At 45.9% G+C, this 71867-nt stretch overlaps 1 protein-coding gene across 1 annotated transcript; it reads right to left on the reverse strand.

The window, feature by feature from the left end:
* Window positions 1-8345: 8345 nt before the first annotated feature.
* On the reverse strand, window positions 8346-42212 carry Tgfbi (transforming growth factor beta induced). The gene is made up of 17 exons (XM_026398147.2): window positions 41999-42212; window positions 37067-37165; window positions 27504-27568; window positions 25870-26030; window positions 25362-25526; window positions 24990-25136; window positions 22736-22877; window positions 19001-19213; window positions 18108-18245; window positions 17380-17525; window positions 16510-16646; window positions 15573-15703; window positions 12869-12993; window positions 11158-11260; window positions 10538-10617; window positions 9464-9488; window positions 8346-8977 (listed from the first exon to the last, which is right to left on the reverse strand). The coding sequence occupies exons 1-17, from the start codon at window positions 42130-42132 to the stop codon at window positions 8937-8939; spliced, it is 2052 nt and encodes a 683-aa protein (XP_026253932.2). The 5' UTR covers window positions 42133-42212; the 3' UTR covers window positions 8346-8936.
* Window positions 42213-71867: the final 29655 nt, after the last annotated feature.

Genomic DNA, 71867 nt, shown 5'->3' on the forward strand with positions numbered 1-71867 from the left:
AATTCTGGTTCTATCACCCCATCACTACCACTCAGGTACTGGGGATGGATCCTGTGTTAATGCAGAAATAGTCAGAGGTGAAATGATTGGATTATGAGAGCTGTAACCTAATTAGTTCATCCAAGTCTGAATAGACTACCTGTGTGGTAACCATAGTCAGGTGGGGTGTGGCTGGAAGAGGTCCCTGGGGGTCTGCCCTGGAAAGGCTCATCTTCCCTGTGTCCCCTTCCCCTCTCTTTCTTTCTCTATTTCTGTTTCTTGGCCACAGTGAGCACAGCAGTAGTCCTCCACCATGCCTTTACACCAGGCTCTTTCTGCCTCACATTTGTCTCCAAGCAATGGAGTTGGCTAAACCATGGACTGAACCTCTGAAACCATTATCCCAAAATAAACTTTAGCTCCTCTAAGTTGTTTTTATCAGGTATTTGGTCACAGCAACAAAAAAATAACTAACACTCTAGGCAAGTGCTCTACCACTGGGCTACATCCCTAGCCCTTTTAATTTTTTTATTTTAAGACTGGTTCTGCCTAAGTTGTCCAGACTGGTTTTGAACTTGTGATTCTCCTCCCTCAGTCTCCTAAGTCATTGGGATTACAGGCATGCACTATCACACCTGGCAAGAGGTGGCTTTGATTATTATTATTATACACAGAGAGTGTGACTGGCAGAGTTCCAGGGCCCTTAGTGACCTAATATCAGTTTCTGGCCAGCCCTAGGGCCACTTTGGGTGCGACAGGGCAAAATACTAGAAGACTACACGTGTTAAAATGCAAAGGTGAACACTTGTTCCCAGAAGACCTTGTGAGATCTCACAGGCTCAGCTGATGGGGATTACATTTTCAGGCAAACTTCATCCCACTCTGTGTCAATATCCTTGGGCTGTCAGCTAGCCATTGGGGGAAAGCCCAAGAACACAGCTGTGGCCATGGGCCTACCCTCCTCAGTACCCTGCAAGTTTCTCATGAGACTGAGGAAGTTTAGGTCTGGAGAATCACCCTGATTCTTGAAAAAAGGTCTTGTACCCATGCAGTAGGCACTCACAGGGCCTGGAACCAACCCCCGGGCCCAGGAACCCCATGTTGACCCAGAACCCAGGCTCTCCATGGAGCAAAGCAAATGGAGCAGAGTCCTCTGTGGATGCTCAATGAAGAAAATGAAATTATACTTATAGGATTATACCCAAATATAATTTTTCTAATGTTAAAATATGTTTAGAGGGCTTTTCTCTTTATCATTCACTGGTTTCAAGTGGAACAAATTACCATAAAATTAGTGACTTCAAACAACATCCACTCACTATCTCACAATTTTGTAAAGTTAGGACTCTGGGTGGGCCCAGCTGATCTTTCTACTCCATGTCTTACGGGGAGAAATCATGGGGTCAGTTGGACCTCTACTAAAGGCTCCATAGAAGAATCCCTTTCCTAGCTCATTTAGTTTGGTGACAGAATTGAGTCTCTTGTGGTTGTGGGTCTGGCTGTCATCTGAGGGCTCTTCTACTTACTCCAGTACCTCTCACAGTTCCGCCCTAACCCATCTTGGCATGGAGTCCTTCTCAGTCTTCTTTCTGACCTCCAATTCTGCCCCCTGCTGGAGGAAAATGTTGCTTTTAAAGAGCTGTGGTACTGCATCCTGCCCACCTGGGATAATCTCCCCAGTGCCAACAAGGGAATAACACTGGGGCCATGTAAATTTTAATCAGGAAATTGCCTTAAAATTCTCCTGACCACAATGCCTGTTTTATTTTTATTTTGAAACCTATTAACAATTTATTTGGGTACAATAAAGGAAAATTACAATATATTATAAACATTCATAGTGTCCTCAAAAAGAAAATCTGAAAGGAGCTGCTAAAACTAATTTGACAAAGGTTGTCATGGGTAGACTTATAGGTACTTTTTACTTTTTCTTTCTGCCGCTCTTCCTTTCCCAAAACTTTTGCAAGGAGAAAGTGTTAATTTTGTAAAAAGAAAAAAGTCATCTTCAAAAGCAAAGAGATCTAACTCTATGAGATATTAAAAGATACTGAATTAACACCAATTTACGTGGTGTGCTACAGATGTAAGCACAGCTATGTACATCAAAAGGACAGAACATGTGGCCCAGAGACACAGCTGATATGAATAGAAATGACACATAGCCATAGATAAGGAAATAATTGGTGAGTTTCTGGTGGTGGGGTAACAATTTGGAGGTGAAATTCATTAAGAACTTGAATTCCCATCTTTAAATCAAATTACAGTTGGATTAAAAAAAACAAAAAGAAAATGAGCTCTTTGTGGAGTTATACACTTATAGTCCCAGGTACTCTGGAGGTTAAGGCAGGAGGGATCACAAGTTTGAGGACAGCCTCAAAACCTTAGCAAGGCTGAGGTGGTACAGCACTCTTTGCTTCAGTCTCCAGTTCCAAAAAAAAGACAATAGAATGAATCAGACATAACTTTTCTCTGTTAATATAAGAATACACAACCAGTGAAACTCCACACACATCATGCACAACCACAAGAATGGGGAGTTAGACTCCATCTATGTACGATATGTCAAAATACATCCTACTGTCATGCATATATAAAAAGAACAAATAAAAACATTTAAAAAATATCTTAGCATCTCCTTAAAAAGATAGGCATATTAGGAAATAAAACTAAATTCACAAAGATGATTTTTCTGAAGTTAAAAATCTGGTTAGAAAGATGATGAAAAGGCTTTTATTTTTAATCATTTTGCTGGCATCAACTCCGTGATTTCCACAAAGCTGGTAGGCTATTGATACATGGTTTCCTGGTTGAATTCTTTCTAGTATGTAAACAATAAACCACAAATGAGGTGGTTCCACATTACTGAAGTGCTAAGGGTTTTTATACTTTGGGGTACAGGGTGTCCCACCCATGCACACTCTCTGTTGTTGAAATAGTTCTGCATTGCCAGCCGAGGTCTTCCACATTGCTGACATGATGGGCATTCTCCATAGACCGGTGCCCAGGTGGTTGGCACAGTGAGCTCTGTCTGGAGCCCTGTTAGTGCTCTTTCCTCTTTTGCTGTCACACTGCCACTAGGCCATTGAGGGACAGCCTCTATGCCCTGTGGCAGCTCCATGGCCTACTCATTCTGTTTGTCCACCACCTACTGCGCACAGTGTCTGCTTGAGATGCCCCAGGGGTGGAGACTTGCTGGCTGCATTCAGAAAGCAGGTGGAGCTACAGATTTCAGATTTCTCTGTAAAATGTGTTTGGTGAAAGGGTTAAAGGTGTGTGTGGGGGGGGGATGCTTTCCTCAGAGCTGCGGAGGTTGCAGATATATGGGCATTTTCCTGAGAAGAGAATCCTCTTCTTCTGTCTGGAGCCCCTGGCCTGGAGGATCAGGGACTCCTGCTCTAAGTTGGACACGGTGGGATCTGAATGTAGGCAACAAGAATTCCTCTCAAAGTCACCTGGGATTTGAGGCTATATCCGGGTGATTTGGAGACCCTGTTCTTCTTTGTCTCTCAGGCCTGTTCTGAGGAGCTGCCCCTGAAGGATTGAGGTACTTATCCCTCATCCTTTTTCTCTCCCCTCCCTTCCCTCACTGGGAGTGACTGACTAATCCTCCTCTGCTCCAAAGGTGGCTGGAAACAGCTCCTCTGAAGGTCTTTGTCCTCATCCTCCTGTTTGAGAAGCTTGACTGAGAGCTGTCATCAGGGAAGCCCATACATGCAGATGGAGTCCTTAAACTTGAATTATTTATGGACTGTTGCCAAAGAGCCACGGGGACCCACCAGCCCCATTGACAGGGGAGGAGAGTAGTTTTCCATCTGTTCACTCAAAAACTCATTTCCGCCCAAATGAAAATATTTAATCAGAAGCCTTTCCTCTCTGTCTCTGCAGCTCCCAAATCTCAGACCTTCTTCCTTCTCATAGAACTGGGGGAAGGTCTTGGGAATAGGGAAAAACTCTCTCATGATGAAACTTCCTCCCCCAAAGGATTAGAGGGTTGTCACCTGCTCTGCAGTGCAATTAAGCAGCTCTCTGTTCCCTGAACCCAGCTATTCTTGTCCTCCAGAAGGATACTGTAAGCATCCAGGGAAACCTCCCCCTGCTTTTTCAGACAGCCACAGGGACCTGAGCCCATCTTGTCGAGCGAAGAGACCATTGTTCTCTGGGAACCAGGCTCTGGGTTTTGAATACTTATTGTGTGCCAGGCACATCCCTGTCCCCAACTAACTCCCTCCAGTGGCTTCTCACAGTCCTAAGGACAATGTCTAAAATCCTTGATACAGCCTACAATCCCCAGCAGGGCCCAGACCTCTCACCAGAGGGATTTCCTCTACTCTCTCCCCTCTAATGGTAGGGACTCCATGGCTGGATGGGGTGTGGATGGCTCTAGGAACCTCCCCCCAACAGGCCTGAGGTCAGAGCCGGAAGGTTCCTGTGGGGCAACCACACCTCAGTGACGGCCTTTCTCCCCAGGCCCCAGAGTTTGTGGAGTACATGCTGTCTATGCCTGAGGCTCCATCCTGGGTCTCTAAGACCCACGGGGGATGTGTGTGGGTGTGTGCATGTGTATAAGTGTGTTCATGTGTGAGTGTATCAGAGGATCCATGTGTGAGGAGAATCAGTGTGCAAGCGTGTGAGAGAATGTGTGAGTGTGTGTGTACACATGTGTGTATAGGGGTCCCAGGCTCCCTTCCCTCCCGACTGAGTTCCTGGACTGGCTCTCTGGTGTGGATGAGTTTCTTTCCTCGCCAGGCAGGGATGGCCAGACGTGGCCCCATTTGACTTCTCTGGATGAGGCATCGGGCCCATCCCTCATTCCATGGCCTCTTCTCCTGGCTTTGAAAGAGTTCTGAGCACAATATTCCAGGCAGCTCCTCAAAAGCATAATGTTGAATCACGGTTCCAAGCAAAGAGGTGTTTTTTTCTCTTTTTCCTGATATCCATGTGGTACCGGGGCACCCCCAGCTCTGGCTGCTCCCCTGTCCGGCTCCCCCAGCAGCATATGAACAAGTTATGGTCTAGGCTGTGCCAGCAGAGGTCAGACTTCCTGGGGTCTCTAGGAGAGTGCCTTTCTGGCTACCTGGCCCCATGTCCTGCTTGTCCAGGGCTGCCTCGGCCACCCTTCCATGGACTCTGGTCAAGTAGCAGGTAGAGGAAAACAGAATGGCTAAGAGGGGGGGACTCGTGGGCCAGGTCTGTGTTTCAAATTCTTCCTGTTTGGTGACCTGGCAGACTACCCTTCTGAGCTTCCATTCCTACAGCAGTGACATGAAAATTCTCATTGTTCTTCCCTGGTGCATAGATAGCACAGATGCAAGAGACGGCAAAGACAACGCCTGTGGGTGTGCAGCCCAAGAGCTGCCCTCTCTGGCCCATAACTGTGCTGGTCTCTCAGTTTGTGGGTAAGGCCAGGTGGCCCCTGTCTGCTGTCTGAGGAAGGCACACCCCATTCTGGAAAGGTTTCTGGGCCCCAATGCTGAGGGTCTTTCCAGTCCTCTCTACACTCCAGAAAACCCTATAGTAGTCGTGAAACCCCTTTCCCTCTGTCTTCTGCATCCTCTTCCTTGATTAGGGCTCAGCAGAGGCCTGAGTCCCCTCTTTCCCTCTTGTGCTGCATTCTGGTCTTTGGATGGTACAGGGCACAGGACAGACATGGCTCTCCCCTACTTCCCTCTTCTTGGAAGTTTATTCTCTGGATAGGAGCCCCTGATTAATGCTCAACCTGAGTCTCTGTGAGAAACTGGATGGTGTGAGGGCAGTGAAGGGATATTTAGGACCCCAAAAAGGGAACTGGACCCTCTCTGGCTAGGAGGGAAGGTTGTGCATGATTATCAGCCAAAGGACTCCCCAGGAACAGTTTAGAGAATCAGATGGAGAGCCTCTTATTGGAAGTGTGGGAGGAGGGCAGGCTAAGGATCATAAGGGCAAATGGAGGGGAGAAGCAGGAAGGACCTTAAACATATATTTTAGCATTTGACATTTTTGAAGGACTCCTGTTGTAAGAGGACAAATAGATGAGGATGATGGGAACACAAGGTTAAGAGAATAATTCCATAAAATGAGCCCACTGTGCTGACTCTCCACATGCTTTCTTTGCCAAAAAGCAATCTGCCTGCAGTCCAGCGTGGCCCAAGGGGACAGGATATGTCACATTCCTCAACAAACTGAGGCAGGGGGTGAAAGGCCTGACAATCAGTATAGATAATGAATGATGGGGGTGAGAAAATGAGGGCTGGTTATCAAAGAAATGATGGGTTGCTAACAGCTAACACCTCTGGAATCACAGGGATTACCCCCTGTGCTGCTCCTTCCTGTCCTTAGGCATCTACATGGAGGTGAGGGTTCTGGGGTCTATAAAAAAGCAAGATACACCCATTTCTGTAGGCACCCAGCTCTGGGCCCCACTACTTTCCAGAATAGTCTCTACCTCTCTCTGTCCCTTTCTTAAATAAAACTTGCTTTCTACTCTTGCTTCCGCAGTGTTTCTTGGGTGTTTGATCTTTAAAACTGGGGAACGAGGTCCTGTTCCTGATCTCCAAGATCCGTGTCACTATGGTGATTTTTATTTTAAATGCAAGCATTTTTAAAAGGTATTCTAGCCATCTCTTTGGGTTCTGATGTTGTCTTGGTAAAGTCCAGGTGCATGTATTTGGGGGGCTTAAGGCAATGCACAGCTATAGGATACCTGGCATGAGCAAAGCCACTGTGGCAGCCCAAGCTGGTGACACTCTGGGAGGCAGGATGAGCTCTTGGAAAGAATCCAGTATTGGTCGCTCACACAAGGCTAAACTTCACCTCACAGGACACCTTCTCCCCAGCCTTCTCCAGTTGGACCCTTCCCCTCCAGATTGCTCCTTCACCTCATTTCATCTCCTCCCACTTCTGGTTGCTCCTGGGGATCCCTTTCTCTGGTCCCCACTTTCTCAGATGCCTTCATAATCTGTCACAGAACCACATGCTATCTTTCAGGGTTCTCTATCATAGTCCATAGTACCATTTGCTGACTAATGATTCTTTTTCCCACCTGTAGGGAAGCTTCATGAGAATAAGACCATGTCTATCCCCAGGGCCTAGCATGGGGGTGTATGTAGATGGCCCTTAACAAATATTTGTGGAACAAATGGATGAATGACTTTATTTGCAGTGTTGGGGACTGAACCCAGGGCTTTGTGCATGCTAGGCAAGGGCTCTACCACTGAGCCACAGACCTAACTGGATGAGTGACTTAATGGATTGACTTAATGTCTCTTTCTCTAGGCTGGAAGCTATTAAAGAGAGGATCTCTGGGTGCCTCGTTCAACACTCTGGACTCAGTAATGGTGGACTGAGCTGTATTTTGCTGTAGACATATTATTGAATCACTAGGTTCATGAAGTGGAGTGAATCAGCCCTGGCAGAGTAGGGTGAGAAGAGGCAGGACCTTCCCATTCTCCTGGAAAGTGGGCTCACAGCTCCATGGATCCTGAGCATCCCTAACAGAGTGGTAGCAGTAAGGATAGGCCACGCTGCACCAAGCGTTCTTCGTGGACCCCCATTTCATCCTCTTGATGGATCCAGGAAGCAGATGTGGCAGTCATCTCCCTGTTACAGAATAGCAGGTCCTGAGAGTTAAATGAATCTTCAAGGCCACACAGGTAGAGTGCAGTGACTCCATAGTGACTGCCTGAGTGCCAAGGCAGTCTAGACAGCAGATAAAGGAGTGGGGAAGGGATTTGATCATGGATTGACACAGAGGGTAGGGCATGGGAAACTTGGATTTGCTGTCTTGTCAGATGGTGGTCTTTGGGAGTCAATATGCTGGGGTTCCAGCCCAGGCTCAGCTATTTTCTGCGTTATCAGTGGTTCTCCCTTTCCTGAGCCTCAGTCTCCTCATCTGTGTAATGGGACCATGAGAGCAACCACTTCACAGCGCAAAGACGAAGGGTCACAGCACAGAAGGGAAGATGCTTCAGAGTAAGGAAAGGAATAAAGTGCTTGGGGCTGGGGAGTAATATTGGTCAAATTATATGGTTACATTGTGTTTATGCACAAATATGTAACAACAAATCCCACCCTAGGTCCAATTATAACACACCAATAAAAAAATGTGGGGAAAAATAAAATGCTGGGGAAAGGGAACAATGAGGACTCAAACCCCCAGAGTTAGTGGAAGTAGAACTGAAAACAAGTTCAACAAAGATCCAGGTTCAAATCCCACAAGCAGTATGGGCATCTGAGGGTCAACTGCTGGATCCAAGACCATCCCTCAGAGCTCCTTGCTGATCTGTTCTCAGGAAGACTTGAGGCATGAAGGAATGTGGAAGGCGGCCCCAAGAAACAGAACCCATCCCTCTGATACCCAGGCCAGCACCCAGTCCCATCCACACAAGGCATCTATTTCATTGGTTTTATTATTACAAACACACCATGGCGGACACACTCAAGAAATACAGGCTTTACATCCTTTTCTACTTGGACAGGGCCACATAGAAGCGTCCAAGCCACATGTAGATGCAAGACACATTTGACAGAAACAGTTCAACTCATAGCTTATAATGATGCCATTTCTCCAGCTGTGCAAGAGCTTTACAAAACCACGCCAGAACTCCCCAGAGCGCTGCACTGCGTCATTCACGTTTTGTGAGCTCCACAATGCTGCAGCCTGGAAGAGATTCCAGGCACTTGGCATGGGCAGGACATTCCACGCTTGGGGTAAGTCCTTTCTGGAAGTGAATGTCAGGTAGTGACATCCAGATCTCTACCCTCAGTAGGCTAACAACCATGTGTAGGGGGAACAAAAAGTAAAAAGTACATATTCTCCCATCCCCCCACCCCAACCACCTAAGGCTCAGATCCCATTATGGTGTAGCCCAGGTGTATTGAAGTGTGATATTTGGTTTCAAAAACATTCAAATAGTCTCTTTGGCAAACTGAGAGAAATTGGCGGGAAGCTGGGAGGTGCATTCCTCCTGTGCTCCTTTGTGCTAATGCTTCATCCTTTCCAATAACCTCTGGTAGACAGGGGCTGTAAAAGAGGTTTGAAAAGTTAATAAGATGTAGACTTTCCCTTGTTCATCTGGGGGCACTGTCAGAATCTTCTGGAAAGGGCCAAATGGCCTTCCGCCATGCTTTCCGGCACATAGCAGGTGCTTTTTGGTTTGTGAAACTTTATATCTTATTCAATGTCTGATGTGCTGGGATTTTCTACATCTATTGGCTTGGAACCACATCCTTACCATGGGCTCCTGCCAAGTCCCTATGCAATACTCCCAGGGTCCCAAAGGCAAAGCTCACAGCAACCCTAAAAGACTGTGATGATCTTCATCTTACAGAAAAGGAGAGGGCTTTCTGGGTCTGACCTCAATTCACCTCTCTGGTCTGAGCTCAAAGGTCAGCTTACTCTACTGCACCATGATGTTCTTATATACATACAGTAGATGGCAGGCTTGGGCCTGATGGGGGTATGGCCCAGATAAGAAATGCAAGGACTACAAATCCAAACCAGACTTACCTAGTCGCACAGACCTCTGGGAAGCCTGAAAGAGAACACAAGGTGTCAAGTTTTCTAGTGAAACTTATACCTGCACCTACTTATGGAGTGGTGTAGCCCATGGCCATGCCTACTCAGAAAACATGCTGCAACGAGGAAGAAGAGAGGGAAGGTAGAACTGATGGGCCTCTGGGAGCCCCTCAGTAGGCCTCAGCGGTTCTGGTCTGTGTAAGCCCCTTTCAAGTGGGGTCTTAAGTAGACATTCATGGGAGATCCCCAAGCCAAGCATTTCCATCGAGATCACAGCCTGGAGTTGGGGGACTGGTACTACTCCAGGTGGCTCCCAAGAGTGGGAGTCCAGCCCTAGAACCCTTCTTGAGGGCACTAAGGAGACACCTCTTTTCAAAAGTGAAGTGATGTGGTGGAGCTCCAGGTCTCTGGGTTCAGGCCTGCACTCCCAGCCTCTTCTCTTGAAATGTAAACCTTCTGTTTAGTGCTTCAGGTTCCCACAGGCTCCACCTGACCCAAAACAGCAAGGAGATTGTGTCCTGGGCCAGTTGGGGAGTAGTTGGAAAGGAAGCTCAGAAAGAGAGGTTCTGAGAAGGAGGCAGGGCTGAGGCCAGGGAAGGAGGCCCCCCACACATAACTGGCTCGGTAGCCCTTACCCAGGATCCACACACTGCCCAAGAGAGCCCCAACATCACCCAGAATGGGCATCCTATGGAAAATGAAAGAGCAACTCAGAGGCCCAGGCTCAGGGCAGGCCAGGCCACCCTAAGGTGACTTCAGTATGGGCTGGCATTGTTGGCCAGATGGACTCCAGAGTTTTTCTCACTAACAGTGGCTTCCTGGTGAACTGGGGTTCAGAGGCCCCTTTGTGGGCTAAAGTTCACAAAGGAAGCAGGAGCTACCTGGGTACTTTTTATGGATTCCACATCATCCAGGGCAGAGGATATCCCAGTGGATGTGGGAATATATTTCCTAAAAGCTCTGGGAAAGTGACCAAGGAAGTCAGGGTCTGGAAAGACCCTTCATGGACCCAAACAGGGGCCCCAAGGCTGTTCCAGAGAGGCATGAACCTAATAGGCTTCTTACCCTGGAAAATGCGGATGCCTGTTTGAAGATTTCCAGGGCAGAGTCTGCAAGCTCATCCCCTCGTTCCTGAGGTCTGTTGGCTGGAGAAAGAAAAAGCAGCTTTGGTACGCTTAGCCTGGCGTCACTAACAGCCGTGAGTGACAGGTACTATTGGGCTTTCTGACTCATGTTTCCAAACAAAATTTTCCCCTATAACTTTTCATAACTCATTGTGGAATTTGGCCCCTGGGGGAAGAGAGAGCAGAGAAAGCTAACATGCACAAGTGAGGAGGGACAGGACTGAAGTCCATCTGCCCTGGGGGTAAAGAGGTACTGAAGATGAGCCCTGGGAACCCTGCAGCCTACAGCTGCATGCACCACACAACTGGACCTTGTCTAAGAGGAGCTAAGACAGTGGGCAATTCAGCAAGAAGACATGTATCCTCAAGTTCCTCAGTGTAGTGCATTCAAAACCACAGTTCCCAACTCACTTTTTAGACAGCCACAAGGAGCCCATTCATGTAGCCATGGTGGGAATGTCACAATTTCAGGTTATCTTTGTTTAGAACATTTTTCTTCTGTCACATGGAGAGAAGGACCCGCTGCAGAGTCAGCAGCGATGCTATATGTTAGGGACTTACCTGGAGGCTGCAGAATGGTGGTGATGACATGGACCACGCCATTTGTAGCAATGATGTCGGCTTCCGCAACAGGTTCCTTATTGACATTCACTACATTGTTTTTCTAAAGGAAAAAGAGACAACAATAATAAAACAGAACAGAATCTTCTTTCTTTTCTTTTTCTTTTTCTTTTTTTTTTTTTTTTGGTATAGGGGATTGAACTTGGGGGTGCTTAACCACTGAGCCACATCCTCAGCCCTATTTTGTAATTTATTTAGAGACAGGGTCTCACTGAGTTGCTTAGTGACTCGCCCTTGCTGAGGCTGGCTTTGAATTCACAAAAGTCCTGTCTCAGCCTCCAAAGCTGCTGGGATTACAGATGTGTGCCACTGCACCCAGCCCAGAACATAATTCTTCTATTCATTCACTAAGCATTTACTGAACACATACCTGTGCCAGGCCCCTGTTAAGTACTGGGGATACTCTGGTAAGTGACACAGTCCCCACCCTCTGCTGACCTTCAACCCCTGTCGTGGATTTGGCACACTGTGATTTATAAAATTTTTCTGTGTGTTATCCACTTAGTCCTCAAAAAACTTTTTTTGTTTTGTTTTGTTTATCTTTGTGTCACTGGGGAGATGAACCCAGGGGCACTCTTCCACTGAGCTACATCCCCAGTTTTCTCTTCTTTTAAATTTTTTCTCAGGCTGGCTTTGAGCTTTCAATCCTCCTGCCTCAGCCTTCAAGTTGCTGGAATTCCAGGTGCATACCACCACACCCAGAGGGAGGTATTGTTGTCTCACTTATTGAAACTGAGTCTCAGGAGAGGTAAACTTCATCTTTTAAGCCATGTAGGTGAGATAGCTGGGCACAGAAACCAGGCCTTTAATTCTGGGCCAAAGGCCTTCCTTCCTCCCTTCCTCCCTTCCTCCCTCCCTCCCTCCCTCCCTCCCTCCCTCCCTCCCTTCCTTCCTTCCTTCCTTCCTTCCTTCCTTCCTTCCTTCCTTGGAGGCCCACTCAGGGAACATCTATCTCAGGCCTTCCTGAACCCATGCTCCTGTGACAGACAAGACCCAACACCTGAAACTAGGTTTTCTGGCTTGACCTGCAGGAGTCATACAAGTCACTCCCTATGTGTCTTCCCAGCTTCTAGGAAAAACTGGTGGTCAAGGGATGCTGAAGGCCAGGAGAGAGGATCGGGGGCCGTGGCCAGCCACACACAGAGCAATCCTTCCATGGAGAGGTCAGCAGCCTCTGCCAATGCAGCCGATGGGCTGGGCTGGGCTGGCTATCTGCTCTCTCTCCAAAGCAGAATGGTATCAAAAACATGCAGAGCAAGAGAAGGTTCACGGAGCTGGCATCGGAACTGAAAAGTCCCTTGTAACAATCTGGTTCATGATGCAGTTCATGCAGCTCATGTTGGGGGCCAGCATAAGGAGGAGACAGATTTATCTCTCAAGACATATAGGTAATTCCCCACCATCTCCCCAAAGGGCCTCTCCAGATGCTTTATTCCCTTGTAAATCTGGAAGTTCTTACTCATGTCTAACTACATTCTCACTTCATTTCCCTGAGGACCCTCTTCTCTTTTTCTCTCGTTCTTTGGACAAACAACACTCAGAGACTCAGGATGCATCTTAAAGAAAGTATGTGTCACAGGCCATCCTGGGTGAGATGTGCCTTGGAACCTTGGAGGCCACAGCCAGCCTTTTGACTTGTTGGCACACTCACCGAGCTGACTTCCAGCTTGTCTCCTTGGAGAGACTTCAGCCGCACCAAGGCCCCAATGCCTCCACTAACCAGGATTTCATCACCTACGTGGTATTTCAGGATGTTGGCAAGTTCCTTGGCATTTCCTGCAGGTCAGTGGGAAAAGGAGACAGAGTGAATCCCAAGGCTGGAAACTGCCTGGAGAGGTCAAGGGCCCAGATGAGAAGATGCAAGCGGTCACCCCTGAGATGGAGAACTCTCTGCCCTCGTAATAAGCACTCATTGAGCACTCAGTGTGTGCTCATTCCTGTGACCTGCTGTCTGCCTAACGGTCAGTGGACACAAGCACATATCTATCATCATGAATCTGCCCCTGCAGGCCCAGGGCTGCTGGGTTAAGCTGAGGCTCTCTCTGATGCTGAGCTCCCTAGCTGCTGAGAAGGAGTTAATCCATACTCCTCTGCGAGTATGACTCATGTTTCCATGAACTAAATATTTGCTTGGAAAGCCAGAGACCTTTCCAACACTGGCATCTGGGACGACTCATCAGTGTGGCTCCTGATGTTTACAACACAGTAGTGAAATATTTACACATTCTGCCCTCAATGCATATTGTGCTTGAGACGGCTGTTTCCTGAAGGGAGTTTTTTTTAAAAGAGTCAACAGCTGCACTCTGGAGGCGCCACGGAGCCCGCGAGGTCAGGGCCAAGGGGGTATTCCCTCTGCCGCATCCCTCCTCGGCACGTCTCCACATTCCTTCCAGCCCACATCAATTTCTCCACCAACTGGGGAGGCATCTGATGGCTCATAAAGGTGAACAGGCCTTTCCCAAATTAAGTGTGGGAGGCAGTTTCTAAAACCGCCAGCTGCCCTCTCAACTCTGAAACTCCTGTTTCCAGTCAATGGCTGATTCTCCCAGGGCTCATGGGCAGCTATTCCCATCATCCTGAAACTGAGAACAGAGGAAGTTTTAAAGCCTTTTTTCCTGGTGGTACTGGGAATTAAACCCAGATGCATTCTACCTCTGTGCTACAGTCCTAGCCTTTTTTTATTTTGAGACAGGGTATTGCTAAGTTGCCAAGGATAGCCTCTAATCTGCGATCCTCTTGCCTTGGCCTCACGAGCCATTGGGACCACAGGTGAGTCCTATCTCACCTAACTAGCTTTAAAGCATCTTGTAGATTTTACTTGGACAAATCTACATTAGTGCCAGGGGATGGAGCCACAGGCACTAAGGGATTTCAAACATCTGCAGCTGCCATTGATGAGTTCCCCTTCCACAAAATACTGTCAGGAGATGCAGAGCTAGGAGACACCCCCCCCCCCTGCCCCGCAACTGTGCTGATGCCAAGGACCTCCTTCTTTCCATAAAGAGCTGGACTACACTCCATCTCCCAGGTCTGCCCATTTAGCCTGCCTGGGGTGGAGGTGAGGGGGGCGTGTTTGGGGAAGCTTTTTCTTGGCCCCTCCTCCACACCCATACAATTGAAAATGAGAGGGAAACCCAGCAGGCCTGGGCCACCTAGGGAATATTCCATTCTTGCCTGGCTGAAAGAGGATGGAAAGTTTATGTTGTGCATGAACTTCTCCCCTCTTCTCAGGAACATACGTCAGCCTCAGGGACACAGACATTCATTTAGCAATAAAGAAAATTAAACAGGACACAAATTTAGCTCAGAGCTGACTGTAACCCGAGCCTTCTATGCTCCTGCAGGAAGGGAGGTGTAAACAATGTGTGTCTAGAGGTTTGGCAGAGGTCCTTCCTTGTCCTCGTCCTCCTCCTCAGGCTCACCTTTCTGTGATGGTGGCCCTGCCTCTCAAGGGCATGCAACTCAGCTAAATGCCAAAGCCCTCCGTCATCATGGCTCTTGATTCATGATGTGCACCTAGCACTGCTCAAAGCACCCCACAGAATCCCCACAACACACCCACTGAGGAAACTGGCTACCCTCATTTTTGTAATGGGAATACTGAGGCTCAGAGAGGTTAAGCAATTTGCTAGAGGTCACTCACCTGGTAAATGTCTGAGCCAGGATTTGAACCTGTTTTCAGGTAATCCAGAAGCCCAGACTTGTTACTGCTAGATTGCCTCCCGCACATCCTCAAAGACATTTCTCAAGGCTGTGACTACCTTCTTGGGAAAGCTTTTATCCCGAGGGACATTTAACACAAGTAACACAAGTAAATGGTCTCGTTATTGCTCTTCTCACAGGTCCCCAGTGGAAAACACACCCCTGTGACTGAGCTGGTTGTTATCCACACTCAATTTCTGTCTACCTGTCTCTGCCTAGTTTGGTGCCCCAGGAAGCTGATTCTATGAATGACAACATCCTGGCTCCCTCCTCCTCCTGTGATTGGCTAATGGAGGCCCAGCAGGCAACTAGGAGGAGAGGGAGCTAGGGCACTGAGTGACCTCCCTTGCTATAAGTCCTGATAGTGGCTATGAATGGCTCTGCTGTTCTCAGCCCAAGGTGCAAAGTCTCTCTGTTTCTGCCCTCATTCCCCACCCCAGGCCGGGGTGGTGGTGGTGGTAAAGGCTCCCTTCTGTCACCAGCCCTGGATGGCATCATCCTTTGCTAGTTCCCTAAGCCCTGCCCTTTCTACAAATGGGCTCATCACTAAATTCCTTTGAGTCAACGCCTTTATAACACACCTACAGTTTCCTTCCAGGGCCCTGGATTGTTACTTTAGAAAAGTGGAAACATGGAGTTAAGTTGGTTTTTACCCAAGAGTTTGTTCAGTTCTTCTGGTGGCACGGCTTGGAAGGCTTCATTTGTGGGAGCAAAAACTGTGTAAACCCCTTCCCGGTTGAGGGTCTCTGTCAGCCCTGCAGATTGGATGGCGGCCACCAGCATGCTGTGGATACACGCAAAGGAAATGTCACCCACCTGTGAGGGATGTGTCGGGGAGGTTTTCTCCAAATACCTCACTACTGGGGATAGTAGAGTCCACACAATCAGAATGCACACACCTTACCGTTTTTGACACCTTACTGGATTTGACATGCTGTCTATGCAAGAAAAGGAAACTAGTTCATTCTGCATCTTCTCTTCACCCAGTATTAATGTCATGCTTGGTTAAATGGGCAGAGCTCAGGGACCAGAGAGGGAAGGAGGGAGAAGAGAGGTGGGAGACATGGTTGACCCAGGGATTGACTGAGCCACTGGGGACTAGGTATGTGATTGTGGGAAGGGAAGAGGGATGTGTCTTCCAGGTCCTGGTACAGACAGCTGAGAAACTCAACATGACAATACCCAGTGGTGAATAAGCAAGTCAGAAATGGAGAGAGCACTGGGGACATCGGTTGCCAATAAGTAGATACTGCACAGAGAGGCAAAGACTTGTCTCCCCCTCAGAGTCATGTGCTCTCTGCTCTCAGGGATTTTGCAATGAGAGAGCAAAGTTTTTCTTGTGCTTTAGTAATAAAAACATAGTCCTCTGTCCACTTCCCTTGATTATAGGGATTATAATCCCCAGAGTAACCTTTCTTTTAAACTTAAGATTCCAAGGGAAAGGACCCTTATCCTTTCCCTACCCCAAGTCTGGATGGTCACACCAGTGTACCACTAGTGTTAGCTGAAGCGCTGGGGAAGTTGAGGTACAGTGTCCTGCCCTGGCACATCCACTTGGCAAAAGTCCCACCCTTTGATGAGACTGGTTACCTAAAGCGACTGTCACCCTTCAGGATGTCCATGACGGTTCCCATGGGAGGGGTCAGCATCCGGTCCATGGTGAACAGGGACCCATACCGCCCCCTTTTGTCGTGGGCAGCAATGCAGCTGTTCTCGATGCACAGGCTCTGCAGAGAAAGACAGGGCTGGTCATCCTCCCAGGGCCTCCTGTCTGTTCAGGGCCTGTGCTGATGGCATCATCCCAAAGGTCAGAAAAGGTGGGATACAATGACATATTTTCTCCAGGAAAGAAAACAATACTAAATGGTCTTCTTCCAGGAAAGAAAGAGCACAGAGGTCCCACTAAAGTCACCCAGGGGACCCATAATGAGAATATTAGTTACACTTGAGGAACATGGACCATGATCAAATAAATAGAAGGAGGCCATGAGCTTGTTTATTTAACAGATGACAACCATCTTTAGTCAAATGGTGCTGGTTGGTCCCAGGCAGGAGCAACGTTTTGCCTTTTGATATCCCAGGGTAGTTGTGGGGTTTGAAGACAAATAAGAGACCAAGGAGGGCTGTTCAGGGGGCTTCTTTTCACATAAGCAGAAAGACTCAAAACCTTCATCCTTCCTCCCACATGTCCATCCCTCTGAGTTCCAGGTGGTCTTACTGTTTAACAATCCGGGTCAGACAGGTGTGTGGCTTATTCTCTGAGACCTTCAGAAAAAGAGGTTCTAATCTTTCTCCAGGAGCTCACTCACTATCCTATACTCTGCAGAAATCATTTCTTTCCTTACTAGAAACCAGTTCTTATGCCAACTCCTGCTTATAGAGGACATTTTAAAAACATGAATACAACTTCCATTTCTTAGAGTTGGGCCAAAGGAGGATGATTGAGGACCCAGAACTTACATTACGATAGACAAAAACTCTCAGTTTCTTGCCACCCAGCGTGTCCAGGGTCTGTCCATGATACAAATACTTGGAGGCCACTTGGTCTTTAACTATGTGGTTCAGAAGCAAACTCCTCGTTTGGGCATCAAGGGGAGGGGTTCCATCTACAAGAGAAGGTGTGGTTACATCCAGAGAGCCAGGCTCCTTAGAGGACCAGAAGGATGAGAGACAAATGTGGTGAACAGCTGATCACTTTTTTGAGTTTGGAAATGGAGATTGAGAAATCAAGCACGGCTGCCAATATTCCTTAATATCTGGCATCTTCCTCAAAGAAAATAAAAGTGCAGATAAGGGAAGGTGTTTGGAGTCTTGCCCTAAGTGGAAAAGAAAGGCATGCACACCACTTGATCATCTTCTCTGCCTTCCCTATGGCTGCAGCTCAGCACTACCTCCATGCTGACCACCCACCTGTGCATGGGCATTGGCCTTACGGACAACAAAGCTAAGGGACATGCTGCTCTCCTGGCATTCTGAGAAACAGATCCTCAAATGCACCCTCAGCCTGGCCAAATGCAGAGAGAGTCTGAAGTTTCTGATGAAGCCACATCTATTTTGGATGGAGCTGGGTGGAAGGTCTAATGGGTCCTGCAAAGCAAGAGAGTGTCCTGGAGGTGACAAGTGTGTGTGTGTGTGTGTGTGTGGTTGCCCCCAAAGATGGCCCAACTGGGGCACTTTCCCCATGTTACCTTTGAATACAGAATTCAGAGGGGCCAGGAGGGTCACCCGTTCACTTCCGGAGAGATGTGTACCGAGGCCTGCTTGTCTGAAAAGGTCAACGGCTGTGGAAACGTCAGACTCCGCAGCCAACTCAAACAGCGTCTTGGCTACGGGAAGGAGAGAGTGGGTTCAAAAGTTAACAGTGCTGTTTGCACTTGGCATCCGTCCACCCCAGAGTGTGACACGTATCAGCAGGAATGTCATCTCATGAATCAACCATCCTCTAAACACTGCAGGGCCCAGTGGGTTTGTGTCATCAGAAAACTTAACCCAGGGGAAAACAGGTGAGCTTCAGTTGGGCACAGGGCAGAGGCTGCCCCAGGTGGCTTCATCAGGTCTTCTCTGAGGCTAGGCAGGCCACATTGCCTGTGTGGTGGCTTCTGAAGAATACACAAGGGTCATGACCTCTCCTACAGATGGAGTTTTGTCTATAACTGTGAGACTCCTTCACCCACTAAATAGGACACAGGCAGAGTCCATCCAGTCATCCTCCCTGGGTCAGTGACCCTGGGCTAGCTTGGGCACTATTGATGAAGCAAATGCTCTGAGGTCAGCAAATGGTCCTCTGTGTCCAACCACAGTAGGAAGATCTGAAACAATTACAGGATTGTGTCTCTCCTTCCCCATGTACTTTCTCCATAGGTCCCCACTGCCTCCCAGGTAACATCAAGACCCCCATACCTGAAGCGAAGTCTCCTTATAATCTGGCCCCAACCCACCAGTTTCCAGATGACTGTAAGACTACAAGTTACGTACAGGCAAGGAAGAGGCCCAAAGGATCCCTGAATCCCTCAAGCCCACCTCCAGGGACAGCGGGGGTGGTAAACCTGGCAGAATCAAGAGCCCTGGAGGCCTGGCTTACCTGAATCTGGGATAAGCAGCTCATCTATGTAGTGGATCACACCATTGGTGGCCAGGATGTCTTTGTTGGAGATGATGGCCTTCCCATTGATGGTGAGCATGTCCCCGCTGCAGCCCACCTCCAATGTGGTGCCCCCCAGAGTCTCCATGGACATCCCCGCAATAATAGCCTCTGCACACATGGCTGACTTCAAGATATGGTTGTTCAGCAGGTCTGGGTGCAGAAGAGGACACAGGTCAAGAAAGAGCCTGCTCTAACCCGACTTCAGGGCCAGCTGGCAGTCTGCCCATGGCTGTGAGCATTCCACACTTTTGGATAAGGACCTTCAGATGAGACTAGAGTGACACAGGGCCCAGATTCTTTCTCCTCCTGCTGGCCACCCTCTAAACTCTAGCTGGGGCTCTGGAGTTAGACTGCCTGAGTTTGAATCCCATTGCCACGGGCTAGTTGTGGGACCCTGGGCGAGCCATTTAGCCTCCTCGGGTCTCATCTTCCTCATCAGTCAAGTGAAGTCAAGAAAAGCATTTGTCTTCTAGGCTGCTATAAGGCTACCATGCAATCTGAAGCCTGAGAACAGAGGAGATTGTTAACCAACGTTCCCATTATCTTGAGAGCACTCAAATTCAGGGTGGATTCTCTATTAGGATCCGAACTTCAGGGGAAAAAGAAAAAAACTCAAGTGAGACTATCATGGGATTTTAAAAACTACTAACCTTTATAAAAATACAATATATGGCACGAAAAGATGAAAAGTGCAGCAAAGGACAGTTTTTATACAATTCATTTATCCAAGTTTTTTTGTTTATTTTACCCAAGAGTCTACTACTAGCTGCCAGGATCTGTTTTAGAGGTGTGCATCGGGAAGAGTAAGACATGGCCTTGGCCATCCCATTTGCCACACCTGCAATTAATAAATATCATTGTTTATTCACTTGTCCAGGTGCTACATTGGGGGCAGGGAAAGAAATGGGTCCTCAAGAAGTGCTCCTAAGCCCACCATGGCTCTTGCTGGCATTCATGACCTGTAAACAGAGGTGGCTATAAGGGTGATCAAGGAGGTCACGCCTTCCCCACCCCCAGGCCAAACAGGTTCCTGGGCTGCTGCTCTCCAAGATCACCAAGGCCCTCTGTCTTACAGTCTCACCACAGAGTCTCAAGCTGTCTCTCAGTGTGGGAACCAAAACTGCGCTGTCATGGAGAAGAGGAAGCTCTGAGGCCCTGCAGAGGCTTTGGGCTGCTGGAAACAGACTTTGAAAGCCAGTGCTGACCCTTTTCAGCCAGAGGGGAAGAGAAAGGACAGCAAGACCCCATGGGAATGAGGCCTTTGGGGATCTTGCATCTCAGACAAGGAAATTGAAGCTCTGGGGTGGGGTAGGGGTGAACTTCTAGGGCCAGGAGTAGTAGTCAAGCTTCAAATGGGACATGCCAGCCCAGGGTTGCTTCTCACCTATCAGTCAACCTATGTAGTAACAGCAGGAGACCACTGATGGTAGGCCCATGGCCCTGTACGTTCAACTCTGCAGCTACAGCAACAGAGAACGCCTTCTTTGAGAAAACCAGTTACCAAGCAGGAAACACCAGATATGCAAAACACACAAATTAGCAGTCATTTTTTTCTTCTACTTTACAATAAGGAGTTCTGATATTTATGAAGATATAATAATGCTCTGTACAAAAGACGTTTTAATGGGTACTATAGCTCTATTCTGGACCGTTCCCTGAAGGCCCAGGTGTTAAAGGCTTGGTCCCCAGGATGGCATTATTGGGAGGTGGTAGAAATTTTAAGAGGTGGGGCCTAGTGGGAGGTCTTTAGGTCACTGGGGGGTGGGCCCTCAAAGAGGATTGTGGGAACCTGGTCCCTCTCACTCTTTTTTCAGGTGAATGGCCCCAGAGTCATAGGCCCAAAAGCAATAGGGCCAATTGACCACAGATAGAAATTTACAAAACTAAGCCCAAAGGAACCTTTTTTCTTTATGAGTTGATTATCTCAGGTATGTTATAGTAATGGAAAGCTGACTCACACAATGGGGGACATAGTTCTCAATGGGAAGCAAACCATCTTGAGATGCCTGTAAGTCTCCTCTCGTTCAGGAAGACTTCAAGACCCCTGAACCTGTGTAGGCCCCATCCCAGCTTCATTCCCACAATGTGCTGAATATCTCTGTCATTGAACGCATCAGATCAGATCCCAACAATATGTTTTGAAGCCTGCCACTAGGCTTTAATGTCCATGATGGCAAAGACTGGGCTGTATCCACTTTTGTGACCCCAGGACCCAGCACAGTACAGGCATCTAGAGGCATCCTAATCCTCTGGACATACCACAGATCCCATCTGTGCTTTTAGAAATGTGCTCTTTCCTATCCATGCCCAGCCAGGAGGAGAACATTTTAAATTTATAGTGTGTCTGAAATGCATGAGGCATGTGTTGTAAAGGCAGGTTTAAATAGATTCAAAAGAAATGAAGTCATCCCTAGATTTTATGTTTGGGAGGAATTGTGTGGTTGGGGTGCACAGGAGACTTGGGGCCTACTTTCTTTTCCAGGGCATTTGGGACTGATCAGGAAGCTTACTGCTCATGACCCTTAAAAAGTACAGAGTTGAGCCAGGTGCAGTGGTGCACACCTGTAATCTCAGTGGCTCAGGAGGCTGAGGCAGGAGGATTAGCAAAAGTGAGGCATTAAGCAACTTAGTGAGACCCAGTCTCTAAATAAAATACAAAATAGGGCTGGTGATGTGGCTAAGTGGTTGAATGTCCCTGAGTTTAAGCCCTGGTACCAAGAAAGAAAAACAAAATACAGAGTTGAGGACTGTGGTTATGGCTCAGTGGTGGAGTGCTTGCCTAGCACACGTGAGGCACTGGGTTTGATGCTCAGCACCATATAAAAAAACAAATAAAATAAAGTTATTGTGACCATTTACAAACACACACACACACACACACACACACACACACACACACATATACAAAATAAGTACAGAGCTGAAAGGGATCTGATGGGGGAATGCTTGCTCCTTCCCTCCCCTTGGTATTAGTTGATGTCCAACTGAGGAAAGGATAGAACCAACAATGGAGAGTTAAGATAAGAACTAGGGTTTTTTGTTGTTGTTGTTGTTGTTATTGTTGTTGTTGTTGTTTTTGGTTTTGGTTTGTTTTTGGGTACCAGGATTGAACTCAGGGGCACTTGACCACTGAGCCATATCCCAGCCCTATTTTGTATTGTATTCAGGCTGGCTTTGAACTGGGGATCCTCCAGCCTCAGCCTCCCAAACTGCTGGGATTACAGGCACCTGGCAAGAATTAGGTTTTAACTGTAGCTTACCCATGACTAGACAGAGGCAGATTTCCAGGGTCAGCATGGTGATTCTATTTTCAGGATACCATTACCTGCCACCCCCATCCCACATCTCCAAACTGCCTATCCACTGGGCAGCCCTGCTCTGGTCTTGGCCACTTGAGTCTTTTCCTGTGACTGGCCAGGGTCAGCTGTGGCTTCCAGCTCTGCCTACTTCCCTAGCTCTCCTCAAATGCTGTGAGGTTCTGGGCTCACCACTTAAAGCCAGGGAGGGGCTGTCTGGCTCCTGCAGAGACACAGCTAGACAGAAACAACACAAGCTATGACTGTGATGGACATTCTGAAAGACCTCATGACAGGCAGTGTTCCTGTCTTGAAGTAGAGCAGGTTTTGGGTTCAGTCTGGCTGCTCAGCAGTTGCCAGAGCTAAGGATGCTCACCTCTCAGAGCCTCAGGGTCACCCAGGATTCGGTTCAGGGTCTCAGCAGGGATCTTCTCAAAGGCCTCATTGGTTGGAGCCAGGAGAGTGAACTGGCCATCACCCTCAAGCACAGTGTTGAGCCCTGATGCAGCTACAGCAGCCTGGGAGGAAGAGAGAAGATGAAGTACTTCCTGGAGCTCTGGGCTCTTCCGAGCAGGTGAACACACAGACTTGCTAGTTCTCTATTGGGAGCTGGAGACTTTTATAGAAGCCCAAGGGGAAGAGAGAAGCTGATCTGGATATGGTGGCATACACCTATAATCTCAGGGACTCAGGAGGATGAGGCAGGAGGATCATAAGTTTAAGGCCAGCCTCAAAAAATTAGCAAGACCCTCATCAACTTAGGGAGACCCTGTCTCAAAATAAATTAAAAAGGTAGTTCTGTGTTAAAGCACCCCTGAGTTCAATCCCTAGTGCAAAAAAAAAAAAAAAAAAAAAAAAAAAAAGAGAAAAGAGGTGCTGGACCAAACCTCCCTTCTATTATGGCCTCCATGGGGGTCCTGGCTTGACCCCAACCATAAGGGCCATCTTTCAGGAACTACTGTACATCTTCCTTCCCACCTCCAGCTTGTCCCTTAGCCCTTCCCTCTTTCTTTGCTTCTTTGACTTTTATTCCTTCTTCAGGTCTTGTCAGAAATACCCTTTCTTTGAGAGGTCAACTTGGCATTCCTCCCAGCCCGCAAGCCCCCAGACAAAAGTCTATCTGCCTGGTTCTGACGCTCTCATGGCCTGTTGCCCTTCTCCCAACGGTAATCCCATAGTTATTGGTAATTACTTATGAGAGCTCCAGGAGCATAAGGATCACATGACCCATTCTTTACACCATAGCCAAAATGAGCTCCTAAAAGCCTGAGGGCGTCCTGTCCCTCTCAGGATAGAGCCAGCCTCCTGCCCCCTCTGTGTGGTCTGGCCTGGCCTCGCTGCATCCTCTTGCTTCCGTTGGGGTGTCACTCTGACTCTTGTGCCTCTACTTTGCTGTGCCTGCTTGGAGCTCTGCTCTTGCCTTCCCTCCACTGGCCGTGCTCTTGCCTAGTGTTTTGTAGAACATTATGGTCCTTCAGGCCTCCACTCTGGTCATCTCTTCCAAAGAGGCCTGCCCTAGGCCTCCTGATATTCTGCAAACCACTGACTTGCTGACCTCACCCTCTGTTCAGTCTGTGGCTGCCTTGTTTGCTCGAGTGGACTGGTTAACACAACAGAGAATATGAGCAACCCCAAGGACAGTCCACTCTATACCCCAGCACATAGAATAATACCCGGAAAGTAGGAGGTGCTTAGTAGGCATGTTAGGAACAGGAAAGATGGCCCTCAGGGAGGGCAAAGGGGAAAAAGCAAGGGAGGAAGATTTGCCAAACCTAAATAGTAAGAGGGCTTTCAACAAGATCAACCATGGTTAATGAAAACATATGTCGCCAACTTTATAGTGGCATCTTTCCCTTGCAGACTCCTGCCCTTTGGGTGACCCAGGAGAAAGGCAGGGGAGAAGAGTATAGAGTCACAGGGCCCTCCAGAGCCAGCTCCAAGCCATCCCCACTTGCTGAGGCCCATCCACTCCAGCCGGTCCCTGTGTGTTTGTCTCTCTGTGTTGGAGATCTCCAGGGAGGGGCAGCCCACTCCCAATTGTATCCTTTGTGGTTAGGAAGTTCTTCTTGAATCAGAGCAAAAACCCTGACGGGGCAGCCTGCATTCACTTCCCCGAGTGGCCACTGCCAAGAGCAACACCACTCATCCCTGCTGGGCATGGGGGATGGGAGCATGTTCTTTTGGCCCCAGACCAGTCAGAAGCCAGCCCAGGAGTCAGACTCTAAACTCCTGGTGGCCTCTCTGCTTGGTCTGGGTTTCAAGGAAACATGGGTAGGACTGGAACAGGGCTCCCAGGGTGGGAATGGTGGTCTACACAGCCTGGCGGGCCATTATTCTGGTATCCCCATGAGGAAGCCAACATCCGGGAGGAAGGGTCCTCCCACCTCTGGAGCCCACAGTGGAGATCCAGGCAGCTCACAGCTCAGAGGACCCCATCCTGCTACAGTCACAAACCACTGAACCTTCCCAAAGGAGGGGACAGAGAGCAGGCATTCCACAACTAGGCTCAGCTGGGCATATGATTAGTGGATTCTCCATGTTTCCCACATGAGACATCCTCTGTTCTACCAGGCCTCTCTTGGGAAGCCAGGTGTCCCCAGCCTGGGCCTCCGCCCAGGGAAATGCCTCACCCGAAGGGTCTCAAAGGTGTCCTCAATCTCAATGATCTGTTGGATGTTGTTGGTGATGGTGGAGATGACCTTATCGATGAGGTGCACCACACCATTGGTGGCATGGTGGTCAGCTTTCAGCAGCCGAGCACAGTTGACAGTTATAATCTGCCCAGAGAAAAAGCAAAGACAAGTGGTTAGCAAAATAGAATCAGGATGTGGAAGCCTCAGGAGGGGAAGATGATGTTTTCACATCCACCCACTGTGGAACCAGAGGATCTAAGGAGAAGACCCAGGAGGCCTGGGGTTGCAGGACAAAACCCCAGAGAGTAGCCCCAAATATGGGTCAGCAGTGGACAGAAGACAGTGCTGTGTGGCTGGGGATTCCCGTACCCCATTGGGATAGTGGTGGATTTGGATGTTGGAATTCTGGTACATGGAGGTGAGGGCCATGCCATGCTTCAGCTCATCGGTCAGGACCCGCCTGTCCACCATGTGGTAGCGGAGGGCGTTGAGCAGCTCAATGTTGACGTTGCTCACCAGGGAGTCCAGCACTTCCTAGAAGGAAGAACAATGTGACAGTTAGGAAGCTGCAGACCCCATGTTCAAGGGGTGGGCCCTCATTCCCCTGGGAAATATGCTTCCTAATCCCCAAGTAGACGTAGACCTCACTCCTACCAAAGAGACCTCCTCCGTGAACACCAAGACGGGTCTGTGCCCAATGGGACAGACAGGACACTGTAAGAGACTTGGTGAGTCCTATTTAATTTGTATCTGTGGGCTGAAAGGTAAAGCTTCCAGAAACAGTAGGATATTGCTTCAGATCCTATTCTCCATGCCCAGACCTCTCAGAATAAAGCAGTTCCCAGGAAGAGCCCTCTGGGCAGAAGGAACAGCTCACCGCTGGCAAAGAAGCCCAGGCCTCGTTGCTAGGGGCGAAGATGGTGAAGCTGCCTGGTCCCTCCATCTCAGGCCTCAGCTTCTCTGTGCGGTCCGTGTACAGCTGAGTGGTGGTGGATCCGACAACTCCCAGGGTCTCATAAAGGTTTGAGAGGGGAAGGGCTGCAGGGATAGAAGACAAAGGAGGGATGGGCCTCTGCAGGGCCACCCCAGCCAGACCACCCCTGCCCATCCTTCTCTGCCAGAGAGGCCTGGAGATACCTGGAGATACATCTGCAGGTGAAGAGGGGTGAGGGAGTGGGTGGAAAAGCCTGAAGACAGTCTATTGCTGGGGAGCTGAGAGCTTAAAATAACTCAGTAAGTAGTCAAATGCCTCTCTATGTGAACTCAGCTAATTGGAAATTTCTAATCATTTTTCCCCCTAATCATTTTAAACACAGAAGAACACAGCTTTTTTTTTTCCTTAGACATTTAGATAACACAGGTAGGAATGTACACCAGAAAGAGAAATCCTAACTACACACTAGTTTTACAGATTTGTCTTCTTATTGAAACTAGTTTCCTAATGGCCTCTTCTAGAAGGAAACAATTATAAATCCTTGAGAGGTATTTTGTGTATTTGCAGGTAATAAAATCCTTCTTAGACAGTGAGCCTAATGTTCATTTTAAAAGATCTAAAACTAGGGTCCAGAGATCAAGCTCTCCCTTACGGCCTATCTCCTTTCCCCAACCACTCTCCCCATCCACCTAGTCCTTCTACTTGGGTCATCATGACATGCCCCCCACACCACGCCAACAACATCCTCCTCGTGACCTTGGCACTGACCATGTTGCACGCTCCCCCACTGCCCTTTAAATTTCAGGTTCACATTTTTTTTTTTTTTTGTCAAAAAGGTCTATTTTGTTGTCTGTCACTGATTTTATGACTTTGATCTAGTTATGGACTCAGTATCACACAGCTTTTATCATCATACTTTTTTATTAGCCATTTTTCAGGTTCATAATCTTAACTTAAAAGTAACTTATTTTTCAAAGATAAAATACAAACTCCTCTGCACAGTTGCTGGTAATGTGTGGCACTAAAGAAGAGACTCTGATCAATTTCAAAGGTGGCATCCTGTCTTTGGCCCAGAGCTGCCAATCATGGTATCCTTTACTGACTCTGGGTGAACCTCCTTGCAGCTCTGCTCACTGCTGAACTCCAGTGGGCTAAATTTAGACACAGAGTGGGGGTACCCTGACCTCCCAGCCCAGCCAGAGACCAAGTTATCCCATCTGATCTCTAGCAGGATCTGATCAGAAAGCAAAGGGCCGCCATGCCAAACCTGCTGAATGCATTTAGAATCAAAGATAAGAGGCCCAGGAGCCTCCACTTTCTAAAGAGGCTGGGCAGGCCAGAACTGGGTTCTGCTCCACTAGTTTGTTGAAAAGTAGCTCAGGAAATGCACTATTTCTAGCTCCTATCTTCCACCTCTTGCATGGAACATAAAGGCCAGTGACACGTCAAAGAATGGGAGAATGCCAATACACCCTTCCCAGGGACCCATGTTCAGACCTTGTACACTTTTATATGCATGCTTCTCTCTCCTTACTCACCCCTCCAACCACACCCACAGGCAGGGCCTGGCTTATTACCTGCAGGACAGCCCTTCTCTCCTGGGACCTTCTCATATCCAGGACAGCACTCATAGCTGATGACTCTGTAACAAGAGGCACACACATTTGTCAGGCAGGGCTTCACTCCTCCTCCAGTGCCATCAGTCTCTCTCTCCCAGCAAATCACAGAATAGAAGAAGAGAGATCATGGGTGCAGCATCTTCCTCTGAGGAGGCCACTTGCTAGATCATAACTACCTTTCACTGGCAAGAAGCTCCTCATGTCTCCTTGGCCTTATAGAATGTTCCTGAAGGTTGCCAACATCTACAACAAACCAACTAGGAATCCCAACTAACTCAGTATATTCAATAGTGTAATTAGAAAACACCAAGAATTTATCTCCATCATGCACCAGAAACCAGATAGCCACTGTGCTGGAAAAGGAGCAGGGAGGAGCTGACAGATATGCACTAGTTCTAGCTCTGAGTCTGTCACATCCCGGCCAGTCCCCTTTCCTCCCTGGGTCTCAGTTTTCTCATCTATAAAATGCATGTGTGCATGTGTGGGTGTCACTGATTAAATCTCTCATGCTCTTCTAACTCTGATTTAATAATCAAAAAGTATAGAGTATTTGTGATCATCAAGTTTTTCTCAGTTTCTAATAATCAAATTTTAAAATTTAACACTAAAATAAAAGCAGAGCTCCTCTTATGAAGTAGTCTTTTTTTAAATTTTAAAGCTAAAAATGTGTTAATTGATAAAATGTTTTTATGGTTTAAAACTGAAGATACACAAACGATTGCATAGCAAAGTGTTCCCTACCCACCCTCCTCCTTCAACCATGCCTCATTCTTCCAGAAGAAAATGCATATTGTCCATTTGTAAAATTCTTTGCATTTGGATGAACATGAGACTGGTAGTGCAGTTTTAATCTTTGAAACAATTTGTTCAAGAAACTAAAGATGGTCTCCTTTCCTTCAGACCACCCTATAATGAGACATTGCCTCCTGTGTGGGGATCTGAAAGACACAGCTTCAGAAAATGTGATACTATGGGGAAGCCACAGGACTTCAATAACATTGCAAGGAAAAATTCTGAAAAGTCTATTCCTAAGAAAGATCTTGTGGAGGTCACACCACAGGGCCAGCCAACTCTCCTTAGCAGGCCTGGAGCCAAATGCAAACAGCACGGACTCAGCATGCTTTCCCTTCTTTCTGATACATCGATATGCCCTTTGGGACAAGAGAGAGGTTAGACTTGAATTGCAAAGGGCTTTATCAGACTCATGCAGGATGCTTAATGACATCACCAGAAGAGAGGCAGATAGATTGGGAAGAAATGTGGCTTTGGGGCACCGGATTAGACTCTCAGTGCACACTGAGCATCCTGCTCTTGTGAATGCAACTGGAGTCAACTCAGGGAAGACTTATCAAGTGAAGATGAAGCCCGGTTCACCAGTTATCCAGGAGAATGTTTCAGGTTCTCAGGATATCAGAGAGTTATAGGTGCCACTTTTAGCTAGAAATGGGCCCCCAGGGAATGATGAGGATCCACAAGTTAGAAACATTCTTCTCTGTCCCATTTTCTCCATTCTCCTTTTCTCCAGCCTTTCTGTTCCTTTCTAACCTTGCATCCCAGCACTTACAAGGCCCAAACATGCTATACTCCAAGACTGACCTTGACCCACCCACAATTTTATCTTCAGAACTAAAATTGACTCTGCAACTAAAATAATATTTCATTGACATACAATTTGCAAAGGCAGTGTAGTTAAGAGAAACCGTACTAGAATCAGGGGTTTGCATTGTGATTCATTGGTAACTAGCAGGGTGACCTTGAAAGTCTATTTCTCTCTGGTCTCAGTTTCCCCATATACACAATGTTAAACTAGATGATCTCTAAAATTCCTTCCAACCTCACACTCACAAGTCTTCTAGTTGGTGGGCTGATTTCTATGGGATAGAGAGCCACTCTCTCAAAGAAGGACAGTGTCCTTCGATCCAGGGAGAGCTCCAAGCTTTGATCCTATGCATAAATACTAGGGTTCAGTGACTTCTTTGGGAAGAAATTGAGTTAGGGAAGTAGGAATAGGTCATATCTCTCCACATTTAGTTTATTTCAAAAGTTATCTGTTATAAAATTCCATGGAGTTGGAGAAGGACAGTTGGAAAATCTACCAAATCCTCTGGGCCCCTGGTAAGCATGGGTGCTATACACTCTATGGCCTGGAGTCCCCCATCAATCTGGCCAAAGACTCAAAAAATGTTGGCTTCTGAGTTACATCTCTGCCCTACTCCCCAGAAAAACAAAAACACAGGAAAGACAAACAGCTCAGGCAGCTTCCCAAATGGGAACCTATGATTCCTGCAACAAGGTATGTGTATTGGGAGAGGGGGCACATATGCACATGTGTGCAAGTAGGATGTGTAGGGAGAAAGGGGTGCTGAGGGGCTGGGGGGAAAAGGTCAGAGATGAGCAGAACAGTCTCAGCAAGGAGAGGGTTAACAGGATTAAATAAGATGTGTGAAGACATGAATGGCGTGACTCTACTTTGTGTACAATCAGAAACATGAAAAATCGTGCTCTATATATGTAATATGAAGTGAAGTTCATTCTTCTGTCATATATAACAAATTAGAATAAATAAATTTAATGAAAAAAAAGCTCTGAGGGGTGAAGGGGTCTCTTGACATGACAGGTGGGTCGAGGCAGCACTAGGGCTCCCCTTACATTGCACCAAGTCGGACTCTTTTTCCATTGCTCTTGTCAATGCGCACATTTGGCAAAAGCAGAATGATCTGAAACTCTGACATCTGGAGGACACAGTTGTGTCTCCAAAGCAAACAAGGTTAACTTCTGTCAGCACTCCCTGTGCTTCTTCAGGTGGGCTCTCTGCACCCATGTCTCATGGCAGCAGGACTGTACTCTGCTGTCACATGCGGATAGCTTTGACAGTAAGTTCCCTATGGTAGAGACTCAGTTTCTGAGGTTGCAAAGTCTCCCCCAGCCAAGATCTTTTTCTAGTAATGAGCACAGCTCTCAGAAGGTTTCTCCTCTTCCCCTTGCCCTGCTGATCTCCCTCTCCCCGGCTTTCTCTGGGCATGCAAGTGTAGGCCAGGACACTCAGCCTGGGTATGGCAGGCTTATGACTTGAGATGGTTCTACAGCTGCTAGTCTCCTTGCTCTACCTGTCCCAACAATACTGGCCCTTTCCAGAACCAGCCTGCATGACCCCAGAGAAGCAGAGAGCAGCTGCAGGCCACAGACCTAGAAACGGTCCATTGGGACGATTCCCCCCAAAAGATTCTTGGGTTGCTGATCTGCACAGCAGCTTGCCCCACCCTCCCTGTGCCCAGTGGGCTACTCCATGTGGGATCTAGCCCTGGAGAGAACACAGTTGCTATGGGGAGACAGACAAGCAAGAGCCTGGATCTAATGCCATCCCTTTAGGATGAACACAGAGAAGGACAGAAACCAGTGGGAACCTACAGTTCCTAGGTGTCTCTGAACAGCAAGGAACTGTTGGTCTCTGAATCTCATCTCATCAGCCAAAGCTGCTCTGCTCCTATCTTCTTGACTAGAAATAGTTTCTAATGACTAAAAACCTCAGGTCAGAAAAAGCAAATTCTCCAAGGCAACAAGATACTAATTATCTGGTTCCAGTTTCTCAGGACAGAACAAGTTGCAGAAGAAAGCGAGTCAAGGTACCCGGATTAGAAGGGTATTTAAAGGAGTGGGCCAAAAAGATAGTGTCTACACAGGGCCTGGGTTTAGGGATGTTTGGGAAGCTCTCCTCCATCCCCCTGTAACATTTTCACATAGAATTGGACACAGAAAGAACCAGTATTTCTCTTCCCAAAGTAATTTTCCACAAAGTTAATATAAAGTTAAAATAATCACTCTCTCCCAAGTGCGCTTCACTGGGTGTAAGTGCCAAGGAATTAACTAGACTTGTGGAGGAGATGGAGCAAGGAGTGGAGCTTGAGAGCCAGTCTCCTGTGACAGAAGGTAAACTATTCTCTGGGTCACAGTTTCCAACAGGAATCTCAGAGCAAACAGAGTCACAGCGTCTAGACATGGGGGTGCCCCGCAGACTGCCTGCCTGGAGTGGTTTACTTTTTTCTGCATTCCTGGCCTTGGAAAGGAAGCTGAGCTGATTCTTAAGGTCCCCAATAGAAAATCAGAGATTGCTCTAAACCACCTTCCACCAGCAAAGGCTTCCAGCATCCCAGGAATTCACTAGCCCGGTTAGTGATTAGAATGAAGATTTCAGAAAATGGGTGTATGCAATTGTGGTGATTTGTGTGTGATGTGTGAGGACATTTTGGGGACTCCTGGGTGTCTTCTCAGTTCTCATGCCCGTCATCTGATGAGGGCTGTTGAGGAGCCTCTTGCAGCAAGGGATCACCAAAGCCACCAGATTGGGAGTAACTCTGGGCCAAAGGGCTTCTCTGGTCCTGAGGAGGCTTTGTCTCTGGAACCCACAAACACAGTTTTCAGGGCTGTAGAGAGAGACCTGGGCAGTTCATTCAGGTCCCATAGGCATGCTCATTTGTATACCTCCTCTGACACTAGCTGCTAGGCTTGATTCTTCCTGGGGGCAGCATAGTAGAGTGGACAGAACTGCCCCATTTACCAGCAGATGACTCTGAGCAGGACGCTTAGGCTTGCTGGGACTCAGTCGCCCCATCTACAAATGAGCTAATGATCACATTCTATTAAAATGTAGAGTATGAGAAGCGAATGAGTTTTAATATGAGAAGCACTTAATGGATACTGGCTGTCAACTAAGTGCTCAGTTGTCCAGCTTCTTCTAAAACAAAGCATTCCAAGTGTAAACTTTAAAGTGGAAGCTAGGGTAATAACTTGAGGCAAAGCAATATCCTACAGTGAGCTCACTGATTGAGTCACATTGTAACAAATAAATCCCCATAATACATGGGTGGAAGGCTTCTATTAGTTTCCCATAGCTTACTGTAACAAATAACCACAAATGTAGTGGTTTAAAACAATACAAACTTATTATGTTACAATTCTGGAGGTTAGAGTCACTAATCAGCCTCATGGGGCTAAATCAAAGGTTGCATTCATTCCAGAAGCATTAGAAACTCGGTTCCTTTCCATTCCCAGTTTCTGGAGGCTGCTGCATGCCTTGGCTTATGGTTTTATCACCCCAACTTTCCACCATATCTTCTCTGACTCTGAACCTGCTGCCTCCCTCTTATAAGGACCCTTATGATTACATTAGATTCACCAACTAATCCAGGATAATGTCCTCCTCTCAATATCCTTTTTTTAAATGCATGAATACATTTATTAAAATTATATGTTTTAAGATCCTTAACCACAGCTGCAAAGTCCCATTGTCCATGTTGGGGAACACATTTACAGGTTTGCAGATTAGGATGTGGACATCTTTAGGGGTCATTTTTCTATTTTTCCCCAGGGCTTTTGCCCCAGGTAGTAAGTATGTGGTTCATATAAATTCTCAGCAGCATGAAATTTCAAATCAGCTAAGCAGCTTCCTAATTTACAGAATTTTCTAGAATCTTCAGGAAACACTGCTTAACAGATGTGATTTTGGTGTATGTCCAATATCCCTGATATGAAGCAGATCATCCACGGGGTCCTAGATGGTTGTTTGGGAAATATGAAACAGTGCTAGGGGTGGGTCTGGGGACAGCCTACATGGCTTCTCACCATCCTCTTTTTCCTTTGGGACCAAGTTATGGGATACAGAAAAGAGAAGACTGGCTCTTCTCCAGTTTCATGTCAGATGTCTCAGCATGCTTTGCACAGAATGAAATCTATTGAAAACAGACCTGCCACCTGATGGAAAAGCTCAACCTTGTCCTGGCTGGCTTCAGTAAAGGTGACATTTCTAAGCTTTAACACAGTGCTGAACAAATATTGCAATGTAGCCCCTGGGCAAAGCAACACTTGCTACTAGAAAACCAGCAGTATCCTGCCAGCCCATCTTGGCTCCAGAGAACTGCTTCTGCACTTGTGAAATGTGTTGCTTATGGAACAATTTCAAGACTTTGGAATGGACAGCTGCCATCCCTACCTGCCAGCTCCCTTCCTGTGTCACATTCATGATGTCTGAGCCCCTGCTATGTCTGCGACATCCCCATGACGTCTGCTCTGATTTAGCTATTAAACAGATCTCCCTCTCTGCAGACACACACACACACACACACACACACACACACACACACACACACGAAGACTAGTACAGAGACAGCCAGACTCCTGACCACAATTTCCTGCACCTTTGTTCAACCTTCCACATGTAAGAATTTTATTACCAATCAAACCAGGGCCTGAAATCACAGAGGAGGATGCTGTCTATTTCCCATAACCCTTTTTGATTGACCATTGTTATCACTCTGGTGCTCCTTAGGATCTGAAATAAAAGCTAAAGTGATTTTCTAAGGAATAAAATGTACTCAAGTCTCTAGGTAGGAGCCCACTGGTAACTACTTCTTGTAATAAAATGTATATGTTGGCTTGACACATAGTGTCCAAGTCTCAGATTCTTCTCTTTGGAAATACAGAAAAGCTCTTGTCTGAAGACATGAGGACAGTGCTGAGTGTGGCCTGTCCTCTCCCCTCCAGGAAGTGGAGTTCAGGGCCTCCCGGCTGCAGGCAAGTGGGTTCAGGGTCCTGTCTCACCTGCCTGTCCCGTGTCTCTGCTTGAACTCATGCCACAACCTTCACCCTTGTGCTTGGGGCTTGGTGCTGTTCATTTGCTTTCAAGGTCAAATTTTCCTTCTGGCCTTAGGTCCCCTGATGACCTGTGTTGCCTCCTCCCCCAGGCCATTTTGCTCTTTTATCTCAACACAACTGAGTCTTGCTGGGAAAAGGCCCGGTGCCCGTGTCAGCCCCACTCTAAGATGGTTTTCTTTACTCCAACCACCATGCTCCCATGTCCCACTCAGTTCCTCATCCAACTCAATGCACCAGGGACCTACTTCCCCCAGGGTGACATTAATTCCAGCCAGCATGCACCCCACCCCCAGTACCCACAGCACTTAATTCATGGTGGTCAGATGGCAGCTCCCTCAGGGGTCTGGGTCTTAGATAAACAAGTTCCCCGAAATGCTGCCCTTAGCTTTCAAGGACAACAGAACTAAGTCAACCTCTTCCTCTTTTCCTCTCTGCTTTTTCTGGTTCTACTCCAAGTCAGCTCCACCTTTCTGATGCTGCACGTGATGTTCCAGGAAGGGCCTGTCTTGTCCTGGATCATGAAATTTTACAACGACTCTTGTTTTTCTCTCCTCATTTCCTCTTTTCTGAAGCTACTCAGAGCCACAGCCACATTCAAGAGCTGAATGTGAACTTCTTTTCCCTTTGATTTTCGTTTTCCTTTTCTCTATTCCCTGGCTCCCCTCTGTGCTGACTGGAGTGAGGGTGCTGCCCCAATTCCCCACCACATTCTCTAAACCAAACCTGTCCCAGAAGGCAAGATTATTGCTGGGAGTGTTTTGTCAACACGTAGCTCTACTGCTTGTGACTTGTCCTGGCACACGCACAGAGAAAGAGGAGAGTGTTAAGAGCCAATAAGCCAACGTGACTCATCCTCCACCAGCGTCAGCCACGAGCTGCCGAGGAAAGTTACCAAGCTACTGTTAACCAGTCGGGCAAATGCTTCAACAGGGGGGCATCCAAAGTGCCACCCTGTGGCCAGCTTGTCATCACAATTGGATGACATTTTTAGAGAAACTTCAATTAATGAAAATATGGCCTCATTGTAACCGAGAGCTGTGAGATGGAGAAGTAGTCTTGGCACAGGTGCTGTGGTTATCTTCCAAGAAGCAATTATGTGGGGCCTGGCTTTGTGTTTAATTGAGTAATTAATTGTTTGAGTAGATAATGTACCCATATGAAAAAAGTCAGTTGGTACCAGTGGTATTATTATTTTTGAACCCAGGGTTCCTCTACCACTGAGATACACCTCCAGTTCTTTTTATTTTGTATTTTGAGACAGGGTCTCACTAAATTGCCAAAGCTGGCTTCAAATTTGCAATCTTTCTGTCTCAGCCTCCCAAGTTATGGGGACTATAGGTGTGTCCCACCACACCCAGCATTATTATTATATCTATTTTTAATTTGGGCAACAGGGAAGAATAGGCTAGGCATAGAATTTGCATAATCTCTTTTTGTTCAAAACTGGAAAAATTATTGCTGAGCTTCTGTTCACTGAACCTGGAGAGTGTATCCTTCTAACTCACACAACTCTTAGATTTCAGGTGGGACTCTCATTGGCAGGGAGCCAGCTGTCGCAGACCTGCCCCAGACAGGCTCCAGGGAGAAGCAGCTCTCTCCAGCTCTGTTCCGATTCCTGATTTCCCTCGATTCAGACTAGGATTGATCATTGCCTCACATAATCAGGGCCACACATTGGGATATTTATTTCCATGTACATTTTAAGGAAAGGGCATTTCCCTTTCCTTTAGTTGATTATTAAATTAGAAGAGATGGTTACTTGAAAGCAACATCAAAGCAATAAATTTAAAAATCCATAAGAGTGGAAGAAGTCCAAGACAGTGCTTAGAGTTTCTTAATCCTCCTATTACATAGATGAGAGGAAGGTCAGGACTCTACAAGTGGAAGTTTAGCACAGCACATCTTCCTATCAGTAGGATAGAGCCAACTTTGACAACTGCTGACAGTTAGTGCCCAAACAGATTAGGTTTCCTCAGAATTCTGTTAGAATATGCACACTACCCTATTTCCACCAGGCGCTGGGCAGTAGGGATGAAGGCTGCCTCCCTTTGTGCTTATACAGGAAGCAACAAGCCTTATAGTAATGTCACTGGAATATAGCCTGTTGTCACTTTTCCGTCTGTTTGTGTGGTCTAATTTGCAAATTCTGTTGTAATGATAATAACAGCTAGTATTTATTGAGCAAGTTACTATGTGCCAGGCACCGTCTTTGTTCTCTTATGTACATTATTTCATTTAATCCTCCTAAAAAAACCATAAGGCAGGTCGTTTCATTATTTCCATTTTACAGAGGAGACAGCTGAGTATTCTAAAAATGAACCCTGTCAAAGTTAGGGTCTAAGCCTATCTTAATATTGGGGGCCATCTCATTGTGGGCACATTTCTAAGCAACCTAAATCTTTTTGAGGTGTTTACCTTAGGACAACAGAGTCAGAGTGGGCTTTCCTATCAGCTCACCAACAGATTTTCTTTCCCAGAGTGACATGCTGGTGGCCTCTCCATGGACTTTCTGAATCATTTAGTGAAGATTTGGAAACGCACACACGCATGCACGTGTGCGCGCATGCACACACACACACACACACACACACACACACACACACATACAATTTTATGCTTCTTGCAATTCCAAACTAGCCCTGAAAGATGTATGAAAGTGTTGTCAGCAGCCTTAAAAATGCAGAAAAAAATTGGCCAGCTTCCTAAAAATGCCACTCCCCAGAACACATTCTCTGACACGTTTGTACATGCACCTTCAAGGCTCTTTAGGCAGCCTGACCTTTTAAAAGGTGGCTGGCCCAGCCCTGGGGGCACCTGTGGCTGGCACACGTGCAACGTGTCCTCTTTGGTCTTGGGTATTTGCAGATACTCACGTGGACTTGCCACAGATCTTCCTCTGGTACCACTGCTTGCAGTTGGTGAAATACTTCTTGTTGGTGCCAATGACCTTCTGCACAGCACACACGTTGGGGCTGGAAACAAAAGCAATGGTGTTAGTGAGGTCAGCATGTCCATCACATCATGTAGGTCTTCCCAGTTCATCAGATGGAGGACAGACAGCCATTTCATCTTGGCAGCAGGGTGGATTTTGGGGTAGGCTTTGGACCTGTCTACCTAGATTCCCATTGGTCCCCATGAAAGCTTTCCATCAAACAAAAAATTGATTATCTATCTCACACATTGATATAATTTCATGTAACTATCCTTGGCATGGGCAATGGGACAGTGTAAATAAAGGCATCGTAAATGTTTTAGATGGCATGGTATAGATCCAAAAAAATAGCGAAGTCAAAGTGGCATGTTTCCTATGCAAAGCAGCTTTGAAAGACATCCCAGCCATTCTCTGCATCTGTACTTCATACTGAGCCCAAACTTGACATCCCAATGTCTGTCACAGGCTCTGCAGTCATGAGGAGAAGACCCCAGCATCCCCTGGCAGCTCTACATACACATATACTCATTGTCTAGACCAGCTGCCTGTCTCCCCAGCGATGACTCATCCAGAGGACAACACTATAAATGAGGGTACGTGGCAAGTAGTACATGACACCAAATAGGGGTGTTCTCCCACTTAACTCTTAGTTGTCAATTACTTAGACCCCAGTTTGAGTTCCACTTCTCCCCAAAAGCCTTCCTCCACTGCCCCATGTGACACTCTTCTTTACACTCTCTGACCTGGGATGCAACTCTTTTGATGCTGGTTACCAGAAACCCTACAGCTGATGTGCAATGGATGTCTCCTTTCTCCAGCTACCCTCAAAAGAACCTTGAAGGCAAGAGTCCTGCCTCTTTCTACCTTTGACATTCTGGATAGAGCCTGGCAACCGGTCAGGTGCAGAAGCTTGGAATAATCTTGTTGAAAATACTTGGTGAAAAGCATGACCCAGCTCAAAAAGACCTCAATGACTGGGAAAGCAAAGTGCAAATTTCCTGGGGTTTTGCCTAGAAGGCTCCTCCAGAGCCATAGGGTTTTGTTGCAGGGTATTTTATTCTATTGTACCATCTCCTGATCCAATAGAAGAGTGCTCAGGCCATTAGGAACCCCTGGGGTAAGGAGGCTGCTGTGGCTGCATGGTGACATTTGGGATGGGAGAAGACGAGGAGGCAGAGAGTTCATCTGACTCAATCATAAATCAGACAAAGCAAAGAAACTACAGCTGAGGGTTTTCACAAGACCTCAGTGCTCAGAGAGCTTCTGGTGTCACCCAATGAGTGGGCAATTACTTCAACATCAATTTCTTTGTGACTTTAAAACTGTAATCCACAGGTACCCTTTCATATGCACGATATTTTTCAGGAAAACCCTGATTTTTGCAGTAAAGCTAGGCCAACCATCCCATATTTGGGCTGCTAGAATTTGATCAACTCTTAAATATTTAGGTTATTAGGTGATTGTTCACTCTGAACCCTTACTTCTTTACCTGTCTCTTTTACCATGTCACCTCTTATCCACATTTTAAAATTATTATTATTTTTGGCTGTCCATTGACCTTTGTTTTATTTATCTGCAGTTCCAAGAATCGAACTCAGTGCCCCACACATGTTAGGCAAGCTCTCTACCACAACCCCAGCCCCTTGTCCACATTTTTGTTCAATAAGCAGAGGTGAGTGGGCCACGAATGCACAGAGAGTATTAGGGAAGTAATGCAAGAACCAGATAGGGAACAAAGCTGAGGCAGAAGAGAACGTGACAAGCCAGCAGGAGGGCAGGTGAGGGCTGCCTTACTCCCAATAGGATGTCACTAAATACCCCCAGCAGATTTCTAAACACCTTGCTTCTCTGTTTGCTCTCTGGGATTCACAGGTTAGACAGTCCCTAAGTAACTCCTGAAGATTCCCAGCCAGCCACACTCCAGCTGCAAGTTTTACTTATTGTTGAATAATCTGCAAAGTTCTCCTATCTGACCAAGCAGGCAATAATTACTGTTGATGAATTCCCTGCAACTTTCTGTAGGCATTTGGCCAATCTTCATGAGCCTCTTATGGATGTGGCTTCTACATTCCTCTGCAGAGGGAGAGTCCACTGCTGCTGCCCTGTGTGACAGAAACAGTGGTTGGGGCTGCTGTGACCCTCTCTTTCTCATATCAGGCCTGTATGAGCTGTGTACACAAGAAATTTATGCCGTAGTGCAATCAAAAAGAGCAAGCCATTTCTGGGCCTTCTGCCTGAAGAATAACAGAGCTGCTGTTCAACTTGGACTTGGAAAACCAAGTGCTTTAGGAGGATCATTCCAATTTTTGATCTGTGATATTTGGAAGTGTGGCTGCATTTCTAACTTTTCGTTCAGTAGTATTTTCCCCCCTTCCCTATAGCAAAAGGCAAACCTGGGAGCCAAGAGACCACATTACAGAGACCACCCTCCCAACAGTTTTCTATGTTTGGATAAAGTCACTCTCTGTCACTAAGCTGTAGTTTCACCATCTGTAAAATGGGAACATGTACTGTGGGGAAGCTGAACACAAAAGTGGTGGTAGGGAGAAAGCGCTGCCCGTGAGCAGAACACTGACCATTTCTCCCTTCATATCATGGAGCAGTCTGCATTTCCTTAAACTGGCAGAAATGTTTTTCTTCCCTTTTCACTAGTTCTCAACTTTGAATAAAGGGCTGGAACTTGAACAGGGTTATCCATTTGCACAGGGTGCCACACCCATGTGTGCAGGGCCAGGCAGTCCTGTGGTATTTTCAAGGGATGGTTAGATCAGGGTAAATGCAAGTGTGCCTACAACCACTTTGCCATGGTGCATGCACACGTGCATCCAGATTTTACTGGGGGAGGGAGTGCTCGTGTGACTTCTTGATCACTGTGCCCATCACAGACAGATTACTATGGGTTTTTTCAACTGCACTGCAAGAAGTTAATCAAGAGGATCAGCCTGCAGGGGTATGGCAGGGAAATTGATCTACTATCTGAAACTCAATAAAAAGCATCCGTATTTTTTTAAAACCCTATTTTCCATCCCGTCAGTGTCTCTTCTGGCCTCTGAAGGGAAGTGGGTTTTCTGTGGAGATGGTTCTTGGTGCAGCACCCTCAGTACTTTCACTGTGTACAGAGATGCCATTCTGGGAGACAATGCTGCGGGGCAGACTATGGGGATCTTCTCCTGACTTAGTGGTTAAGAGGCAGAAGAAACAGAAACATCCCAGGCATATTGTGGCATCAAAATAAAGCACAAGAAAGGCAGAGGAAGCAAAGGTGGGCTGGAGAGAAATAATAGGCCTGTCATCCCAGAGACTCAGGAGGCTGAGGCAGGAGAATTGCAAATTTGAAGACAGCTTTGGCAACTCACTGAGACCCTGTCTTAAAATTAAAAATAAAAGGGCTGGGGATAGAACTCAGTGGTATAGCAACTCGGGTTCAATCCTCTATACCAAAAATAAATAAAAATAAAAATGCCAGTTTCACATTTTGACATTGAAGCCCCGTGTCCTCCATGTCCTTCTTACCTGCCCTCTCACCCTTATGCCCAGGGCCTAAGTCAAAGATCATCTCCCAGTTCCCTAAGACCCCAACTCATCCTCAGTGCTCTCCTTCCAGGAGCCTGTTGAGGCTGTGGCTTTATTTCATTTTGCAGAGTAGACAAGACAAATTTGCCCCCAAGAGCCGTTCTCCCGAAAAGCCCTGAGCACCTGGAAGGCCAAGTGAGGTCAGAAAACCATGGAGGAAACAAGGGTGACTACTCTCTAAAAGGGGCAGCCTATATCCACCCCCTAGAGCATGGCCGGGTATGGGAGTGAAGGCTTTGCTGGGACCTATGAAATCAACTTTGTCACCCTCAACAGTGACTTTTCATCTAAGTACAGATCTGGCTAGACTCTTGAAGGGCTGGCATTGCATGAAATGTCAATGCCAGACCCAATAGCATCTGATCCTCCCCTGAGGACTCTTACCTGCCTCTACCTACATATAGTTTTACAAAGTTGTTTTTTAAAAAAAATGTCGGTGAAAACAGGTAGGCTGGAAGCCACAGTAAAGCCTGGTAATATGAGAAGCCCACATGGCTTGGCTTTGGATGGATGTAGAAATGTTGCCCACCTTTGCATGGGTCTGTGCCTGGGTCTTTACCAGGTTAGACCTTTTACCTGAGTCTCTCTCCTAAAGCAAAGACATCTTCAGTGACTCAAAGGAATGCCTGCAGTTATAAGGTCCCACAATTACAAACCCAACTTTTGCTTTAGGTCAAACTCAACCCTGGACCCAATACATACCACAGGACTGTGGGAAGGTCTTCTAGGGGCTCAGTTTCCCCACCCCTGCTTGGTGAATACTGCTCTTCATTGTGTGTTTGGTGGGGAGATGCCACACTGTCCCTTCTGTGCCCGGGAAGTACTGTCTGATGCCAGATGGTGGGTGCAGGGCATGACCAGGTGCACAGAAATCTGGGGCACCTATGCCACCTGGTGTAGCCCCAGTCTCATGTCTGGAGTCACTGGACAATGACCTGGCTGGGTTGGTATGTGCATGGCTGCCTTGGGCACCTTCCCACAGTGATTCTGGTCAGAGAGATGCCCACGCCCCCTTCTACCTATGTCTGGATGGAGAAACTGAAAGCGTGGGCTGTCCCATGCTTTTGTCCTGAGTAGGGGGTCACTGTTCAGCTTCCCCACCCTCTTCCCCTACAAAGCGTCCCGAGCAGGCTTCCCTCCTTTATCTGGCACCCCCCTCCCTCCACCGAGTGCAGGACTGGTCTCAGCGCAGCACATTGCCTGCTTTTCTATCGGGCTTTGTCCCTTGCTTTCTGCCCCCTTCGATGCCCCCAGCGGCGTGCGTTCTGAGCCTGGCGACCCGCCCCTCCGCTCGGCTTACCCGTGCTGGCGGCCCCGGAGCTGGCTGTGCTGCAGCACCAATTGGTAAGGTGACTTGGCGGGACCTGCCAGGGTCGCAGCGGGACCCAAGGCCAACGCCAGGGCAAGGGCCAGCAACCGCACGAGGAGCGCCATGGAGAGGGAGGACTCGCACCGACCGACGATGCGCGAGCGGGCCACTCCGGGGAAGTGAGAGCGCCCCGCTGCCCGCGCCAGGTTAAGTAAGCCGCGAGCCGAGGGAGCGGCCGCGAGGGGCGGGGAAGCCGGCCGGCCCGGAGCGGGGAGGGCGGGCTGCTGGCGCCTCCCAACCCGCGCGCCCGGGGCTGCGCTCCGCACTCACTACGCCCCCTCTGCCAGCAGATCACTTTCCTCTCTGTTCTCTCCTGCGCTGCCCAGCCCTCCCTCATGCCCTACCTCCGTCTCCTCCCCTAGTCAATTTTGCTCGAGCACAAAGTATGCAGATCCTTGAGATTTGGGCTTTTTGCAAGTGGGGAAACTGGGAGTGAGGGGCAACTTTCTCTGAGGCTCGCTTCAAACTTCGTTCTTCCATAAGGGGCCGCAAGTCCTGAGTCCAAAGATGCCTCAATGATCAGGGCGTGCAAGAAAGGGGAGGGTGCTGATTCCCACAATGCTATGGCCGATCAGAATGGCCTCTTCGTTCCAGACACACCAGTCATGATAATAGAAACACAGATGGGGAGTAAGTCTTCTGATTGACAGAAGCCTTAAAATGTCGGGCAGGTTTTGTTAGGTGCTAAGCTGCTCTTGGAAACTTGGGGAAGGGTGGAGTCCTTACCTTACTCATCTACCGTCAACAAACATCTCTGCAGCATTTGTGGCAGATAAAGATTCAAAGAGACAGAAAAGGCAAGATTCCTGCCCTGAAGGAGCTCAGTGCAATTAAGCAAATGGTCAGAGCAATTATGCAAATGGACTAAGTGCTGAACCTTCCCCTTATTAATCACCCATCAGTTACCTGGCATCTCTAGCCCTGGGGAGACAAGGATGGATGTGTGGATGAGACCCAGGTCCTTTGGAAGAAGCTCACAGCTGGACAGATCCCTGGGTCAAGCCAACAGTGTGGCCCAGAGGAGTAGCTTGAGCTTTGGGAGTCCAGAGAAGGGACCTGGTCTGGACAGGAGGTGACATCTACTTTTAGGCCTGAAAAGGAGTTAGCCAGGCAAAATGAAGCATGTATTTAGGAAACTCAAGTTAGCCAGTTGTCTGAAGCATGAGGACTGGAATCAAGGGTAGGAGTAGAAGGCAGGAGTGTAGCAGGGCCCACCCCAAGTTGAGTCCTACAGACAAAGGGGAAGCTAGCAAGTGCCATGGTCGGTGGGTGTCACTAGCAGGATTTGGTAAGACCAGATGAGATAAGGCAAGGTGGGAGGAAGGAGGATCAGGTGACCAAGAGGGGATTTTGTGAGAGCTTGAACTGTGGTAGCAGAGGCAGAGAGGAAGAGGGGTATCTAGGAGGTAACATGCTCAGGAGGAGACTCAAGGATGAGTATGGTGTTTTTGGCCTGAGAATTGTGGTGGAGAGTGGTGCTACTTTTAATATGAGGGAACTGGTAGGAGTGCAAGTTTGCCAGGAGAGCATAAATGGATTGAGGTGCGAGGAGTTTGAGGTGCTTGTGATTCATCCAGATGGAGTATCTCCCTGGGCAGCTGGATGTAAGGATCTGGGTCCTGAGTGAGGGGTGGGGATGGGGATTCACACCTGGGAGTCCTCCTCCAGCAACAGCATGTGAAGCTAGAGATAAGCGATGACAGATGATGGAGCAGAGACTCAGGCCCAGAGCAGTCCACAAAGAGAGAAAGGAGTGCTGATGGTAGAGTGGGAGGAAATGGCTAGTGTGGAGCTGTCAAGGGAGGAGGGAGTCCTAGAAGAGGAAGCTGTTAACAGAGAGGAATGCTGCACACAAGACAGAGTCCATCAGCATCCACTATGTCGGAAACAAAAAGGTCCCTGGGGACTTGGCTGTGCAGAGCAGGATGGCCAAAGCCAGATATGGTGATCGAGTGTAGAGTGTCACAGGGAAGGAGAGAGTCAGGATGGAAGCCAGAAGAAGACAAGGTCAAGAACACTGATAGAAATAACTGAGAATGAGGAGTCAAAGCCATGGGAGGGAGCGAGGTAATGAGTGAGGGATGAGGAGCAAGATGAGCCTGGAGCAGAGGGGTTTAGGTGCTGGAAGAAGAGTGGGGTCTTCAGAAAGATATTGAAGGACTGATTAGAAGAGTAGAGTGAGTGGAGGGGCATGGACAGGTTTAGGAAAGACTTTAGTCATAGCACTGACTAGACTTGGAAGCTCTTTGGACATGGAGACTAAGGGACAGGGATAGAGATAACTGGGAGGCTCATGACTGGGAAACTGGATTCATCCACAGGTTGCCCTGGTGAAGGTTCACATTTGAGTGCATGAGGGCAGTGACAAGCCACCAGCATTTCCAGGTGGAAGAACTGGATGGGAGACAGCTGCATTCACTGGTCTGCAGCTCAGGAGAGCTGTGAGAATTGAAGAAGCAGATTTGAGTCTCCACCACTAGAGGTGGTTTCAAAAGCCATGAACTGGATGAGCTCCGTGGGGAACATGTGTTGGAATAGAGGAGGAGAAAGAGTGATAAGAAGCGGAAAGGATGATTGGCAGAGATCTAGGGAGGATTTCTGATTTAGAGAGGGTGGAGAAATTACAGAGGTTGAGAGGCAGGCAGAAAAAGGAACACTAAAGGGACAGAGAGGTCCAGGGAAATCCAGAGAGGCCACAGAGGAAGAGAATTTCAGAGAACTACCATCATTACCAGGTGGTACACAGAATTCAGGCTGGACCATATCAGTGAGTAGTTTTTAGCACTTGGTTGGCACTCAGGAAAGAAAAGATTACAAGGCTATTAAAAGTTTCCTGGAGCATTCGAACCCTAGCCTGTATCTTTTGCAATGAAGACTAGAGGATGTTCTGGAATGGCTTTGACTTTGGGGAAAGCTACATCCTTCCCTGATGCCCTTCCGGTCTCCTACCTTACCCCATCTCCCCCACAGAGAGATATTTATTCCCCTGGCTACATATGGGGTCCAGTTCCAGTGCTAGGGTCTTCTGCCACAATGGGGGTTAATGTTTCCTTTGTCCTGTCTCTGCCCAGGTGGGATTCACTGCTTGCTGGTGAGGACTGTTGAGTACAAGGTTTGGTCTACACTAACTGGATTTTCCCTAAAGCAACTTTCTGAGAGAGGAGGATGCTTCTCTTGCTGGATTAGTTCTGGGCTTGGACTCCTAGGAGTTAGCCCTACTTTATCTGTGAATCATTTCCCTTATTATGGTATTCATCATCATTTTTCTTTGTTTTCTTGAAACCTCCAGGGATACTGGTGATTTCTACATCAAAAAATCCTATTTGCTGACTTTCTGCTCAGCCAGTGGATCCTGCAAAGAGAGAAGTGTCCCTGGCCATGACCCCACGCGGCACATCAGGTTGGATGGCAGCTAAGATTCTGAACCGTGAAGGTGGGCTTGGCCAGGGTGAGGGTCTGAAACACAGTGTGGCCTCCGTGAGGCATCCAAGTATGAGCTGATGTTAAAGTAACATCAGGGTGGTCCTGGCCAGGGTAGGACAAGAAATGGAAGTTTCTGGAATGGGTGTGTGTTCAAAGGGGAGAAAGCTTTTGGCAATGTTGCTACATGGTTCTGTTAGTCAGCATTGCATCGCTGTGACCAAAATACCTGACAAGAACAACTTGGAGGAGGCATAGTTTATTTTGACTCGTGGTTTCAGAGGTTTAGTCCATGTTTGGTGACTCCATTACTCCCCAAAGTGAGGCAGAACATCACAGCAGAAGGGCAGCAGAGGAAAGCTTCTCTGCTCACGGCAACTGGGAAGCAGAGAGAGGAAGGGAAGGGGCTTCAGGAAATACGCACCCTTTTAGGGTGCACCCTCAATTACACATCTCCTCCACCCATACCCCACCTACCTATAGTTATCACCCAGTTAGTTCTTCAAACTATTTAGATTAGGTTATAGCGTTCACAAGTCCATCATTTCACTTCTGAACACTTGTGCAGTAACACAGGAGCTTCTGGGGACTCCTCATATCCAAACCATAACCATAGTTTAGATTTACAGCTTGGATCCCCCAACCAGGTTCCAGTGACGAGGCAATGGCATTGGCGTAGCAAAGTTGTTGAGTGCCAACTCTTGCGACGGGTGACGTGAGTTCCAACACCAGTCTTGCTACTTTCTAGTTATGCAGCCTTAGGTGGATTGTTCAGCCTCTCAGAGACCATGATAAAGCCTACTCCACAGGACTCTAGGGTAGGATGTATGATATAGTTCAAGTACAATGGCCAATCATTCTGAATTGCTATGGTTATTCCCTCTCTCCAGTAACTGTTCTGTAATACAGAGCTCAATGAAAAGATATGATGCTTTAGCAACTATCAAAACAATGATCTGAAAGTGCTCATTTGACTGACTGAAAGCAAAAAGCTTCTCTGTTTGAAACTATATGCTTGGTCTAGGACATTGGAAGGCACTCGAAGAGACGCAAGCTCGTGGTTCATATTGGAAGATGTTTCCTGGGACCAGGAGAACTGGCAGCATCGCCATTTCTAGGGAAGATGCCTCTTGTAGGCAAGAGGCTAGGAAGCATACCGTTCAATCCTCACTCCCCTCCAGCAAGATGGAGGGGCTCCAGGCAAGTCAAGTAATCTCACTGGACCTCACTCCCCTCATCTGTAAAACGAATGCTCGATGACTTGAAATTTTCCATGAGCTCAGTAAAGAGATCACAGTAATACTTCAGTTACTGTTTAGATATTTAAAAAAGTTCCACCCCATGCTCCACCACCTACCCCCTCTCCAAAACCATAAAAAGCAGAACCCTGCAAATGTAAACATGTTCTTCCACTGCAGGCTGCTGCTTCTCTGGAGATGGAGCGATGCTGCTCGAGGGAGGAGCAGGGTCCTCCATCCCCAGATGACCTGGAATCACCCAGGACAAACACAGCACAGCACAGTAAAAGACCTTTCATTTGGGCAGGATATTTTTTTTCTTTCCATGTTGGAAAATCTAAACAGGAGAAAATGAGGCTTGTTTGGAACAATAATTACTAGACTTTTTCAGGTACTTAAAAAAAATAACTACTTTCACATTCTGTGGCACATACAAGATTACCAAAAACGGTTTAGTCTTAGAAAATAACCGTGTAGTGCATGACAGCAGGCCTTAAACATCAAGATGAATTAGTAGTTCCAACGAGTTGCCTGCAAAGGAAACTAAGAAACTGAGTTTAGAGCTATCAGTGGAAGAGTTGGCATTTGTGGGGGTGGACCTGGGCCTCCAAAATTCCTGGTGATGTTTGGCCATCAGTGGAGATAGATGACACAGTCAAAATAACTTCCAGAGGACACTTGGCCCTTCCTACCTGCCACCACTCAGCTATTTAGAGAGCTCTTAGAATTCAGAACTTGCTCAGAAGAAAGAAGGATGAGTTTTGGCATGAGATCTCCAAATGAAAACGGTACATGAGTCAAATTTTGTTCCGTTCCTTGTATAATGCACAGCACATAAGACAGGACTTCACACAGCAATTATTCCATTCAGGTAACAAACATAGGGGAGAAACATCTCGTTTACTAAAATTAAGGAGGTGACTATACTACTAGTTAGGAGAATTTTTTTTTATTTGATTTTGCACAACTCTTTCATGATCTTGCCATTCAAAATTTGGTCTGCAAACAGCAGCATCAAGACTACCTGGAATTTTCTAGAAATTCAGTGTGAGCCTACTGAATGTTTACAAGATTCCCAGGTGACTTGTACGCACGTCACAATTCGAGAAACACAGTCCCACAAAGTCATGTTAAAATCAGAGTTCAGATGAGAGTAAAATAAGATTCAATTTATGTAGCATTTGGTCAAAAAGAAATACACCCAAATATTCGCACCAGTAAAATGACCATAGAGGAAATTTCATCTTGTGCTGAGGCCCAGCTCCTAATGCGAATGTCTGTCAAGATGTGTTTTTCTCTACATCTAGTTGTCTTCTCTGCACTAAACAGGAACAGGAAATCGGGTTCTATCTGAGTAATCTTCCATCATTCTCTCCTTTCAAAGACCTCAAAGGGTGCAGGGATGGATGACAGGTTTGTAACAGCAAGAACTTAAAACAAACCTGCAGCTTCAGGCTCCCCAGTTGATAGACACCAAACAGCTGTCAGGCCCTGAAATGGCATTAGGTTTACTCTGTTGAATGACTTGCTGCTTTCCCAACTTCCTCAAACTCTGGCTTTTTAAATGAGGGCTTGCCAAATGCTGCTTGCTGGTTAGAACCCAAATTTAATTTCCAGGGAAATTGATTTTTCACAAGAGAGTTTCCTTGATTTGGCTCAGCTAAAATATCTTAAACAAGAAGAATTCAGAAATGCTTTTGGCATAGCTTTAATTGCCTGACCTCAAATACTTATGAGTGTGATACCCATAGGTGCTTGTTGGCTCTGGAACAGAGATTACTCACACCTCTTCCTCTGCATCCCTTGAGTTCTCCTACAAGATAGGCATAGGCCTTAGAGAACTAGATCCCACCCAGCAGCAATGAATTCCAAAGTACAGAAATCCCGTGACTCTAGCAGCTCCCCTTCTTCCTTTCTTCATTTTTGCCCTTGGTAGTGCTCAACGCTGGAAACCTAGCAAGCAGCTCTGCGTCCCCTTGCTTCTAACCTCCACGTATGCTGTGAGTGTTCTTTCCAAGTATCTCCTAGAAATTTCTGTCTTCCCCCCCAGCCCTTGAACATTCAGATCCCCATGGCCCCATCTCCATCACCTCAGCCCCCCACCAGTCTCCTTAACATCAGCTCCCACTCCCAGGCATCCATCTTTCACAACATTTGCTAATTTTCTTCAAGCACTTCTACCAAAATGCAGCTCTCCTAGGACATTCTTGATGGTTTCTATTGTTTACAAGAAAAAAATCTAGACTTCTCTGCCTGTTTTTTCGTTTTTTTTTTTTTTTCCAATGAACATCTTGACTTTCTGACCTTGTTTAGAAAAGGAATACCGTATGTTGTAAAAGGCTTGGTAAATACTGAAAAGGTTAGATAACAGGAAAACATCATCTATCCATAATCCCTATACCAAAAGAACTTCAGATGTATTGCTCTATTTCCATTGCACCTGACTTCTAAGTCTTTCCAAAATTCCTCCTTTTGACCCATCTCACTTGCTTGCCTGTGTGTGCCAGTGTGGGCCAGTTTCCTGCAGGACATGTACCTCCTCCTACCATCCCCAAGCATGAACTGCTCTCCCATGCATCAGTGCTCTGGGATCCTCTTTGCTTCCATATGTATATATAATACTCTCCCTCCAAGACCAGCTTTGCTATTAGACAGCTTTACTCAGGCAGATTCCTTAACCTTTCTGGACTGCTGTTTTCTCAGCTGGCCTCCCTTCTGTGACTTTCCCATTTATTGGAGCCTCTCCTTTTTGAAGTCGAATGCCTGTTCTCACAGTCAGCCCATGTGCTTGCTCCTGTGATTCTTTTACAGCCTCATAATAAGTCATCATAGAGCCCAGTTAACATTTATGGATCCACCAATGGACTGGCTGTCTGTGTTTTGAAAGGTCTAACCTACATTCTTTCTGGTGCAATCCACACTTTTTCCATCGGAGAGAGAGGAGAGGTCTGCATGAAATACTTTGGTGGCACAGCTTTGGGGGCTATCCCAGCACATGCCTTGGGCTAGACTGATATGTGTGGCCTTGTAGGTCAGGCAGAGATTCTGAGGGGCCTTAAAGAACATTGGTCCTGGGTTCCTCCCACCCAGGACCAGGGTCCATAGTGTGGGATATGCAGTCCCAGCAAAAAAAGGAGAGAGATTCTTCAGACTTGTGCTCCCAACATCACATCCTGGTTTTCTAGATATTCCTCCAAGCCAGGTAAAAGAAAGTTTCTCCTTTATCAGTTTCAGTGTTGTACCAAAATCAAAGAGCAGACAGGAAGATAGACTGAAGCAGCTGGGACTGCTGGCTTTATGGTAGTCATTCTGATAGCTGAGCCCAAAATTCCTAAGAATTTGCTCTTATCCACTCCATCTTAAAAACTCTCAGACAGTCAAGTCCAGGCTGTAGAAGGCAATTTTGTGCAGGCTGGAGAGCTGTGAGATGAGGACCCAAACATTTTGCCTGCATGTTTGAACATTTGGAACATGCTCACTGTCCGGATCAGCCCTTTGTCCCTGGCATGAAAGATAAAATTAAATCCAGAGAGTGCCCCATGATATGTACCTTAAACTGCTTTGGACCCTCTACTTCCTCTCACCCAGCTCTTGGGCACTGGGCCCAGCCAGGGAGACAGGGTCCACAGGTAGGTCTAGTAGCATGGTCTAGCTATAACATCCCATATCCTGGTCTTCCCCAGTGTTTTCCTCCTCAGTCTTCCATCCAGGGGGCTCCTTCCTGGTATTTCACTGGGACATGAATAGGGTGACTGCTGAAGTTTTACACAAACTACACACTGCCTTACAGTGAAAATCATAAGTGTTTAGAGTGATCAGAGGAGACAGTTAAGGGCCTCGGATTGCTGCTTCTAACAAGCAAAAATTAGCCTCCAAGTTTCCTCTGAACCAGGCTGATTAAGAAAGACTATATGTTTGAGTATGATGCAGGGAAGTAATCAGAAGAGGAAGAGAAGGTACGTGCATGCATGTGCACACACAGAATACTAGCCCATTAACAAATAATTAGAATTCACCAACATCAAGTGCCAGCCTAAATACTTTCAGGTATTAAGTCCTTCCATCCTTGAAATAATCCTATGGGTTAGGTTTTGTTATCTTTTCTGTTTAATGGATGAGAAAAGCAGGGAAGGGGGAGGCAAAGAAACTTGCTAGAGTAGTGACAAAGCTAGTAAATAGCAGAGTCAGCATTCAAAGGCAGCCAGCCCAGCCCCTAGTTCCGGCCCCACCCAAACCACAGTGTGCACTATGCCCCCTTCTCAGGGAGTGGAATTGCGTATTTCCCCTGCTAGTGCTGGGGAATTGAATTCCAGGGGTACTCTAACCCATAAGCACAATTATTTTTATTTTTAATTTTGAGATGGGGTCTCTCCAAGTTGCCTGGGCTGGCCTCCAACCTGAGAGCCTCCTGCCTCAGCTTCTTAAATTGCCAGGATTATAGGCATGCACCACTGTGACCAGGTATTTGCTTTTATTTTTATTTTTTTGAAACCCTCAAACCTCCTCCTTTGCCTAGATGTTTATTAAGCAAACCCTCTCAGGTTCACAGCAGTCACTCTGATGAATGAGGCAGCTTTGGTGAGGAAAGCCACCGCTACTTGTTCCTTTGTCCAGGTGGCTGGGGTAACTGACCTGCTGGAAGCCACTATTTAAATTTACCATGAAATCGGTGTTCCTGTGACTAGATCAACTCGCGTTGTTTGGCAATCCTCAACAATCTTACTGTCCCCACTCCCAGCCTACAAGAAGAATGCTCTGTATATACAGTTTAGTGAATCTAAGTGAGGCGGTGATTCCCAGGCCTGGGAGAGGGGATTATTTATCAACCAAAATCTCCTTCTGCTCAGATAGTGGTGACTTTCTGCTCCCTCCAAATCATACTGTTTTAGAGTCTGCCTGTCGTGGCAACTCTAGAATTTTAACTAAAAATAAAAATCCTACCCACCTAGCATGAGCAAAAGGGGGGATTGGATTGCTTCCTTGAATTTGTGGCAGGTGTCTCCCTATCTTTCCTCCAGGACCTGGGTAGATAGCTGAGGGAGTCTACAGCACTGACATCTGCTTCCCAGAGGGAATATTCCTCAGCCCCATGCCATTTACCCTAGGGTGTCCTGCAGTCCCAGGTGTTGATTGATGGCCTCTGCTCCTATGGGGCTCTTAAGTATCCTGAAGCAGGAGCCAGCAGCTTCCACCATTCATCTTGGACTGCCTAGACCCCTCTTTGCCTTCTACATTTCAAGCAGTGACCTCTGTCTGACTCCTTGGCTGGCAAGACGGCGCGTTTTCTTTCCTAATGTATTTCAGATTGGGGATAGACTCATAGACTTAGCAGTCACTGTTTCTTAAAGCACCATAAAAGTATGAGAAATAAGTGAAAGACGTTGGGGGGCGGGGGGTGGGTGCTTGGCACAGCCCCACAGGTGACGACACTCTGGCAAGGCATATTCCCAGGAAAAAAAAAAAGCTTCTCCTTCTTTATTACCTCATTTAATTACTGATCAAATATCAATATTCTGCCTACGAATTATTCACATGGATGGCATGGTCATTTTAATTTAACATTTAAAACACCAAAAAAGAGGAAAAAAAATTAAAATGACCTCCTGGGTCTATAGAAAAAATTGGCCCACACTAATTGGCACATTTCTGAAATAACAGTCAAACTAGAGGTTGAGTTAGCTATATTATTCATCATTAAAAAAAATATTGCTGACAGTGTTCAGATAACCAGAACACTCTGAAAGTGGGTCTTGACTGGTTCTACCAACACTTGAGCCCAGCCGGCAGCGGGCTGCACACTGGCTTCCAGACATGGGTGAGTCACACTCTGGCTGGGAGACGCTTGCAGTCCCAGGGGAGCCAGGCGCACATACAAAGAAATGAGTGCCCAGTATGGGGCTATATGCAATAGTAACTCCAAAGGAAAGTACCAACCGCACACTCCACTGTGGGGGCAGGGAGCAAGGGCTGGGGGGGGGGGGGCGGAGCATGGAGCCAGAGTGGACCAGAGTCTTCCCAGAAGAGGTGATTCATCATCGGGTGGAGAGTGATGCCAAGTCAGCAAGGTAGACTGCAGCTCATCAAGCCAGAACCGGCGTCGGAGTTAGCACTTGAGGCAGGATTGCTGGTCTGGGTTTCTGGTTCTTGTTAGCACTTTATAATTCCCAAGGCATAGGAGAGCCTGAAAGAGTTGCTTTTCTGTGCATTCATTCTGAATGGCCAAGGAAAATGTCCTCCTGTTTTTTTTTTATTTTTTTTAACTTAAGATCATCGTTTTATCCCTTTCAAGATTGCACAGAAATCTACTAAATTTCCTCAGGATTTGATCTTTCTCAAAAAATACATCCAAGTCTTCTCTGTAGCTACTTTTGAAATTCTGAAGCAGGCCCCTAGTACTTGTACAACCTGTTTATATCTTCAGGACACGGGCCACTAACATTATGCTGGTGCTACACAAAAACCTCTTCCTCAATGTTCTGGTTGCTTACGGTTTAAAGGAGGCAGGGAATGACAGCAAGGATGTGTGTCTCTATGCTCTGAAAATAACAGAATCTGCCTGTGTGACCAAATCCAATAAGTACAAATTCTATCGAGCCCTTGAGACAGAGACCACAGAATCTGCCAAGTTGGGGAGGGGCCCAAAGCTTAAGGCAGGGCTTACAAAGGCTTGGCTTGATGATTAAAGTACACCACAATATGCAACTTCAAAAATGTGTTTATTTGGATACAAAGTCCACCCAAGCCCCCCAAAATAAGACCTTGGCCTGCTTTCATCATGTTGTAAGAGTCATGACCTATTTTTTTTACTTTGGTTTCTGGACTTACTCTGGGGACCCCAGTTGATCACTCCAAACCCAGTAAATTAATAAATAGAGCAGCAGAAAGGAAGACTGCAGGGTCATGAGACCCAGGCTTTCATGCCTCTTCTTTCTCCATAACTGTTTCCAGATGTGGAGTTTGGCGTAGTATCAGCTCTGGGACAATAACTAATCAAAGTCCTTTTCCCCCAGCTAACAGCAGGTGGCTACTGGTCCCAGCAGAACAGGCTGTTTGTGTTTTCATTTCAGGACTCAGTTGGCTGGAAGCTTTGCCCTCGTCAAGTGTTTACCTGGCATCAGCATGGAGTTGACGGCAGCGAGACGCAAGAACCTCGGTGCAAGATGTCCCTGAGGAAAGAAGGTGGTGAAGATTGTGTACTTATAACAGTAGGCCTAAACAATGGGCAAGACAGGCTGGATTTGGGGTGAAAACATCCCATCACTGAGGAAATGACACATATGCAGTCATTAGCTCAGAGCCCTGCCATGAATATTGATGAAACGCTTGCTTCCTCTATAGTGCCAAAGGGAAGAGGTGAAGAGAGAGTTGTTCCTGACTTCAGGGTGCTGATAAACTGAGATGGGTCCCACACCTATGAAACAAAAACCGGAGGAGTGACGGGGACCAGATGAGATTTATCAGGAAGGTCTCCAGTCAAACAGGTATAGGGAAGGACTCAGTCAGGACATTCAGAACTGCTTTCTAGGAGAACAAAAGTACTAGAAAATGGTAGGTTCTGGAACTGTTCAGGTGGCCTCTTTGCATGTGGAGGGGGACTTCACCCTTGCATTCAGACTGTAGCCGACGTACAGCTGAGCTGCTTTTGGCCCAAGGTGTTGAGGCCAGGCCATCAGAGCTCAGGCTTCTTACGTTGTGCCTCAATCCATCCCTGGTTTTGGGGAAAGTCTCTTTCTTCTGCTGATTTTCATTTGCTGACCAACTTGCTTGCCTTACCCACAAGGAAAATCAACTCTGCATTTTTGAAACTGGAAACATATCAGTTGGTTGGGCATAAATGTGGACTTCTCCTACAGACAGCGAGGGAGTATCATTGACCACCTTGGAGCCAACCAGGTCATTCAGCTGGTGTGGATAGTGTAAGAATAAGCTTTACTGCTCTCTAGAACCCAGGGACCACTGATTTGTGGATTTCCAAGCTCACAAAAATTTCCAGGAAGAGCTCTGAAAGATCACAAAAATCTTTGCTTCATGCCTTTGAAGGAATATCCCATCCTAGTTAGTTTTTGACTGGTTGGTGAACCAGAGCTTCTTTCCCCGAGTCACTTGCAGGAGTTAATTTTGTGGATGTGAGCAGCACACCCTGAAGGGTGTGGGCTACAGAGGAGAGCACGGGGTTGGTAAGGGACACAGAGCAGCAAGAAAGGTGAGTCTGTTTGCTAGAGACTGGATCTGACCTGTCCCTGATCAAGCCAGTCTGAATGGACAATCCTGCTCTCTCATCCCTGCTGCTGACTCTGCTCTTCCCTGGGCTGGGATGGGAGATGCAAGCTGAAACAAGCCATACCACTGCCACCCATCCATCCACAGGCTCAGAGGCCCAGCCCCAGGGGCACCGGGCATGCACTCCCCTTGCAGGGGAAATGCTCCCATACAATCCTGATTTTGGAAAAATGGAAGAAAAGATATTTCACAGCATTGTTTCTTGGGTATTCATGTCTGAGGGGGCAGCAGATGGTATCTGGTAGCCCCTGTCTGGTTAAACTGTGCTATGCTTTCCAGGCCCAGGGGGTATATGAAGAAATTTCTAAGGGGGCGTCTCTTTCTAGTAAATTAAATGGCCAATGCACACTTACCAAAATATAAACTATGGCTATTGCATAGTCAAACAAATATGCCGGTGAGCACAAAAGATGATGATTATTTTCCAGAAACACACCATTGTCTAGGAGTGTCAAGCAAAGGGAAGAAATCAAGTTCAAGACTAGGAAACATGCATCTCCATGGCCAAGTTTACCAAAAGCTTTTCAGTTCTCCAAACCCATCCAGCATGCTTTCTCTCATCTCTGGGCCTTTGAACACACTATTCCTCTTTCCAGGGGCCCTTTAGATTTTAGTTTAAATAACTCTCTCTGCAGGAAGCTTTCCTTGATGCCCTTAGCCTGATAGGTGCCCTTTCTCTGGGCTTTTACTGGCCCCTCTTTCTACTGTCATAGCACTGGTGATGATATGTCTGTCTTCTCTGCTAGATTGCAGGTTTGATGTGGGCAGGAGAAAAGCCTGTCTGACTCACTACCCCATTTCCAGAAGTCATTCATCAGTTCATTAACTTATTTATGGAGTGCCTAGCATGAGCTAGTGAAATAAAAGAGAAAGGTCATTTGAAGCTATGTTGGTCAGGGGAGTCTTCTTAGAGGAGGTGCATTTTGAGATTTTCTTCGAAGAAGATTGAAAAGGGAGTACAGTAGTAGGTATGGAACCTGGCTGCATGGGGCTCCCCCACCATGCAATGTCTGGGCGTCCATGAGAATCAATCTGGGAACCATTAATCAGGCTCGGGAGGGGTGTACACTTTCACGGGGCTACCGCTACATGCCAGAATGGTTTCCCATATGCCAACCGTGTTAACAATCCTTACCATTCACCAGGAGCGGGCTGCCTGCCCACTTCTTGGACTGTCTCAGTTGATCTTTTCAACATCCCTGCTGAGAAGAGATGCTTGTCCCCATTTTTACAGATGAGGGACTGAGACTCAGAAAGGGTGGGATTTGGCCAATACGAAGGAGAGACTGAGCCAAGAGTCTTAGCTAGGGCTGTTTGGCTCAAAATCAGTCATCTTCAAATAGTTTGCTTACAAACCTCCTCAAAGAATTGACCCTCTTACACATTTTAAAGCTGATCTATAGTGATTTTTTATCATATATTTAAATAACTGCAATAGATGCCAGAGTATATTTTGAATATGTACATACATTATTTTTTGTCAAAATATTATAGATTAAGCTCATGCAATTTATAGAAAATATCTGCCATATCTCAGCTGTCTCTCTTACTAGCCTTGGGCAAGTTACTTAATCTCTTAGATGTCAGTGTTCTCTGAAAACTGGGAATAGTAATAATACCTACTTATAGGGCTTCTGCGAGGATTAGATGAGCTAATTCATGTAAACTGGTTAGAATTAGGACAGGTCCACACAGCTAGGTATTATTTGCCATTATTACATGATCTAATTGCAAAGCCAGTCTCACTGTCAACATTGCCAAAGCAGACTTAGTTTGGGTAGAAATAGCATGATTTCATCTTAATTCAAATAAACATATTACTACCTGCCCTCCTGAAACCATCTCTCTTACGAACTGTAATTATAGGAGGAAAAGATAAGTCTACGTGAATTGCCAGAAGCCTTTTGCCTGGACAGAACCAAGCACATAGCTTCAACACTTCTTGTTTTGATTTTGGGAGACTTGGTTTTCTAGTTGTCCTTTGTCAGGTATCCTGGAACGATGTCCATGGGAAGTGGGTGAAAGGGAAGTCTTGCTTTTGTCAAGGGGGGAAAGGAGCATCAGCTGAAGGGAGGGACACCCCAGGCAAGTCTGCTTTAGGAGAGGGCACATGTGGAAAGGTCCCCAATTTCCTTGAAAGGCAGCAACCACCAATAACCAAGGAGGAGGTGCTCTTTCATCAGGGGCCAGCTTCCCAGGACATAGCAGACAAAAAGAGGTTAGAGGTTTTTCTCATTTTTTGCTCCCCTAGGAAGTTAAACTGCAGACAGATGCTTCAGTCCTATGGACTCCAGCTACCCAAAGAGTGGTCTATGGACCAGCAACACAAGCATTTCCTCAACTTGCAGAATGGGTCCCATCCCTAGTGATTCAGAATCGGCTACAAATCACTGGTTCTCACCTGAGTTGCATCTTAGAATCCCTAATCATGGTGAATAGACATGTATGTGTATGCACAGATACACACACATATACATACACATACACACATAGTTGTTCATATTTACAAGGTATATTAAATTTTGACACAAGTATACAATGTGTAATGATGAGATCTGGTTAACTGGTTTATAAATAACCTCAAATATTTATCATTTCTTCCTATTGGGAATACTCAAAATCCTCTCTATTAGCTATTTTGAAATATACAATTAACTATTCCCACCCTTCTACTGATCTATAGAACATTAGAAGTTATTTCTCCTGTTCAGTTGCTTCCCTGTATCCATAAATCATCCTCCCTCCATTCCCCCTCTCCCCATTTCTTCCCAGCCTCTGGTTACCACTATTCCTCTCTCTGTTTATGAGATCCACTTTTTAGCTTCCATATATAAGTGAGAACATGCAGTGTTTGTCTTGATGCAGGCATTGCTGTTTTTTAAGTTCTCCAGGTGATTCTAGCACACAGGAGTGAGGACCATGGATGCAGACTCCTCTGCCACAGGCTTCGTGCATCCCCGCCCTTCCTATCCACTGCCCTGCACTCCCCTCCTCTCCTCTGAGCCACTGTGGCAGTCTCCAGCCTTTTCTCATTCAAAGCAACATGGCCCTGACTTCTCTTTGAGAGAAGTCAAATACTCCCCTACTTTCCAACCCGCAACTCGAGGACTCACTCTTCTGCAAACAAGCCTCAAAGTTTCCCACATGCCCACGCTGATTCTCTGCCTTCCCTATCTTCCCCACTTCTTGCCCAAACTCTGCTCATCATTTTTTTTTTTTTTTGGTGCCAAGGATTGAACCCAGGGATACTCAACCACTGAGCCACATCCCCTTTTTATTTTTTAACTTTGAGACAGTATCTTTCTAAGGGCCTCGCTAAGTTGCTAAGGCTGGCTTTAAATTCGTGATCCTCCTGCCGCAGCCTCAGCTAGGATTATAGGTGTGCACCACTACATCCAGCTTCTGCTCATCTTTTAAGGCTTTTAGGATGTTTCCTCTGCCTGATGCTCTTTCCCCATAGCATATTATTTGACTTTCCTCATGGCCCTTCACACTAGCTAGTTTGGATTTGCATCCAGTGCCTTCTTTCTCCACTCTGCTCCCCTGCCATTAGACCGAGGGCTTCGAGGCAGAAACACTTACCCGTGTTTATTTTGCAGGACCCACACTTGGGTGGGCACACAGGAGGCCCATGCACAACCACCATCTCCACCCTGCTCCTTCCCCAGGAGAGGGCAGGACCAACCCTACTGGGAAGGCTGTGAGAGGCAGGCACAGCCTGACAGCCCGTGCGATTCTGCAGACCATGCCACCACCACAGGGGAGTATGGGGCATGCCAATTTGTTTCATTAAGAGCTCTTTTAAAATTAGGTAGTTGAGCAAAACCAACATTAGGCGTGTTGCTTTGGCCCTTGCAACATAAAAGTTGTCTAGAAATGAAGTTTTCTGCCATTTGTAGCCATGTTAATACAGAACTTCAAATATGGGACCCCTCCCTTCTAAATAACAGCCTTACCCTTTGGTGGGACAAGATGGGTCCATTACCACAGTCAGCAGAAACTGACCACCAAACTTCAAAGGAAATATTCTCCAGTCACTGCTTCTTGCCCACTCTGGCAGTCTGCGCTTGGCCTCAGCTCAAGTCCATGATAAATGTTCTTTTTATGCAGAGCCTTGCATTTGAGCTCAGATTCTGTCTCTGCTTTCCTTTTACACTATGGAAACCGTTTAGTAATTTGCCTGTGCAAAATCCAAGCGGTGGTAGATACTTAGTATCAAGACGCTGCACAGAGACAGGGGGCCTGGACCTCGCCAATGCTGCCATGCATGTGCCTTTCAGCAGGACTCACCCTGTGCCCTCCTCTCCAATGTGTGGGAACCCATGCTGCAGCTCCTTCTAGGCCCTGGTGACTTCTTCACTTTCATCTTCTGTCTGTGCCAGGCACCCATTCCTAACCTGGCTCTGCCAGTCCATGTTTTAGACAGAGTTCTGATAGGCTTCAGTGTGTCACATTCAAAGTTCCGTTCTTCTCCAAGATCGGATGTGTACTGACAAGGTTGCAGGTACATGGCAGGGGTTATTAAAGAGCCAGATGAGGTTTCTCAGCATCGTCATCTTAACCCTAAACCATAAGTCTCAAGAGAAATGTCAGAAAGTGTTGCCTCCCTAATACAAATAACCTAAGAATAAATATTTAGCAGACACAGAAGCCAGCCCGTCTCTGTGTCTCACCTAAGCCTGTGGTATTACAACAGCACCTCACAGAGCAGCAGGTGAGAGCAGGACATGTTTATATGACATGTTCAAAAGGTCCTCTTGAGTGGCAGGCCTGGAATGGGATGCAGAAGCTGCTGGGAGACATCCTGAGGAGATCTTGAAGACTATGCAGCCCTATATTACACTGCGGAAGGAAAAGTACTTCAGCATGGGGAGGAAGTTTGCTGAAGGTTGCTTGTTCCCTGGAAGTTTGTGCCATGAATAGCAGACCTCTGGCCAGAGCCAGGCAACCTTGTGGTCCTTCGCTAACTTTTACTTAAGTGCCTGTAACTCAGAGAACACTTTTCAACACGCCATATAATTTCTACACTGCTCTGAGGTCTCACTCTTGCAGAGAGTTAGACACTTCAGCCCAGGGGAAGGAAAAAAATTCAGCTTTGTGAGCCAAACCCCAAGTAACTCATGTTTGCACATGCCTATGCATTCATCTCTTCAGAGTGAACATCTAAACAGTAGAGAACATCTAAAAACTGTCCCTTGTTTCAAAAATCTTTCAGAAAACAACACGTCAAAGTTAACTAAGAGCTTGGAGATTTATACCTTGAGTTCAAAATTTCTGATGAGAACTGCAGTTTTGCCATTTATTGGGAAAAGCACAAATTAGACACTTATAGTAAGAAGAGGAAATAGCTTACCAAATATCAGCGTTAATTCCTGAGCTTCTGTTTTATTACACAATACTTGACTTCCTCTTCCACAACAAACATGAACAAGCAGTTGTCTGAAATACTAGCTACGTAAAACTATAGCAAATGCTAATGTCTAAATCTGAAAATTGCATATGGGTATTCTTCGTGTGCAAAAGCAAATAGCATTATATGCAGAGAAGATCACGTAGATGAGGTGGTCTTTCCCTCCCTGCTTTCCTTGGAGATTCTAGGAAGACATTTTTTCAAGTTCATTTCTGATTTTCAAAACCACAGGCTGCTAACAATAAGTAGTTAGCTTTTGCATCTTGGACTACAACCACCCAGAGTAAATTGCTCCCTTATTAACCTAGGGAGCATAACTACCAAGTACGAGATCATCTTTCATTCATTAGCAGTGATCTGTCTCCAATCCATACATTCAGTCCACAATTTTTTCACATATGTGAACACTTAGACATTGGTGTGAGTTTCCTGCCGGTTTCAATGTGCCTTTCTTTTCAATCCCTCCCCCAAAAGATCCAAAGATTATCAGATAAGAAATAGTTCAAAGCTTAGAACAAATCCTCTTGTTATATTCCCACCTACATTGTATCTCTTATCACGAGTTATATTAAGTGCTTTGGGCTGTGTTCTCAAACACCCAGACACATTTCTGGGAAGAATGAGTCACGGCAGCATTGAATTCATGGTTCCGAACAATCTCCCAGGAATAGAGAAAACAACGGTAGGATCTTAAATCGTTGGTGATGATAGATTGGGAACTAGACATTTATTCAAGTGAAGAAAACAAAATAGGAAAACATTGCTTTCCAACTTTAAAGAAAAGGAACGAATCGACTTACAGGAGTTGTGTCAACTAAGAAGTATGGCGCTGTTGGCAGAGGCCGGCAAGAACAGAAGTGAGAGCGAAGCTGCCTTATTAATGAATTAAACTAAACTCTAGAGTAAAATGTGGACTTGTAAAAGTTTCAGGGGAAAAACAGATTTACTATTTTCCTTCCGTTCATTGTTTTTTTTTTCTGTGTAGAGAAATTTTATGATGGTGATTTCAATAGACCATGAAGTCAGTTATCCCTAAAATATCTATTTGAACCAGATACTATTTAACATGTGTGCGATAATGACTAATGTGCTTGTGTCTAGAGCCCTTATCCTTTGACATCCCCATGTAAGGAGTTTCATTTCTGCCAGTGTGCTGATTGGAGCTGCTGATTTTGATTCAAGATATTGGAGTACACCAAGGCTCAGTGAGCACGCAGCTATTCAGGAGGCTAAGACAGGAGGATTGTAAGTGTGAGGTCAGTCTCAGCAATTTAGTAAAACCCTAAGCAACTTAGTGAGACCCTGTCTCAAAAAAAAAAAAAAAAAAGGTGGGGGTGTGGCTCAGTGTTTAAGCATCTCTGGGTTCAATCCCTGGAGATAGATAGATATATATCTGTATCTATCTATCTATCTATCTATCTATCTATCTATATATATATTTTATATATAGATAGATAGAGATATATCTATATATCCTGATAGATAGATAGACAAATAGATAGATAGATATCAAGGTAAAGAAGAAAACTTCTGGGAATCTTCACTGATTTGACCCAGCATCATCAGATCAGTGAGAGTTACATATATAATTTTAATTTTTTCTTTTCTTTTTTCCATGCTGGGGTTCACATCCAGGTCCTGATGTATACTGGACAAGTGCTCTACCATTGAGTTATACCTCCAGCCTAGTAAATTTGAACTTTCAAGTAACCATATAAGAAATATGAAGAAGAAACAGGGGACCACTATTATGGAAAGCAATATCGAGATTCCTTAGAAAATTTGGAATGGAACCACCATTTGATTCAGTTACCCGACTCCTTTATACCCAAAGGACTTAAAATCAGCATACTCCAGTGATGCAGCCACCTCAATGTTGACAGCAGCACAATTCACAATAGCTAAACTGTGGAACCAACCTAGATGCCCTTCAATAGATGAATAGATAAAGAAACTGTGACATATATACACAATGGAATATTACTCAGCCATAAAGAAGAATGAAATTATGACATTTGCTGGAAAATGGGTAGAACTGGAGAATATCATGCAAAGTGAAATAAGCCAATCCCCCAAAACCAAAGGCTGAATATTCTCTGTGATGTGGTGGATGCTAACACACAATAAGAGGCATGGGAAGGAAGAATAGAAGTTCATTAGATTAGGCAAAGGAGAAAAAAAGGGAAAGGAGAGGGAGGGGAATAGGAAAGACAGTGTAATTAATCAGACAAAATATTCCTGTCTTTGTATATGAATACATGACCAGGTTAACTCCACATCATGCACAACCACAAGATTGGATCCTAATTAAAATAACTTATACTCCATGTATGGATGATATGCCAAAACTATTCTCTACTGTCATGTATATCTAAAAAGAACAAATAATAATAATAATAAAATAAGTGGGTGCAATTTAGTCTTAAATACATATTTAATTAAGCCAAATATTTTGAAACCTTATCACCCAACATGTAATCAGTAAAAAGTTAACCAGACATTACACATTTCCCTTTTTTCATACTAAGTCTTCTAATCATCTCAATACAGACGAACCACATGGCAAGTGCTGCATAGCCACACTTTTATAGTGGCTCCCACACTGAGCAGCACAAAATTAGATAATAAGTTACTGGAAGGGAGGAGTGGAAATGAAGAAGAAAAGCCTTGTGGGCTATAGGTTTAGGGAGAGTTTTGGCAACAGCAAGAACTTTGAAGACAGCCGTGAGCTGTCAGGTCAATGTGCAGACTTGCGGGGTGGCATGCACTTAGACATGGCTCAAATTTTCAGGGAGTGAAAGTATTTGAGTTATTTTGAAGTTAATTTGGGTGGATGGACTGTGTTACTTCAGATGTACCTCCTTGAAACTGAACTGCTTGGGCCTGTCCATATGAGGGCTATCTGTCCCATCATGGATGATGGAAAGAGAAATGAAAGTGTCAAGTAGGAAGATGTTGGTGGCTGTGGGCCTTGCCCATGTGGAGAGATAGGCAGGGGCCAGAGCTCCGTCCTTATCTACATCTGCACAAAGAATGCCTGTCACACATCTGGAATCAATAACAGCCAACCCAGGAGGGCATGAAGTCAGCATATCAATCACAAGCAAGAGAGGATATCAATTGGAATGTCTGTTGGCCTTAGGCAACAATGATCTAGACACCCTTGGGAGGTACAGGCACAGCTTGGGCCCAGATCCTAACACAGAGAATAATGTGGGCTGCTTTCCTGGGTGCAGAAGAAGGGGGCACACAGGAGCACACCACCCCTCAGCTCTCAGGGGCACCACAATCAGAACATGAACAGGAGAGAACGGCACGCAGGTGCGCATGCAGCTAAGTTTCGAGGGTCAGCATCCTGTAGACAAGAGTTTTGGACTCATCCTATATTGTGCAACAGTTGAACATCCCCAAATAGCATGTCAGCACTTTCTAGCGACCTAATCTCATGAGATTCTGTGAAGGAAATACCACACTGTCCTGAGAGAGTAATCCCAGGTGTCAGGGCCCCTGGGATAATCCCATTGATATGAGTCCTGAAGTTGCTCGAAACATCTGGTTGACCCCATTTAGGGGAAAGAGGACCAGAGATACTGCAAAGGGAAGAAATGAGGACCAGGACCCACATGATGGCTTGTCTTGGGGTATCCTGCCCAGATGGCACCAGAGGTTCTTGCTGTTCCCAGGCATTGGAGGAGATCTAGAAAATTTCGAGATATTTACTCCAAAGTGAAGGACCCTCAGAGACATGGGGCCCAGGCCAGAGACTTCACTTTCTGGACCTAGGGACACTTGGGAGGAAGCTCTACCAGAATAAGGGAACGTAAATCAATACCAAATGGGGAGACAGAGCCACGGAGAGTCTTGCCGATACCAAGCCCTTGAGGCCAGTTCTCCCCTGTAATGATCAGTTTTGGCACCCAACAAATTTGCTTTCTGACTAGTTCATTTGCATTGTTTCTCTGTCACACACAATTAAAACAGACCTGGCTGATGCTGAATTGTTCAATGCCTTCAAGACCAAATTTGTGGTTTCCTTCCTTAAGGGAGCCATTCTGCTCCTCCCAGCCCCACGGCTAAGGATGGTCCTCTCTCCTACAGGTCCAGACGGGCACCAGAGGGGCTGAGCAAGCTGAGCTGCTGCAAAGGCAGGTGCGTCAAGTCACCTGCCTCCTGGGATTGCATAAGAATGGAGGGAGACAGCAGAGTGGAAGAAGGGGACCAAGAGGAGGGAAGAGGTGAGGAAAGGGGAAGCTCCAGGAAATGAAATTAGCCAAATAATGATATGTACATGCACAGATATGTAACAACAAATTCCCTAGTATGTGTAATTACAATGCATCAATAAAAAAATCATCTCTCTCCCTGGAAAAGAACATGTGAGTGGAAGGTCAGCCCCATACACGAAGGATGGGACTCTATTTTTTTTTTCCCAAGAAATTTTCTCAGTGTCTTCATAAACAGATTCATCCCACCCAGTTCAAAGTGCCTCAGTGGCTTCCCAATGCTTCAGAGTCAACTGTGTGACTGGCCCTGCCTGCTCTTTCATCTCATTCACTCCCCACTCCTCTGTGCACTCTACCCACTCTAGATTTCTTCCTGTTTCTTTACCATGCCCAAATCAGTTCTACCTTACAACCTTTGCACAGCCATCTAGAATACTCTCTCCTATGTCAACTTTTTTTAATCATTCAAATCTCACTTTAAAGAAGACCAAGAGGTCTTCCCTGATCCCAAGCACTCTCTATCACCCTATTTTAATTTCCTAACAGCAACTTCTACTATTTGGTTTGATTTGTTGGTCATTTACCATCTGTCTCCCCACTCTACACAAACTCTTGGTAGGAATCTTATATCTTGTTTATTGCTATATCACCAGTATCTAGAAGAATACCTGGCATATAGTAGAAGTTCAACAAATATTTATCAGTTACATAAACCGAATGCATGCAGGCTGTTCCCATTGACAGATATGGCTTGTCTTCTCAGGCATATCATCTTCTCAGCTCTTTGACAAAGTTTAGCTGGCTTATTTTTCTGGCTTACACAGATGATCCGTGAGCACCTATTGTGCACAGTTTCTGTCAGAAGTGATAACCAGACATGCTTCTTAACCTCTTCCAAAAGTTCAGGCTGAGGGAAAGACAGACGCACAGGCAAATACAAGACAATATGGAAAGTGCTTTGATGGTGCTGAGCACTCTTGCAGGTAATAGAGGAGAGCACGACCTTTAGGTGGTCACAAGAGGTTCAGGTGGTGAAGTCAGGGAGAGTCACAGGGAGAGATCTTTGGGATGTGGGCATCTTCCTTTCTTGTAACATCTCACCATTATGAATTTTTTAAAAATTTGTTCTTTTTAGCTATACATGTGTGCTTTAAAAGAGGTTCTCAGGCTGGAGTTGTGGCTCAGTGGTAGAGCACTTGCCTAGTATGTAGGAGGCTCTGCTATAAATAAATGAATAAAATAAAGGTCCATCGACACCTGAAAAAAAATTAAAAGAGGTTCTCCCCGCTCTTGTCACTCCTTAAAAGTGTTGGTAAAGAGTGAAAAGCATGAGCAACTTGTTTTGAAAGAGGGGAAGGGAGAACCCCAAATACTTGGATGAGCTTGGATGATTTGTTTCGTTTATGTGTCAACAGCCAATTAGATTATTTATGCCCAACTAGGGGATTTAATATCTGGTTTTAGGGTTGTCTTATGATCTTTAAATTAGCTAACTGCCTGTCCTATCCTGAATGGAGCCAAGGAGATGTCAGGAGACACCATAGAGGGTAGTGGGGCTTCCTGTCTATGGAATGCTCAGGAGGACAACCAGCCAGTTGCATCCCTGTGAAGGACATTGCTCAGGAGCACTCTGTAGTCCCAAGTCTTCATCCCGTTGCCCGGAGGGGTTCACACCTTAGTTCAGCCCCATCAGACAGCAGGGTGGCACCCTGCTCTTCACCAGGGAGGCTGACTCACCTCTACCTGTCGGACAGCAGCGAACATGAAATGCTGAAGACCAGGGAAACAAAGGCCAGGTCCCCAGGTCTTCTCAGCTGAAGGACTCTGCACACGCGGATGCATCAGAGGTTACTCACTCTGCCTTGGAGCCCTTGTCTAAACTTGGTCTAGCAGAAGGATCATGTCTCATTGCCAGAATGAGGCAATGTCCAGCTCCTTATGGGCTAAATCATGAATCAGTCATAACAGGGAGAATGGATTTTTATTTTTCCAGAGGAAGCCTGAAATCCATTTTCTGTTAGAGTAGATGCACACACGCACACAGGCAAGATGATCTGGATGGATGAGGCCTTTGTAAATTGAAATCCATGCAACATACAGGCCATCTTGCTCTAAAGAAATCTAACAGATGCAGAGATGAACTAGAGAAGCTGGAATTGGGCACAAAAGACAGCAGCCCCTGGCACTGAGGCTGGACACTGGGAGTTATGTGTTCTTTCTGTTCCTTTGGCCTCGAGAGGTATCAGTCAGCCCAAGGTCAGCCGATCCCTCTTTTCTGCAGCATTCCCACGGAATCACAGCATTCGAAACAGATGATGAGTGTTGGAATCAGAGACATATTGGAAACTATCTAGACCAATCTCCTCATTTGTAAACAAAGCAGTAAGCTCCAGAAGGGAGCCTTGCCTTGTTCGAGGTCACACGGCAAGTCCACACTGGAGTCAGGAAAGAAAGTCAAAGTTTCTGATCCCCAGCCCACCTCATCCCAGGGCACCACAATAACACACTGTCTGGGGCTGCTAGTTTCCATGAGTCTGTTGTAGCTCCCCAGTGACACTCTAATCTCTGCTGATTGCTTACAGTGCTTTATTCTGTGATCCCCATAGTTCCTTAATTAGAAGGTTTCTTAGGACTTCAGTTTTAAAATGATGTTTGGCTTCAGAATGGAACATACTTCATTAGGTACTTTGAGACCACTGTAATTTTACTTAGCGCAGATCTTGTTCTCAGAAAGTTTAGAATGAAATAAACAAGCAGGTAAATAGTACATGCAGTATAAATATATTGATTTGTTTTAAGTATAACATTTATTAGATGCTTTTGCAAAACTGGTATATAAAAACTGTTATTTTATATTGTTCTTTGTATCTTTAAACATGCATCCTAAGTTAAAAAGGTATATAATTACATTTGAAAACAAAATTAAAAATGTCAAAAAAAAATCTATAATAAAAACTCACCTTTTGTGGTTTCATTATAAAAATAAATACATAAAAAATAAAATGATGATTGGTTAATAGCCCCCTACTGAGCTGCTCCCCACTTCTCATGCAAATACCTAAGACAATGTTGCAGAGTGTCAAAAGCTTGTTCTGTGAATTAGAATTAATAGTCAACTAAATACCAGGGAAGAAACTGGGTTAAAATACTAGGATCACCCCTGCTGTGTGCCACAGAGCCCATCCCTAAGGCCAGAACAGAGAATGAGCCATCCAAGTGCTGCGAAGCTGCCTCCTAGGGTGCTCTGGCTCCAAGGGCTCCCCATCCTCATGGTCTAGGGGTGGTTGGATAAACAAAGCAGAAAGTCGGGGTGCATGTGGAGGAACCGGGACCCAGAGGGGAGTCCCACAGACATGCACAACTGCCCCAGTTTATAGATAGCAGAGTCTGGAAGAAGGCATTCTGGGGCACCATTGTTTCTGTACATCCTATTTCTTTAGGATGTAACTTATGTTGAGGTAGAAAAAAATGGATTTCAGTTTAATGGATTTCAGGAGGCGAAAACCTGTTGGTTCCAGGAGCAGGGCTATAAGCTGTGTACTGCAATCTGCTACTAAATCATTTATTGAACAGAGCTTTTGATAGACTCCCAAGATGGCAGAGGCAGCAACAAGCATCAACCCCTACCTGTCTCCTGGAAATTGATGGATCTAGGTAGATCTTTCACTACTTGAAGATGAGTGGTAAAGAAGAAAATAACTATGGAACTTCTGGAAATGCTTTCAGGTTTGCAATTAAAAATGTTTTTTTTTTTAAATACAATATTAGGAAAACAAAACATAACAACCCCACAGGTCAACAAGGAGCTGAGCTGACACCATGGGAAAGTGAATCATAGGAAAGTGAATATGGATAAGCATTAGATTCAAAGAGAAAGCAGATGATAAAAGTAAAATGCTGCAAATGACAGGGAAGAAAAAGATAAGGGGTTCTCATTCTCCATTCTACCACATCCAAGAATTAGAGAATTTCTTAAGGAATAAACTCAAATGATTGGAGCAGAAGCAGTAATGAAAGAAATAATTGCAAAAATTTATTTAGTGTGCAAATTGAAATGGCTTATGGTATAAGTAAAAATAGACTTGATGGAATCATCTAGGAAAGAGTGACCCAAGCAAGTCTGAGACTACCATCTGAAGAAAGTTCTGCTTGTGGGGGTCTGAGAATTGGATATAGAACTTTCCCTAAGTGACAATGGTGGCTTGTTAAACTATTTTTATAAACCATGTGGTTTATGCTGAACATATGTTTTTCTCCTGGGCATCTAGAATTTTGGACTATGCTACGTAGTCTTCCTACCTTATCAGACCCCAAGGACAAAACTTGAGTTCTTAGTCTCTAATGGGCTTCTCTGGGGTAAATAGATGTCATATATTTTGTTCCATTTTCCTGGCTGGGGAAAGAGTGAGCTCTGTATGGCCCCTAATGGGGAGAAGAGAGCATAAGGAAGCCACAGATTCCATGAGACAGTGCCTGTGACTTTTCCCCTCTGAGCCAATTGCATTTGTATCTTTACTATATGGCTATAATAAATCTTAGCCAGGAGTAAACTTTATGACGAGTTTTGTGAGTCATTTTAGTAAATTTCCAAATATAGGGTTGGCCTTGGAGAATCCCTGACACAGGCACTTCTCTTAAAACATATTCTAGAAACATATTTGAATTCTAAGATTAATTTACTTTTATATCAGAAGCATCAGGAGGAGACAAACTATCTTACAAAGAATATAAGAATTTTCCTTTGCTACCTTAAATGGAGCAGCCCTAGAAAGTTTTGAAGGGAGAAGAATGAGGCCAAATAATTCTGCAGCCTTCATATGAAGGCAGATGACAGATATGCAATGGCTCAAAACAGACAAATGGTAGTGACAGAGATGATAAGCCTTAAAGAATGTGACAATGGGGGAATCTAGATATGCAGTTCTTCTTTAATGGAGCATAGATCCCAATTGAAAAAAAAAATCCACTTGGATTGTTTTACTGGAAAATTCTGTGTTTTTATGCTTAGCCCTTTGCTATTTCCCTCAGCTGTCCTTTTGCTTCTAAAATTTTAACAAGACCAAGAAATTGATTTCTTGTGCCGTATCTTTCATCCCACAATTTAGGAATCATATGTCATGGCTATGCAGCATAGGTCTATTTTAATATGGGCAAAAATTAAAAGGATAGAACAGATCGCAATTTGTATGAATTAATGAAGTTAATGAGGTTTTTGCATAGAGTAGGATTTTGAGCCACATCAGAGCTCTATGGGAAAGAATGAAGGAATCAGTAAGCGATGCCTGACTGGAGGAGCAATGGAACATGGTAGTACACCCTGCAGTTGTGTGCTTTCCCTGATCTACATATTCAGAATACTATGGTTTAAAAATTAACAAGCAAATCTTAATTTTGCCCAATAATTTTGTTAATAATCAAGATCATTTACATTTTGAGAAACGTGAGTAACAATTTCTGCTTTTAAAAAATTCACTCCCATTGAGCAACCTGGGTCATTTAGTGCATGTGTTTTTTCATGTATGATAAAATCAAAACAATCATATACAATTATTATCTACCATCAAGTCCTCATTGAAGTAGCTTTTTTTATTTACCTTTAAGGGCTTTGTGGTTAACTGTGCTCTAAAAAGAAATTATACAGAATGATCTCAATTGTATAAAAGTAATCCATCTTAAAGTCATTGAGGACATTTAGCTAAGTGTTAAGTATACCTCTGGGTAGTGCACTTTTGGATGATCTTTAATTTTATTCTATTATGTATCCTGGTTCCTCTGTTCACCTTCTGCCCACTCCCAGATCCATTTCCAGCATTCTATACTTTGCTCTGTGACTCCAGATGCTGTAACCTTTGTAGGCCACATGGCTCAGGCTTTCTTGCTGTCTGTTTGGGTTTGGTCAATGGAAATGTCTGGAAAAGATTAGAGGGAGGAGAAAGGAGAGGCCAGGCAACATAACACTCAAATAATCCTGGCATACCGTGGATTTCTCTGCAGTACGGTGGGATCACTCATGTACAAATATTGCTGCTCTCTTTCCTATTTTTTGGATATTCTTCATCATGCACATAAAAAATTTTATGTCATCTCTACAGGCTTCACAAATTAGAAACTACTCCAAAACTTGTTTGCTTATAGGACTCAATTCCTTTTTCTGTGGGGAGGAAATACAGGAGGCAACAGGGGGAAGAGACCAAGGTTGAAGGATGAGGTGAGGATGGGATAAATTCTGTGATAACAAACAGATTATATCCTAACTTTGGACACTAGAAATTGGATGCAGTTCTATCTCTGTTGAAAATAATTTAAGTGGTAAAATGTTAGCTTTATAATAAATCTGTGGAAAATTAAGTGACTGTTATGGTTTGAATGTGAGGAGTTCCCCAAAAGCTCACATGTGAGACAATGTGAGAGGGTTCAGAGTGGAAATGATCGGGCTGTGAGAACCTTAATCCAATCAACGAATTAATCACCTGATGGGATTAATTGATCGCTGGTTGAAGGCAGGTGAGATGTGGCTGGAGGACGTGGGGCACTCAGGGTGTAGCTTTGGGGTATTTATTTTGTATCTGGTGAGTGAAATCTCTCTGTTTCCTGATCAACATGTGAGCTGCTTTCCTCTGCCACACTCTCTGTCTCACCTGAAGCCCTGAGGAATGGAGCCGGCCTTCTATGAACTAAGACCTCTGAAACTGTGAGCCCTCAAATAAACTTTTCCTCTTCTCCAATTGTTCTGGTCAGGTCTTTTAGTCACAGTAGTGAAAAAGCTGACTAAAACAGTGACATTTTGATTTTTAAGAAAACATCCAAATGTCATTAATTATATAAAAAATGGTGAGCTCTTCCTTACAACTTTGAAAAATCAGACCAAAAACAAATGTAAATAAAATTTTCTCTTATAGGTGTATTAGAAATAAAACAACAAATTGCAGTTTCAATTTTGAATGATAGGATCATATCTATATTCAATGCTAACATTTACTTAACACTGTTAGAAAGACAGAAGGAAACTCTATGAAAACAAAATAGTGAAGTAAGAAAGTACAAAGAAAAAGATTGATAGATTAGCTACATAATTTTTTTTAAGATGGGGTGTCCCTATGTTGCCCAGACTGAGCTCAAAATTCCTATCCTTCTCCCTTACTCCTCACCCCCCAAGTAGCTGCGATTACAGGAGCATACCACTGCACCCAGTTTGTTACAAAATGTTTTAAAACCTCTTTCACAAAAAC

This window comes from Urocitellus parryii, chromosome 1 (assembly GCF_045843805.1).
Source record: "Urocitellus parryii isolate mUroPar1 chromosome 1, mUroPar1.hap1, whole genome shotgun sequence".
Classification (NCBI taxonomy): domain Eukaryota; kingdom Metazoa; phylum Chordata; class Mammalia; order Rodentia; family Sciuridae; genus Urocitellus; species Urocitellus parryii.

What these genes read in the sequence shown, in the direction of transcription:
- Tgfbi (XM_026398147.2), bottom strand. Translation starts at nt 42,132, where the DNA reads ATGGCGCTCCTCGTGCGGTTGCTGGCCCTTGCCCTGGCGTTGGCCTTG. An exon ending in AAGATCTGTGGCAAGTCCAC is followed by an intron (nt 27,569 to 37,066) that starts GTGAGTATCTGC and finishes CTCTTGTTACAG; the next exon opens with AGTCATCAGCTATGAGTGCT. An exon ending in ACACCTTTGAGACCCTTCGG is followed by an intron (nt 22,878 to 24,989) that starts GTGAGGCATTTC and finishes TCTTCCTCCCAG; the next exon opens with GCTGCTGTAGCTGCATCAGG.